This window comes from Lissotriton vulgaris, chromosome 12, assembly GCF_964263255.1.
Source record: "Lissotriton vulgaris chromosome 12, aLisVul1.2, whole genome shotgun sequence".
Lineage (NCBI taxonomy): Eukaryota > Metazoa > Chordata > Amphibia > Caudata > Salamandridae > Lissotriton > Lissotriton vulgaris.
The window spans coordinates 741,483,951-741,556,039 of NC_141700.1; the positions used below are offsets into that span (position 1 = coordinate 741,483,951).

Here is a 72,089-nt window from a genome sequence, read left to right on the forward strand (position 1 = left end):
ACAGTCCTTTTTGGCACAGCGCAGCGCCTCGCTGAACCAAGGAGCAGATCTTTGTCTGCGGGCTCCCATTATTGACCGGCCCAGTGGGGCCGTACAGTCCAGGGCAGCCGTGATGCGGTCTTTGAGCAATTTATTTGCCGTAACCACGCCATTGCCTCCTGGGGGCCCCTCCACGGTCAGAGCCTTGTTAAACTCTGGCAGGGAGAATCTTGCCCACCCGCTGCGCCAGCCCGCTGCGCCGTCTGGCCGTGATACACATTATATAGGGGGTGAGGAGGGTGGGAGGCCGGCGCGACTAGAGCGCACCCCCAGCCACACCTAAAATGGCGCCCACCGCCGCCAACATCGATTCATAGAAAACGGCTGGGCGAGGCAGGGAAAAGGAATTGAAGCGTGTGGAGAAATGTCAGTGTACCTGAATTAATTTCCCATTTAAAAAGTCAATTTAAAAGCCCCCCGATTAAAAGTCAAATTTCGATCTTTCTGGCTCCTAAAATCACTGTTCAACAAGTATCCTGCCAACAGGTAAAGTTCCAGTAAAATACGCTCGCAGCCCTAGTTTCTCTAGCTAGGGAGAGCTCCAATAGGCAGCGCGATCGTGGAAGAGCAGCTCTAAATAGCCTGGGAGGGCGGGAGGCCGGCGCGACTAGAGCGTACCCCCAGCCACACCTAAAATGGCGCCCACCGCCGCCAACACCAATTCACAGAAAACGGCTGGGCGAGGCAGGGAAAAGGACTTGAAGCATGTGGAGAAATGTCAGTGTACCTGAATTAATTTCCCATTTAAAAAGTCAATTTAAAAGCCCCCCGATTAAAAGTCAAATTTTGATCTTTCTGGCTCCTAAAATCACTGTTCAACAAGTATCCTGCCAACAGGTAAAGTTCCAGTAAAATACGCTCGCAGCCCTAGTTTCTCTAGCTAGGGAGAGCTCCAATAGGCAGCGCGATCGTGGAAGAGCAGCTCTAAATAGCCTGGGAGGGCGGGAGGCCGGCGCGACTAGAGCGTACCCCCAGCCACACCTAAAATGGCGCCCACCGCCGCCAACACCAATTCACAGAAAACGGCTGGGCGAGGCAGGGAAAAGGACTTGAAGCATGTGGAGAAATGTCAGTGTACCTGAATTAATTTCCCATTTAAAAAGTCAATTTAAAAGCCCCCCGATTAAAAGTCAAATTTTGATCTTTCTGGCTCCTAAAATCACTGTTCAACAAGTATTCTGCCAACAGGTAAAGTTCCAGTAAAATACGCTCGCAGCCCTGTCCTTACAAGTTCCCTAGCACCTTGATGCACACTTAGGTTGAAGAAACCTAAGAGCGCATATACGTTTGGCCTGCCTAAGATGGCCATCCAAACATACTTGCACACTTAGAAAGTGCCCAAACCTGTCCACCTCCCCCCTCCAACCACCCCTCCCTGCACACGCTGGCTCAGAAGGAACCAGCAGCTAAAAAATGTAAATGATAGTAAGATATTGTTTTATTTTTCAGCTGCTGGCTCTGAGTCCGTGGTTCAATGCTCCTTCGTCATTGTGGAGGAGTTTTGCTGCTGTCCAAGCCTCCTCCTTAATGTTTTTCTTTCTGTCAGAAAGTAGTGACTTATACCTACATCTACACAACAGAACTTCTTATTTAATCCTTTGTATTCAACTAAGGGTGGAGTGTAAATCGTTGTGCGCCCTTGTCAAACTAGTATCAAACCACCCAGATCGGTTGTACCCCTTTCCTGTTTTCAAACAGTTAGCTCTAGTACATCTATTTCTACAGAGGCATTCTTAATTTCAAGACCATCAACAAAGTCATCCATGCATGCATTGAAATGTCTCCTATTCTCACTAATTAATTTTGTTAAAGATCTTCTGACTTCACTGTGTTTAATCTAAATGTGGGTTCGTTCACTATCCTCCACAATCTTTTGGTTTTTCTTCCTAACTATGTAACTCACTTTAAGTACATCTCCAGAAAAAAGGAACAAGGAAGATAAAAAGGCTGTCCTCAAATTTGGCGCAGTCACGGTGCCAGAGGGAATAATACCACCATCAAAAAAGAGGTAGAGAGACCTCTTTTAAGACAAGAACCCTCACTCAGCCATTGGTGAGATGCTTCATTATAGGGTTCCCTCCTCACACCAAGGCCACAAGGTCATTGGTGTAGGCTACAACTCTCCAGGCTTTGGAGAGAAGCTGAGGTGTTTTCAGGGAAGGTACCAGAGGAGTCGGCGGTGAGGGGCAGAGTGCGAACAGGAAGGGGATTAAAAGTGTGTTTAGGAAGCCAAATAAACTTTGTTTCACAGTCTCCTGGGATAGGATAAAAAAGCTTATATACCCCTACAGTAAGTCAGCATGTTTCTTCCCTGTGGTGACCCCGCTTCAGGATTGAGTAGACTCTCGATTTTGGAGATAGCCCGAGTTTGTGGGAGTAGTGGGTCCACCGCCTATCTGAAATACGTAATCAATACTCAACATAACCAATAAAGCATGTCTTAGTATGTCCTATTGGTTTAATACAACATGGTATGCGTGTCAAAACAAACTACCAAACAGAATATGAACATTGTTGAAACTCAGTGGTCTTACCTATTGATGACATAATCAAGACCACTCTCCACCTTATAAGGTGACGCCACTATTTTCACTGCTAAAAAGAAGAAAAAGAAAAACTAAAAAAAACACTGATCACAACCTTGTAATATTTAGTTTAGGGTAAAAGTGATGAGAATATGGTGGGTCTAGAAGTTGATGCGTCAGGTACTCGAACATGAAATGATAACACATACTGGGGTCTGGAATTACATATACCATGTGTGGACGGACTGATGCCCATGATATGTTAAGTGCTGGTGTGGTGAGGTTTAAAGTAAAGGGCTGAAGTTGGAACCGGACCGGAGCAAGTTCCCATGTATTGCTGTGTTTAAGTACAAGCAGTGTAACTCCAGGTTACGTGCATGCTGCCAAAAAAATAAGTGGTAGGCCTCTGCCACAAGTGAGTGACCAATTGCATTTAGAAGGGACCAACAAACACATTTGCTTGTATGTAAAGAGAAGAGCGGGACCTGCCTGCAGCACTAAAACATGTCAAGGGCGCAGTCCGAACTCCAGCATAATCGGAGTTGCTCGGACCGTGAAAAGCCTACTGCAGCTCACCTTTATGACATCTGTGATCAACTGGTGAGTTGTCCCGGCGAGAGGCAGAGGAATCTGCTAAGATAGACTATATGAAATGAAGGTATTCACTCTTGGCGTAACTCATCAGAGAGCGATGTTCACAATCATAGGAGTTGGAGTTCACTGTTGTGAGTGTGCCCAGACTCATGATCGGAAAGGTGTCCATAGGAAATGTAGTCACCTTATACAGGGACCCGCATCATTAAACAATGTGTGGGGTGGTCATTATGGTGCAGTAGAGGAAAGGTGACACCATGCAGACAGGCCTTCTGCAGGACCAAAGCTCATTTTGATGGAGAGTACATATGGATCCAGTATTGGGGGAGCAAAAACAGCAGTGTTATGCCATGTGTGAGGGGTGTTGTCATGATTTTGGATGTGACTGCATGAATACTGTGTGGATGGAGAACAACTGTGAGGTTCCATGTGCGCCAACTAGTAGAATATATATGGATCCAGTACAGGGGGAGTGAAAAACTGAGGGAAATCAGTATTCTGCTATGTCTGAAGGGTGTAGTCATGATATTGGGTGTGGTTGTATGAGTAGATGGAGAACAGTTATGAGGCTCCATGTATGTGAGCTAGTAGGGGGAATTCAGGCTGTCGGTGGATTGAGGTCAAGAGGATAATCATTGGGGTAAGAACACATAGTATGCTTCTAGTGCCCAGAATCGTCGAGGGGATTTCATTGTTCAGGCCCTGTGTATCATAGCGAAGCCTGAAGATCCATCATTGTTCCCTGTGGAATAGGATGGATTTGTCGGTGCCCATCATCAGAAGGTAGTGGGGTTTATCTATGACTGCCCATTTGATGTCATCTTCTGTGTGGCCTGCGTCCAGAAAGTGACTAGTAAGTTTGTTGTTATATTTCATACATCTTGTCAAGCTATGATGTTCTACTATACGTAGTCCTACCTTGCATGTGGTCATATACGGGTCTGAAAAACAAGCCTACCTTCAACCCACCGCTCCTTCTTTACACCAGAATTGGCTACCTTTGAGAAATCAGTGATAAAGGAATTTGACAGATTGAGACAATAGGTTAAAATGCCCTTCTTTAATCTGTCCAAAGCTGAATTACACTGTCTCCAACAACAAGGATCTGTCAGAGAGCTAGTCATCAAACTGGTTGACAAGGGCGGAGCAACAATCATTATTGACAACAGAACTACCAAGAAGAATGTTACTGACAACTTTAATTATGGGAGATATTACCAACGCTTATGTACTGACCCTACCCCGAGCCTATTGGCTACCATCAATACCTTGGTGGAAAGAGGGAAGTTTGAAGAATGGATCACCAAGGGTAAATCAGAATTATTGGTACAGAACCATCTCAAAACACCTTACTTCTACATCTTATCAAAAATACATGAACTCACCAGACCCCCAAAAGGAAGACCCATTTGATGTGAAATGGAATCTTTACTTCAACCACTCTCACAATTTGTAGATTAGTTCCTACGCCCAATAACAGCAGAGATGCCATCCTATCTTCAAGACACCATACACATACTGAACGTACTTACCGACATTGATTTCATCCCTGAGAAACACCTTTTAGCCTCTTTTGATGTAGAATTCCTATATACCACCATTCCTGAAGATGAGTCCTTACAAAAGGAGAAGGAGCTTCTGAATCACAATATATGGGATGACATGACCCCCCTTTTGTGATGGACTATGCCACCATCGTCAAAAAAGGGAATTTCTTTCAGTTTCAGGAACACCTGTACTGGCAAATCACTGGGTCATTGATGGGCAGCACCTTTTCCCCTGGCATGGCTAACATTTACATGCACAATTTCGAGTCCCAACACATCTATAAACCAGCCAATCCACACTATGCCAATCTTAAAGTATGGGGGGCTTATCTTGACGACATACTAGTGTTATGGGAAGGCACTGAAGAGTCATTAGAGACCTTCTCCATCTGGCTCAACACAATGAATCCCCAATAAAAATGTACATGTGAATTCAGCAAGACCTTCCTCACTTCTTTTTATTTGTGGTTGTATATCTCAAGGATGGTGGGATCTGCAAGGAGCTATAAAGAAAACCTATGCCTCACAACTCTTTACTATGCTACACCAGCTTTCACCCACGGGCCCTGGATAATAATCTACAAGTCAGACAGTTTCTGAGAATACCCAGAAATTTCACAGAAATAATGAGATTTAAGGAGTATGTTAACACACTATGGGCCTCATTTATGAAAAGTGACGCATCGCTGCGTGAAAACAGCGATGCGTCACTTTTCACTGCGCACTCCTTGCGACACCAATGATGCGTCATATTTAATGTATGACGGATCATGTCGCAAAGACTTACAGATACGTCAGTATTTCTGACGTATCTGTAAGCGCAAAAGTGACGCATTTCTGGAGTGTGTCACAAAAGTGACGCAACTCCAGCAATGCGTCCTTTCACATGGGGAAAGCCCCATGTGAAAGGGCTTGCGTCAGTCTTATGCCTGCTGTGAGGCAGGCGCAAGATTTTGGCGCAACAGCATCCTAAAAGTGACACAGTGAAATCTCATAGATTTCACTGCGTCACTATTACGAGGCTTTTTGCGGGGGAACGCCCCCTCTGCATACATTATACCTGATGCAGGTATAATGTAGCGCAGGGGGTTAAAAAGTGACGCATCTACCTAGATGCATCACTTTTTAAATATGGCGCAACAAGGCGCATATTTTACGCCGCTGGTGCGTCACAAAAAGTGACGCACCGGCGGCGCAAAACTGACTCAAGGCCTCATAAATAAGGGCCTATGTGCCTACCTGTCTGTTATGTTATGTTATGTTATGTTATGTTATGTTATGTTATGTTATGTTATGTTATGTTATGGGTGTCTTATATAGCGCTCGGCTACTCCAAAGAGTGTCCCGGCGCTTTCTAACCCACAACAAACTGCAGAGGGCAAGGAAAAAGGAGAAAAAGAGAGAACAAATTACTGACCATAGAGCCACGTCTTCAGACCCTTTCTGAAGGCCAGCAGATTAGATGTACTGCGAAGCGACAAAGGCAAGGCATTCCAAAGCTGGGGCGCCAAGTGTTTAAAGGAGCGTCCCCCGAACCCTTGCTTTCCTGACAGCAGGGACAACGGCAAGGCAGAGAGATTCCGATCTTAAGGCTCTAGCCGGTTTGTGGAAGGCAAGCCGTTTCTGGATATATTCAGCTCCCACAGCATGAAATGCCTTATGCGCCAGCGTAAGTGCTTTAAAAACAATCCGCTTCCGAATAGGCAGCCAGTGTAAAGAATGTAAAAGGTCCGAAGCTCTCGCTCGGCGATGTAGGCCAAAAATGGCCCGTGCCGCCGAGTTCTGGACCACCTGTAGTCTTTGGAGAAGGTATTCGGGCAGACCCAAAAATAAGACGTTCGAATAGTCCAGCCTCGAAACAATAAGGGCCTGGACCGTAATCTTCCTACGCGCCAGTGGGAGCAGGGGAAGGAACTTGCGTAGAATTTTAAGGAGGTCTTACTCTGCCAATATCATTCACAAAGCATTCAAAAGGGCAAGGAATAATCATAGAGAAGCCCTGCTTCAAACCCATTTAAAAATCCCCATGGACAGGTTGGTCTGCGTTGGTACATACAGTCATCAAGCAGTCAATAAATAAGAATTGATCCAGTCTCAATATGTGAAACAACCAGCTACTCAAAACCCCTATTTGCCATTAAATGCAGCAAGAACATTGGGGACATCCTGATACACACCAGGTCTATACCACCACCCTGCACATTGCGTGAGTCACACCAGAATACCCTATGGTCAGCTAAGCCTCCTAAGGGCCACTATTCCTGTGAGTTGCGCTCAGTCTGCCCTTACACCAATCCCACGTCACAGATAGAGCTCAGGCCTTACAACCCCTTGAGAATTACATACTGTAAATAATTACAACACAAATGGGTTATCTACATGCTAAGATGCCCTTGCAATCTGATCCATGTGGGTATGACCACACACAAGGTAAGACTACGGACAGTGGACATAGTGGCTAAATAAGATGTAAGAAATATAACATCAAACTCACTAGACACTTTCTGGACACTGCAACACAGAAAATGATTTCAAATGAGCAGTCATAGACACACCCCACTACCTCCTGACGATGGGCATCCTTGCATCCGTCCTGTTTAACAGGGAACAACTATGGATCTTCAGCCTCCGCTGTGATACACAGGGCCTGAACGAAGAGAACCCCTGGATCATTCTAGGGCACTAGAAACATACTATATGTTTTTACCCCGACTATTATCCTCATGACCTCAACCCACCGATAGCCTGAATTCCCTCTACCAGCTTATGTACATGGAGCCTCATAGCCGCTTTCCATCTACACAGTACTCATGCAACCACACACATTATCATGACTACACCCTTCAAACGTAGCAAATTTCTGTTTTCTCTCAGTGTCTTCACTCCTCCTATACTGGATCCATATGTACCCTACCAGTTTGCACACATGAAACCTCACAGTTGTTCTCCATCAACATGGTATTCCTGCAATCACAACCAAAATCATGACTACACCCCTCAAACATGGCATAACACTGCTGCTTTCACTCCTCTGATACTGGATCCATATGTACTCTACATCCAGATGAGCTTTGATCCTTCAGATACCATGATTATCCCTGTATCTCAGGGAGCACACAGGAATCAGTGTCCCCATATTAAAGAACAGTACCGGCCTACCTGCCCATATCGAGTTAAGTTGTCACAATCCACTTTTCCCTAGTCCTACCGGCAGCGTGCCACATTTCCTCTACTGCGCCATAATGACCAATCCACACATAGCTTAATGATGAAGGTCCCTGTATCAGGGGACTACATTTCCTACAGATACTTTTTGGATAATGAGTCTGGGTGCACATGCCACAGGTAACTACATTTCCAATGATTGTGAGCGTCTTTCTCCGATAAGTCTTGCCAAGCGCGACTACCTTATTTTCTTTTAGTCTCTCCTGGAAGACTCCTCTGCCTCTCGTTGGGACACCACACTAGTTGAACATGGACTTCATAAAAGGGAGCTGCAGTAGGGCTTGTGCGATCCGGGCAACTCCAATTATGCTGGAGTTCGGGTCGTGCCCTTGACATTTTTTAGGGCTGCAGGTGGGTCCAGCTCTTCCCTTTACTTACATGTAATTTTGTTTGTTGATCCCTTCTAAATGCAATTGAGCACTCGCTTGTGGCAGTCACCCTGCATTTATCTGATTAGCAGCACACATAAAACCTGGAGTTAAACTGCATATACTTGGACACCGCAATACATGGGATCCCCCTATGGTCCAGTTCCAACTTCAGCACTTTACTTTAAACCTCACCACACCAGCACTTAACGCATCATGGGCATCAATCCGTCCACACACTAGCTTAGTATATATAATTCCAGACCCCACTATGTGTTATCATTTCATGTTCCAGTACCTGGCAGATCTACTTCTAGACCCATCATACTCTCATAATTCTTACCATAAACTAAATAACACAAGATTGTGATATGTGATTTTTTGGTTCTTCTTTTTTTACTTTTAGCTGTGCAAAGAGTGGTGTCACCTTATAGGCTGGAGAGTGGTCTTGATTAAGTCATCAATAAGTGAAGGCCTCTGAGATTCAATAATGTTCATATTCTGTTTGGTAGTTTGTTTTGACATGGAGACCGTGTTGTATTAAACAAATAGGACATACTAAGACATGCTTTATTGGTTATGTTGATTATTGATTCTGTATTGCAGATAGATGGTGGACCCATTACCCCCACAAACCCCGTCCATCGCCTAAACGAGAGGCTACTGAATCTTGGTGGCCAGTATATTTACATATATAGATATTTATTTATTTTCATGCAGAGTGACTAGCCAATTGGTTCCTGAAGAATGGCCCTGAACCCCGTATGGGGTCACGACAGGGCAGAAAAACCTTGACCTACTCTAGGGTTATCTGAGCTGATCACCCCAAGTCCTCTCTTATTTTTAATCCTGTCCCAGGAGACCGCAAAATGAAGGTTATTTGGCCTCCTGTACAGTTTTAACCCCCTTCCTGTTCGCACTCTGCCCCTCAGCACTGACTCCTCTAGTTCCTGCCCTGAAAACACTTCAGCTCCTCCCCAAAGCGTGGCGAGTTGTAGCCCACACCAATGACCTTGCAGCATTAGCGAGAGGAAGGAAACCCTATGATGAAGCATGTCACCTTCGCTTGTCCTAAATAAGGTCTCCCTCCCTATTTTGATGGTTGTAATATTCATTCTGACACCATGACAGTGCCAAATTGGCGGACAGTCTTTTCATCTTCCTTGTTACTTTTTTCTAGAGACGTACTTATATTGAGATGCAAACCTCATCAGCAAAAACAAGGTTTAAAAACATCATTAAGTGTTGTACTATGTGCTAAGTAAGACTGACCTTTTTCCGCTATAGCAAGAATCCCATATGCAGCTTCAAGGGTAAAGAACTCACATGGGCATTAAAACCACTGGCCCAAAGGATGTAAATCTATGTGCCCTTCAAAGACATTTGTACATAATTTATCCATTCCTAAATGCCTTGGTGAATCATACCTGAAATGTCTAATTCCCTGTTTGTAAAAAGTGCTTAGAAGGCATCATCCTTTCTATTTGTATTTATAGTTTAAGATTATCAATTGAATGTTTGTTTTGATTCCCCTTTTGGATAGTTTGGTGGCTAAGGCACAATATCCTTTTAAGACACATGAAGCAGTCCTTCAGGCATACTACTTTATGTACACATAAATGCCTTTGTGAACTAGTACATTTTAGAACATTCACCCCCTCACCATCAAGCAATGCTTTATACATTCCTCAATAGCTCCCGTTTTGCATTTTGAATAACCACCACAAATGTTTCCACCCTCACCCCATCCCTCAGGCCTGCATTCCTACTTCCTCATCAAGGACCATAATCTCTGCTCTGTAGTAAAGAATGGAGAGTAGGCCAGGTGTTTTTTTTTCTATCATGGCAGATCTAAGTGGAGATCTTCTGTATTCTGAGAACCTATACATTACAGAGGTTAGAATAGTAAATATACCAATGGGAAGCAATAGAAAGTAGAAAAGGAGCATTATCAGTGTAATGAGCATGCTACTGAATTGGTCAGTCACCTTACTGGTGTAAAGATAATAGGCTGCACTATAAATCTATTGGTATTTTTTAACTGCATTGTGCAGCTCCAAGGCCTGAAGTATGAGTGATACAGATGTGGGAGTATCTACACACTGGCCACAGAAGGAGGACAAAATCACCAATATCCAAGAACTGATGTTTAAAGGATTAATCTATAATGCAGTTTGTGTCACTCTCTTGGAATCTTCACATGTCCTCAGAGTATATGGGTATTCTTAGCTTTATGTTGAGTGTTGTCAAATTAATATGAAGTATGACTAATATGAAAAGAGCTAAAATCTTCTATCTCCCTACATTCAGTTGCTACACTACGTTCGAAATGTCCGTTCTCAGAAGGAAGCGGGCTCAGAACTGATTTTTGATGTTGGAGGCATTTCGCAGACCCAGTACGATATTGTGAACTGGCAGCCTGGTATTGATGGCACCCTCAAGCATGTGATAGTGGGGAGCTACAAAGGCAATGCACCTGCAAGGAGCAGGTTCCTGCTCAACACCAGTACTATGTTGTGGAATACACAGGAAAACCAGGTAGGCAATAACAGCTGTCACAGCATGGAACTGTTCAAATACAACTTTGAGTTGCTCCAAGCCAACCCAGTGTGAGGCAGCCATGCTGGTTTGGTGAAAAGATGACTTATTTCTCTTCTCTCAAAATGTACATCTTTGCACCTGAGGATGGAGCCTATCTGAGACACCTATCCACTTTTTGGGAGCTTAAAACAGCAGTTCCTAAATTGCCCTGGGGAGGGGGTTTGGTCAGCAATAGCTACTCAGGGGTGCCACAACCATTGGAAAAATTAAATACCATCTGCAAATTAATAAACATCATGTATCTAAAGAAGCAAAACTTAAAATGTAAAGCTTCAGACCACTCTATAAATCAGAAGGGATTTGAGAATGGAGGTTCAAAATGTGCTTGGTATTCCTAGGTTGTTATATAGGAGCAGTGCAAGTACAGAAAATAGATTCTAATTGGGAAGACTGGTGGCCTCAAATAAAGAAATGATATGCACCAGCAAAAGTCCAGCATATTGCTCTATGTTTTAGAAACAAAACTAAATTGTGAAAAGCTCCACCCTTCCCATTAAAATGGAAAATTCTATCTTTATAAATGTTTTCATTTGTGAATTAAAAAAAAATACAATTACATAAATGTCATATTTGTTTGATGTACACTTTTTTGTATGTTGTACATCCACAGAAGTCAATGTGTTAAGAACCATTGGCCATTGACTCGGCAAAGAGGTTACCCAGTTGTGACAACACAACAAAACTCAAGTCAACATTATTCAAGTCGATAAAATTAATTTACTGATAGACTTTTAACAGTCACCTGAAAAACTGATCACCCATTGGTGTGCCTAGAAGTGTGTCATAAATCTGAGATATCTCCTGGGATATTGGAAATGTCTTTTGGTATTAATCACAATTCTGACATCTAATGTATAGAAAGCGAGTGCTGATTGAAGGGCATGTATAGGTAGGTCTACCCCAAGCATTGTGCTGGTTAGAGGAAAAGTGGTGGTGGATTAAAACAACAGCTCACAATGTAACACCTTTCCCTGCACTTAAGTTGCAACAAGTAATAATAACCTATTTATAAGTAGCTAAGGGTGCCACATTCTTTCACTGGTGATTCTTTATTTCTTAATGCATAGAATACAGGCAACTCTTGCCCATAATTCCTAAGATGCAGCCACTAATCTGACCCACAGCAATGGGCCTGGTGCAAACTCAGTGCTGGCTTGGCATGTGAAGTGAGTGTGCAGGAAGGCTTGGTATTGTATTCACTATAAGGCATATTTGTTCCCATTATTTATCTTTCCACTGAGCCTGAAGAACACTACTATTAGCTATTGAGAAGTCTGAGGAGAAGAAAGTCATGGAACATTTAAGCTGTACCCACCTACTGTGGGCAAGTGCCTGGAGCACTGTATAAGGTAAGGGAGTGAGAGTGTTTAACTAGTTGAAAGTTTGATCATTCTAGCTCTGTAGGCTGATTTCTCCCCTCTGGTTGGAAAGCACAAAACCCATGTTACAAGGAGGGTATTATCATTGTTTGACTACTCTTTTTATGTCCTCACTGTCTTGTTGTCTGGTGAAGGGCAGAGTGTACTTGGTATGATGATCTATCCTTTTTCTACACTCCTGTGCACGTGCTCCCCCTCCCACCCTCCCTCATGCAGCCTCCACCCGCCACACCACCTCTTTATTGTGCGCCGCCCCACTGCTTACCTCTGTCGGTGCCAGATCAGTATTCACATCTCCTCTATCAGGCAAAAGACCATACATTTTTTTCTGATTGAAAAGAGGGGCCTGGTGGCCTGCAAAAGATGTTGCTTCTGGACCATGACATCTATTGTTGAACACATAGCTGTACTGTGCCTTGCCAAGGCTGTACCTTGACATGTACTCCTGTATTTGGGTATGTGTCATTTTCCTGAGCTTATCTTGACAGTGTCCAGGCTTTTGTAGCTGACCTTACCATGTAATGCTGTACATGTGCATTTTAATGGTTGTAACTTAGCCTACAGTATGTGGGACACTACAGCTGCTATTCAATTGAAGTGCCTAGGCAACCATGTGTTTTTATTTGGGGAATATGAGAATTTGATGTCTGTCCTTGGTCCGAAACCACAATATCTAGGTATATTGGGCTGAAATGTTCTGTGTGAGACTCCTCTGATATCTATGGCTGAAATAGCATATTTGGGCAGCACATGGGCATAAAAGTTTTCACTTGCTGTTAGGCTGCACCTGGCAAAAGATGATAGTACTTGGGCATTTTTGGAGGTGTCTCAGTCTATAATTGATGTACTAGTCTATATGAAATTACTCTCAAAATACGAAGGCAGTACCTAGGCATGCATGAAGGTACCCGGAAGGCCGTGTTTGCATTTGAGTATTTGGTAATACCATCGCATAGCATGGTTGGATCTAGACATGAAATTACACATTACAAAAGCTGGCAGTATAAGGGATACAAGGCTCGACCTTTCATACATTGCCTTTCTTTTCAGATTGTGTAATACCTGGCATGCTATGGTCACACCTGGACATGGTATCTCATGGCAGCATCTGGTTTTGTGTTTGTTGTACTAGTGAATATAATGGAAGTTCTTTGGAACATTAAGTTTTGTTTGCATATGACAAACAAAAGTAAGTAAATATGAACGCATTGGAGGGTATAAGAGGTCATAGGAAAATGCGCCTGGGCACATGAAGATATTATGTGCCATATATATTTTCTGCACCTGGGCATATGGATCTGCATCAAACATTTGTTAAAACCAGAGCCATTAACTTTTTATCTGTGTTTATAATGTGAAGACTCATAACTGACTTATGGAAGTGTACATATTTTGAACTTCATAACACAGGTGGCTCTGGAACAACTTGTAGAAAATGCTTGTAGTGCTGAGAAGACAATTTGCACAGAAAAGACACGTTTTTTTCCAGAAAATTGGGATTTCAGAAAGCAAATCTTTTCTTGAAGTTGAGGATATTGTATTACAAATTACACGAAACCCAAAATTCAGTGGCAGGGTCAAGGGCAGTTGGCATGCTGTGTTTAGGTCTAAAACCTGGGTGTGTGGTGTCGAGGAGTTGGTGGGCATTGAGATATTTGGTTAGGGGTCTCTTAATGAGTTACTTAAGGACCTTGGCCAGCAACAGTAGCAGGGAGATCAGTCTGTAGTCGCACTGCATGGTCCATGTAAGATTTCTTCAGCAATAGAACAAAAGTGGTATGTTTTCAAATGCCTGGGAAGGGAGCAGAAACGAAGGAGGCATTTAGAATGGGTATGAGCATGGTGGTGATGGGTTGCAGTCCCTTGGAGTAGATGTAGTGGTGTTAGGGGTCCAATGGGGCTTCTCAGTAGATGAACTTCATGGTAGTGTTGGATTATTCTGGGGTGGTAACATGCCATGTGATTAGCTTTGGCTCTGTGGATAAGATAGGGAGGTGTTTGGATAGGTCTGTTGGGTCCAGTTGTGGAATGAAGTTGCTGTAAATGGTGGTGATTTTGTTACTGAAGAATTGGGAGGGATTGTTGCAGAGGCCCTGCAAGGGGATGAGAGAGTTTGAGGCAGCCACTGGTGAGGTGAAATCCTTCACAATGGCAAAGATTTATTTGCTTCTGTTGGGGCTGACAGCGATATGGTCTGCCAGTGTGGCATGTTTGGTGGTATGGACCATTTGGTGGTACAGGTGCGGGGCAGGTAGCACATACCATAATCTGCATTGTCCTGGCTCATTTTCCATTTGTGCTCCTGCTGTTTGCAGTGGGGTTTAATCAGTCTGAGTTCCTTCCTGTACCAACTGACCTGAGGTCTTCTAGATCTTGTATTGCAGTGTTTGAGGGAGGGTAGGGAGTCGGCACAGAAGGTAATCCAATTATTGAAATTCTCATAGGCTTTGGGGAGGCTGTTGCTGTGTTTGGGCTGGTTGGTACTAAGAGTGGTATCCCAGTACTTGTCAATGAAGCTGCTGCAATTAGTTTTGGTGGTCTGGTCTGGTAGTGGTCCATGTTCATTGGCCCCAGATCGGAATGGTGAACATGATGAGGGCCTGGTCTGTCCAGGAGACTGATGTGGGCTCTTCGACTTGAATGTTGTTGAAGGTGGTACAAATGGGGCCAGGAGGTGTTCAGAGATGTGGGTAGGCATACTTATTTGTTGGGCGAGGCCCAGACTGACAATGTTTTTGATGAGTGCTTTTGAGATGAGATCAGCGTGGTTTTTCAGGTAAAAGTTCAGATCGCCAAGTGTGATGTAATTGCTAGAACCAAGAGTGACAACGTTTGTGATGGCATTGCTGAAGTCGGTATGTGGTCCAGGTGGTCGTTAAATGAGAGTGCTGTATAGCTATGACGTTGAACAACAGTTGTTAGAAGTTGGAAGATGATGTGTTCACAGAGGTGATGCAACTGATGGCATTCTTGTGGTAGATGGGAAATATGCTTCTTGGCTTACAAAGTCTGTCCTGCCTGGGGATCTTGTACCCTGGGGGAATGGCTTTGGTGATGTCAAGTGCCGATAAGGGGTTCAGCTAAGTATCCATGAGGAAAAGTATTCTTGGGGTATTGTCATGCAGCAGGGCCCAGATTTCAGTGGTGTGTCTGGTGATTGAGTGATTGTTTGTTGAGAGGCATGAGAGGCATGTGGTGTCTGGTGAGTGAGTGATTGTTTGTTGAGAGGCATGAGAGGCATGTGGAGTATTATGTGGGAGATCACAGGACTCAATGAGTGTGAGAGAGTGGTATGTTGTGCGCTGTTGGTGCGGGTGCAGTGAGTGCTTGGTGTGGGCGCATCAAAGCTTTCAGGAAGTGCAGGAAAACATTTCCTTAGTGTTGTGTGGTGTGGCATGACAGCAGCATAAGGAGCAATGACTCGGGTTAAGGGCATGGAGTGTTGCTGCAGGGTAGCAATAGGTGTTGTATAGCAAAGATTCCTGGCCCTTGGTGCAGACCAGTTGTGGAGTGACACCTACAGTCTTGCCTTTGGCGCATCTTCATCACACCAGAAGTGCACGTCTGCTGCACGTCCATGTTGTAGCTGTCATTAAGTGCCTGTGTTTTGAAATGTAGTCCCGAGAAACACCTTACATACTAAATGCCATTTGTACATAGATGGATATTTAACACATCCGTATAAAATTGATACACAGCTTGCTCATTACTATATTTGATAATACGGTGGGATCAGTAAAATTGTGTATTACATGAAGATTATTTGAATACTATTTCAGGTACCACTCTCTCTGTGTACTCCTAGCTGTGCCCCTGGGACCAGAAAAATGGCAAGTGAAGGAGAACCTGCATGCTGCTTTCTTTGTGTGCCATGTCCCCAGGGAGAAATTTCAAACCAAACTGGTATATGAATCAGATTTTTTTAATGCACTTTGGGAGTCATGTTGTGGTACTGTTTTAAGAGGTGCATGTTGCTTTTTCTTTGCAGATTCTACTGAGTGTTTCAAATGTCCTTGGGATCAGTGGCCGAATGTGAACCAAGACCAATGCATACCAAGAACTATTGAGATTCTGTCTTATGAAGAACCCTTAGGCCTCAGTCTAGCAGCAACCTCTATTTTCTCCTCACTTTTCCCCCTAGCAGTTTTGGCCCTATTTATCCATCAGCGGGACACTCCGATTGTGAAAGCCAACAACCGCTCCGTAAGCTACCTTCTGCTCTTGTCGCTCACCTTCTGCTTTCTCTGCTCATTGACATTTATTGGTCATCCCACTCCTGAGAAGTGCCTTCTACGCCAGGCTATGTTTGGTATCATTTTTGCTCTTTGTGTCTCCTGCATCTTGGCTAAAACCATTATGGTGGTCATTGCCTTCAATGCTACGAAACCCAATAGTGACTTGAGGAAGTGGGTTGGCCCCAAATTGTCCTACACCATCATCAGTGTCTGCACACTCCTTCAGGTTTTTCTTTGTGTCATTTGGATAATTTTTAAACCTCCATTCACAGAATATGACATCAATGTTAATCCGGGACAGATAATAATTCAATGCAATGAAGGATCGCCTATTGCTTTCTGGTGCATGCTGGGATATCTTGCACTTCTTGCTTCTATGAGTTTCATAGTGGCCTTCCTAGCTAGAAATCTGCCAAGCAACTTCAATGATGCTAAATTTATCACCTTTAGCATGCTTGCATTCCTCAGTGTGTGGTTGTCATTTATTCCAGCCTATCTCAGCACTCGAGGCAAGTACATGGTGGCCATGGAAATATTTGCAATTTTGTCTTCAGCCTTTGCATTACTTTTCTGTATATTTATTACAAAATGTTATATGATCCTCTTAAGTCCTGAAATTAATACAAGGGAACATTTGATGGGCAAAAAATTAAAGGAAAACAGAACAATATTCAAGTAACTTATAAATCATGTGTGAAACAGAATTTTGATAATGTTCCTCTTATCTAGACGACAGCAAAAGTTTGCATTGAAGCCAGATAGCATACGGTACAATGGTACTAGTGAGGACATATATATGAATATATATCTGAATATGCATTCTGTATGTTCTAATGATACTATGGTTGAATTGTGACTTAAACATGTTTGTATGCTCTTTCATCTTCAACTGTTATACCTTTCAAGTCACTCAAATAATTGATGACAATTAAAATTCATCTTCAAATATCACTGACGGTAGCCCGTGTCACTTAGCCTTGAAAGAAAGAGGAAATTCTGGACTAGACATAGTTAAATGTCTATCACTATTTCAATGCTGTTTCAGTAAGACACTTTAAATTGCCAATGCAATGACTTTCACTACACCATCAGTGCTCTCATCTGACCCCAATGTATCCTCTAGAGTTTATTACACAAAATCTGCAATTTCTAATCAGTTTTTCTTGAAATTGTGAAAATTGAATAAACTGGACAAAGTAGTGCATCATGAATTGCTATATTGGAATTGGAGTCCCTCGTCACTGTCTACTGATGCAGGTCATCGTATCTAGACTCTGGTTGGCCAAGATTTACTAGAAGCTCACTCAACGCCACAAGATGCCTTACTGCGCTGCACTGTCTGAAAGGGAGAGAGCAAGAATGTGCAATTATCATGAACATATGGCACAATCCTGTTCTCTGCCTGTGCTAGCACAAATGCAGTTCCCAAGTGCCAATGCAGGCACCCTTGTGACATTGCAGGTCACCTTCCTGCACAAAAGGCAATCCCCAGGGCCATTTTCCTCTTTCTAATAATGCTGTACAAGACGGCACAAGTAGAAAGAGGAAATAGCAATCCATGAATCCTCACCTGGAGAGGCATACCATTTGGACACATGCCGAGGTTTACTAGTATTAGTAAGTCTTATAATGCTCACAAGCAATTGGTTGGTGCATGGTAACACCCACTCTCCACCCATGTAATGCCTTTCCAAGGTAGAGGAACGCAAGACAGGGACTTGTGCTACCTTGCTTTACTCCAGATTTACTATGCCTTGCAAAGCATGATGTTCAGCATAAGCTCTTGGCCTGGTTCTAGTTCTTCTTCTGCCACCAGATCCTCTCGCCTATCCCCTGTGAATGGTCTTTATCTCACTGCCCCTTCGTGAAAGTGCCATGAGACCGGTCAGAATACCGTTGAATGTGGAGTCTGGTTTTTACTAACATAAAGGCCATGTAACTGTACACTTCAGTGCAAGCAAGGTACAGATCAGTTGTTTAGCATCTGGAATGTGAGCAGCTTTTGTATCCAGACAAAAAACAGGAGACATTATTGCATTATGACAGCAGGATGGAGCTGCGACCTAAACACTCATCACTGATATATATAAATGTAAGTGTTGTAGTAGTTGTATAGCGCCCAAATCACCCCACATGGGGTCTCTCCGGCACTTGTACGCATACCGCTGTGTAACCCTTCCTGGTTTTCCCTGTGAGGCGCCCACTCCTGGGCACCCCCAAGGTGCAGCCAGGCATCCTAGCGCTGTTGGGGCCGTTATGGAGATTAAGCAAGCTATTGCCCAGAGTTGCAGAGTGGGACCCATGATTAGAATAGGCACCGAAGCGAGAATTATCAGGTCCGAGGAAATTGAGCCCTAGACCCGCCGAGGCGGGAATTGAACCCTGGTCCCAGGCCAGACCTCTGCATCAGGGTCTGCCGCTCTAACCATTGAGCCACACTTCCCCACGTCCATATCTGCTTTGATTTGCAGGTTAGGAATTTGAAAGCAATCAAGCTGGGTAAATTGAGTACCATTACATTGGTAACGGTAACACTTGTATTTGAATGCTTAGAGAAGCTAGAAGAGTGTCACAAAGGGCAATATCAAAACAAGTTATTACCAGAGTAATGGGCTTTCTAGGGTGTGGGCAAGAATAATTCATTGGTATGCTATGATATCAGGCACTTTCATGCATTTCCTGATACTGCTTGTGACGCCCATCCTGTGGTACTGCGGTACTGTTTCTTCCTAGCTGCTGGTATGGTTGGTTGATATCATTACTGAGTTGCTTCATCCAGCTTTTCAATAGCCTGAAAGTGTGTCAGATTTGTAGCCAGGGAGTATTAGGTTTTTAAAAGCTTGATCTACTGCACAAAGCTGATGAAAGGACAGTGGCTTTTTAATAAGCGTAAACTGTGTAGTTTGCAGTTGGAATTGAAATGAGGGCCATATATGACTGTGCAATGTCTTGGAACGTTCATAATATAAAATGCTTGTTTTAGCTGTAAGGACATTTTGTATACACTCATGACTGCTTTGCAATAAATTCTCAGTTTTAGCATTGAGTGAGGATATGTGTAAATATCCTTGCACTTTGGAGCACTGGACTAATGATAATAGCCCAACACTAGGGGAAAAGATTGCTCGGGGTTTGGACAAAATATTGTTTAATAATATCAGGAGACAGAAATATTGGTAAATAAATACTGTGATACACAAATATTGTGATGCATGACTATCATAGAAGAGAATATTGTTTTAGAGGTAAGTGATATCGTTGTCAATAATATTGATGTTTTGAATATCATTCTCACTAACATAGTGGTTAAAATATTGTTTATTAATTATTGTAATGTGTTTTAGTTGATATATTAATAGAATGTATCAGTATTGTTTATAAAAAAAAGTTATTTTTTTAATATAACTTGTAATTTAATTTTAACTGATTTAGAATTTGTTTGTAATTTTTAATGGTATTTTATAGAGTTGTAGAAGTTCTTAGGTTTGTAGGTGGATACAGTGGGAAGGTAACTAGGCAATACATAATTAAGAATTATTTAATACTTTTTATTCAATTATATGATTAATATATATGATGTCCTTTATGTAATACGGAGTCATTTTTGTCATATGATAATTGCAGGCTGTTAGGTATGTAGGAGTATAGGACCAGAATTTATTTAAGTAATAATAATAGTCGTTAATTATTTGATTTATTTCTAATTATGTCAAATATGGAACTCTGACTTATTTTACTTATATTTTAGTTGTGGGATGCTAGGTGTGTAAGGGTATAGGGCTTGATGATAATTAATTATTAATTGATTAAATAATTATTATAATTTGTAAATTGATTATTGAATTTAATTTTAAATATGTAAATGGGGGGCTATTTATTTAATTTTATTTTATTTATTTGTGGGATGCTAGGTCTGTAGCGGTGGGAAGTTAAATACATAATGATTAATTAACAATTAATTATAGTTGATATTTAAATATTTCATTTCTTTAAAATGTATAACTTATGGAATAGATATTTATATAGTCAGTGTTTAGGTGTGGGCTACTAGATTTGTAGGGGTACAGGATAGGACGTTAGTTATTAATAATTAAATAACAAATATGGATTAATTTCTCATTTTTATTATTGAATAGTTATTATGTAAATTGATGTTTTTTACATTTTCTTCTTACACCCACACCCACACACTCACACTGAGACACAAACAAACACACACAAATAAATATTCACTGAAAAAAACACAGGTTTCAGGGACGTTATTGTTTGTTGGACATTTCGCTCGTACAAAACTAGAGAAATTAGGCTGTTATAGTTGTTTGGCTAACTTTAACTCGGGTCACCGCAATGCACTGCTGATAACGTCACATATTACTTCACTCAGGACATGGTCATTGACATCAGTGATGACATCTCAAATGACATCACTGATGACATCAGTAATGTCATTTGAGATGTCATCAGTGATGTCACAGACCATGTCATCAGGGACAAAATATGTGACATTTTCCCCATTGCATTGCGGGAACGCGAGTTATAGTTAGCTCAACTAACTATAATATTCTAATTTCTCTAGTTTTGTATGAGTGAAACGTCCAACTAACTATAATATCCCTGAAATCTGTGTTTTTTTTCAGTGAATTTCCAAGGTTTTTTAATGCTAACTTGTAACAATAACGTCCTTGAAACCTATGTTTTTTCCAGTGAATTTCCAAGGTTCTTTAAATGCTAATTTCTAACCATAACATAGTAGTCGCGTTCACAAAGTGGTGCAGAAAGTGGACTGGGCTTCCGAACAACGATTAGAAATTTTGCTGCGTTAGACTTACAGGGGTACCAGGAAAGCTTCTTGGCCCCCAGGAGTAAAGTGGACTTCATCCCCCAACCAGTACTATGCCAGGAGGCACATTTGCAGAGTGGTGGAGAAAGGTGAGTGTGGCCTCCGAATACCTCTGAGCAATCCAACTGGGTGGGACTTACTGGAGGTAGCAGGAGTGGTAGTAGGCCCCCAAGGACACCTTGGGGGACAGCTACCCCTCCTATTACCTCTAGTAAGTCCTAAACAGCAGTATTGTTAAGCTCCACTCCCCCAGCACCTTGAGACCCTCAAGGGTGAGTAGAGTGCTGTCTCCTGACTGATTCTCATAGCAGGCCACGCCCCCTTTGCCCACCACTCTGCCAACGCGCTACCTGGCACGCTTTTGGATGGGGATTAAAGTCCCCTGCGCTGCTGGGGGTCCTTAGGGGCCAACTAGCCTCCCTGATACCTCCAGTATGCCCCAGATAGTGGAATTGGTGAGAGGTGGACAAAGGCCATGCCCCCTTTCTCCACCGCCATGCAAACGCACCTCCAGGCACGCTCTTGATTGGGGGATGAAGTCCCCTTGCCTGATGAGGGTGCCTGGGGGCCAGCTATCCCTTCTGTTATCTCTAGTAAGCCCCACACAGATGGATTGCTGAGAGTGGTCCGAGGCCATGCCCCCTTTTTACATCACTCTGCAAACGCCCCTCCTGGTTCACTGCTACTTGGGAGATTAATTCCACTTTAGTCCTGAGGTTATCAGGACATAAGCGGACCTCATCATCCCACCATCTTGTGGTTCGATACCGACAAGCAAAAAGGTTAGAAAAACTTTAAAAAACAATAAAATGGGGCAGGGTAGAAACACCCTGACCCCCCTAGGTCTAACAATATTTTTGTCTATTTTGGATGATATTAGAGTCAATTATGTGTTTCCCAATATTTTTGTACTTACCATTAAAAGTATATTAGCATGATATTGTGGAAAACAATATTTTTGACACAATATTTTTATTAACGATATTGTTTACCATGATATTTTGTCACAGGGTTGATAATTCTTCATGGATTTCAATTTACTGAAATACCATGGCTAGAAGAAATGAGATCATAGCGCTTTGATGTCACTCATTGCAGCTCGAGGAGATAGGACACCAAGCGCATGTGCAAAAAAAGAAAAAGAGACAAAAATAGCACAAAATCTTGATACATTATTTACTTTACAGGGTGCTGCAATAGTGTCAAAATGCAAACCAATAGTGCTTCACACTACTTTGCATTATTTTACATCATCATCATATTAACTTTATTCGATCAAATGTAGACTATAAAAGTACATTGTAACATCATTGCAGAAAATAATCGATAAAACATAACACATCCAGACACATAAAATAATCAATAAAAATATAGAATAAGACAATCTTAAGTTGAGACACCACTACATTCATGGGCAGAACATGATTGAAAAAGAGGATAAAGAAATGTGCAATTTAGGCAAATATGTGGTCCATACAATAAAATCATACTGAAAACAGAGCACACTTAATAAGACCTAACGTTACAGTAGCAGACAACAATACATCATGCTTGAGTACAATACATTCAAATCCAGCAAACGGCTCGGACCTAAACCATACATAATAAAGACAAGAAGACATTATTGGAAAAACAGACAAGTATATAACCACCCAAACTGTTACAGTCAGGGCAATATGTGCTTCTTCAATCCTCCTAAAATAATTGTAAAAAAGCAGCAAAACACAATAAAGTGTGCAAAATAGGCAGATATGTAAACCATCCAATTTATTTGGAGTCAAAACAATATATACGTATTGAAACCTCCTGCGATGATAAAACAAAAACTAATCAGATAAAAAACTTCATAGTCAAAACCAGCTGGTGGAGCAGAACACTGGACAGTCACAAAAAGTGTCTTACAGAAGATAAAGTGCATAATGAATCAGAGATCAGGCAGAGATCGAGCAGGACCTAAACATATGCTAGATGCCTTCTGCAGCCTCAACCATGAGGCCAGGAAGCAAGCAACAACATTGCTTACATAAGCATCCGGAAGTAACTGAGGTACATGAGAGCAGGCTTCACCTGGACAAAATTTAGGGATTTCAGCAGAGGTAATACAATTGTCCTATGAGCAACATCATTAAAAAAACATAAAGGATCCTGTCAGAAACAAGGGGAGGTCCTCAGCTCCACATTTTGAATATTAAACTTTGGAAAAGCTAAAACCAATGCAATTAGTTAAACCTGAATCTTGGAAGAAGAGACCGGTGATGACAGTTAAACACATTAAGCAGATAAGGTTCTGCAGCAGGCCTTGTTAGAATCAAGGTGTGTCCTCACACAGAAGGCTTCTCAAGTTCTACCCCCTCTCTCTCTTCTTTCCTCCATGAAAGAATGTTAATCTGGGTCCAGGGGATATCTGTCTCCAGAACATTATAAGGTGAGTGTAAGGATGAGGCGGAGGCAGGAAATTGTAGATCAGGATTTATTCAGGAGAAGAGAGCCGTCCAGCTTGAGGGGAAGACACAGCAGCTGCAACTGCCAAACAGGGAACACTGGGGAGGAATCTTCAGTACATGGGAATCCAAAGGGTGACATCACAAGGTGATGAAATGGTAGCAATACAGATCACCACACACCTCCCCCCTTTTTAAAAAAAAACAAATTTGAGAACATAGTGAAACAACAAGGAAAAGCAAATCAGATATAATCACGGTATTTGTTGGGCCTAACAGTTGCCCTCGAACTTTTCCTTAAACCATTACCAATATTAACATTCGAATCTTCTTCTAAGCCATTACCAACATTGACATTCGATGAGGGAGCAGTTGCACGGGAAGGATCTTTGGCAACCCGAGAAGTGCTCCACCAATTGCCATTAGACAGCTTGACAGCATTCTTGCGAACTTCAACAACCTGTTGGGATTCAAGAAATTTCGAAAAACCTTTCTTAACTATGACAGGATTCTTGATTCTGACCGAATCACCAGCATGAATGTTGTGAGAAGACTTTTTTCCAGACTCCACATAGCAAGGCAGAGAACCAGAAGATTTTTTATTGGCACATTCCCACACTGCTTCTAAATCACAGCCCCGGTGGAGACTTTTGACCATCCAAAAGGGGAAAGCTTGGGAGCAAGCTTTTCTTCCTCTCATCAGTTCGAAAGGAGAAAAGCCCGTGGCAACATGGGGAGAAATCCGATAAGACCATATAAGATCTTTTACAGCTTGAAAGATACAGTTATTTGACCTGAAAGCAGCTTGCACACATTCAACAATAACTCTATTAAATCTCTCGGTTTTGCCATTGCTCTGAGGATGGTACAACGGAGTTCTGGTATGTTTAATGCAGCAATTATTCAGGAAAACACTCATTTCCTTAGAAATGAATTGTACCCCATTGTCAGTGAGAATTTCTTCCGGACAACCCTCCCTGAGAAAGATTCTGCTTAAACAATCAATGACACTCTTAGAGTTGGGAACATTGATGGGTTCAACTTCGACCCACCTGGAAAGATGATCAACAAGGACCAGGAAGTATTTGGAGGTGTTGGGAAGGACATGGAACGGACCTAAAAATTCCAGACCAATTTTTTGCCAGGCTCTAGCGGGAGGGGGAACAACAGAATCACAAACACCTTCTAAAACAAGAACTTTGTCACTGGTGTTGCAACGTGAACAAAGTTTGATGGCTTCAACAATCTGGTTGTCCATTTTTGGCCACCAAAAATTCGATCTGACGTTTCTCTTGGTAATGGTGGCTCCTAGATGTCCAGAATGTGCATCAGTAATAATTTTCTCTCTGTAAACAGAAGGGGGAATGAATTTAGCACCCCTAACAATTTTGCCATTTTCCAAAGAAAGTTCTGAGTTAATCTTCCAATAAATTTGAAGTTCAGAAGAGAGGGATTTTTCTTTGGGCCAACCTTTTTGTATGAAAGAGATCACATCTTTGAGAATGGCATCATTTTCAACTGCCTTGATCCAATCACATTCAGCGAAAGAAATGGAGGTTTGAGAAATATTGGCCACAAAACATTCCTCAATGTCAGTTTCATCATTCTCATCAGGTTCTTGTAAGGGTAACCTGGACAAACAGTCTGCCCGTTTGTTTTTACCACCAGGGATATAGATAGCTTTGAAGTTGAATTCCAATAATTTAGTGGAAAGTCTAGCCAATCGTGCAGTTGTGCGATTGATGTTTCTGCCTGACAGAATATCAACAAGGGGACGATGGTCGGTTTGAAGAATGAACGGTCTACCCCATAAGTAAGACTTGAATTTCTCAACACTCCAAGCACAAGCAAGCAGTTCCTTCTCTATGACTGAATATTTCCTTTCGACAGGGCGGAGAGTCCTGGAGGCAAATCCGACGGTAAATTCTTTACCATAGGCCACTTGAGAAAGGACAGCTCCTAAGCCATATTCGCAAGCATCAACAGTGACAACAGTTTCTCTGTTGCCATTAAAAGGCTGAAGGGCAGGAGCGTTAGTAATGTGCTCTTTAATGAGCTGAAAACCCTTTTCGCACTCATCAGACCAGCTGAAGGTGGCACCCTTTTTTAGTAAAAGCCTAAAACATTCAGTGGTCTTGGCATAGTCTCTCATGAATTTTGAATAAAACTCACAAAGACCAAGAAAGGACAAAAGCTGTTCTTTGTTGGAAGGAGCGGGAGCTTCAATGATGCTTTTCACTAGACCTGATCTTGGCTTGATGCCACTTTCAGAAATAGTATGGCCAAGGTATTCTACTTCTCTGGTTTTGAAAACACACTTACTCTTCTGTAAGGTCACACCTCTTTGTTCTAGAATGTGAAAGACTTGGTCAATGACTTTGTCATGTTCGCTCTCAGTTTGAGTGAAAATAAGAATATCATCTTGGAAGACGACTACATTGGAGAGTTCCTCAAACATTTCGGACATGATACGCTGGAAACAGCAGCAGCAGAAGCCAACCCGAAAGGAAGGCGACGAAATTGGAATACACCATCAGGTGTTACAAAGGCAGTGAGGTGTCGTGAGAGAGGATGCAACTCAATCTGGTGGTAAGCTGCCTTTAAATCAAATTTTGAAAACCAAGTGGATGATCCTACTCTTGCTATTAAATCCTCAATGCGAGAAAGGGGAAAGCCATCAACCCAGATAGGCTGATTGAGACTGCGTAAATCCACACACATCCTAAGGTCACCGGACCTTTTCCTAGCAAGAACAATGGGAGAAAGCCATAGTGTTGATTCTACTTTTTCAATAATTTCTTGTTCGCATAATGATTTTAAATCTTTGGACAAATCCTCTCTGATACTGAGTGGGACATTTCTAAGTTTGTGTTTGACTGGAGTAATGCCATCTTTGACTTTGATAAAATGTTGGAAATTAGTGATCTTACCAAGACGATCTTCAAAAACTTTTTTATATTTGTGCTCCCACAATTTGTCATTCAAAATGTTGCAAACAGGGGCAGAAAATGAAGACATAGAACAGGGAAGATTGCACTCATCAATAAATACAGGATTGGGTAAACCAGGTTTAATGGTAACACCGAATTCTGCCTGATGAATGAGACCTAGAACGTTGATGCCTCGCTTGGCAACATAAACCTTCCCTTTAATAAATTTGCCAAAGATGGAAATTTCAGCCCAGAAATAACCTAAAAGGTTAATTCTACTTCCTTCAAAGGCTACAGAAAGAACATCAGGAGGAAGTAAATACTTGTCTTGCCAGAAGTGAGAATATTTTTCGTGGGAAACAATAGTGATGCGAGCACCGGTGTCTACAAGTAGTTGGACATGATGTTTTTCAATAACAGCATCAACTTCAGGATCAGGAACAAAAAAGGTACGACTAACAATGTCATTGTCTTTCACAACAACTACATACTCCTGATTGGTTACATCACATTCTGAATATTCAGTTGAATGCTCAAGGGAATTTAAATCAGGGGAAGAATCATTTTCATTCATGACACAACGCACATTACCTCTTCTACCTCTCATACAGACCTTTGAGAAATGACCATTTTTGCCACATTGACTGCATTGTTGGTTGGCGGCAGGACAATTTTTGAAGTTGGAAACATGGTAAGAAGAACCACACCTAAAACAAAAAGTGTTTTGGCTGAATTGTCTATGGGCATAAAGGGTCTTCTAGTACTGGTATTTCCCATTCTTCTAAAATAACCACGTGAAACACGAGGAATAAAATTAGAAGTCTTAATGGGAGTAGGCGTTTTAGTGGAAACAGCACTAGAAATGGAAGTATTGGAAAGAGAAACTTCTAATTGTTTTGAATCCTCCAAGGATGTCTCAATACTTTTGGCTATGTCAATAGCTTTATCAAGAGAAGGATCCTTGCAGGATAATAGTTTCCCTTGGATTTGTTTACAAGAACAGCGAGCAACAAGTTGATCCCTAATAAGTTGAGAGGTGAAATTGTCAAATTCACATTTAGAAGCAAGTATTTTCAAAGCAGTAACGAACGTGTCAATGCTTTCTTCAGGTTTTTGAGCCCTGGTGAAGAATTTGTAACGATGTACAACCATGTTTTTAGTTTTAACAAAGTACTTGTCTAATTTGGCTATAGCTATGTCGAATTCATCAGGAGCTTCACCAGGAGGAGGAACATAAGGAGGAAGATGGTCAAAAACATTCTGGCCTTCCACACCAAGATGATAGTACATTAAACTCTTTTTTCTCTCAGCACGATATCTAAGACCGTCAATTGCACCTAAGTAGGCCATGAAGGATCTTAACCAAAGCTTCCATTCGAGAGGAGGATCTCCAGGAGTCTGAAGAAATGGAGCTGGAGGAGAGACGCTTTGCATTGTGATATCTTCTATTTTCCCTTGGAATGAAAAGTTTTGGGTAAAATGAACAACCTAAAAAAAAAAAAATTAATGTGAAAAGAATAACTAATGTAAATATGACTTCAGAATAAAACTTGCAATTAACAATGACATGTGCAAATGTTGTACACGATAGCGTGCAAAAACTGTGCACATCAGTGTGCAAGTGCTGTGCACATCAGCGTGTAAACGAAAATATTGTACACATTAGCATGTAAAAACTGTGCACATCAGTGTGCAAATGCTGTGCACATCAGCGTGTAAACGAGAATATTGTACACGTTAGCATGTAAAAACTGTGCACATCAGTGTGCAAACGTTGATAAAGAGAGTGAAGGCTGTGCGCATCAGCGCGAAGTAGTAGTTTTTTTTTATATATGTAGGCAAAAGCTGAGCACATCAGCGTGAGAAGAAGTAAATAGTTTGCAGTGTACTTAATCTGCTGTGTGCTTGAGCTGTGCACATCAGCGTAATGAGTAAAGCAAAATACGGAAAGCTGTGTGCATCAGCGAAGGAAAGAGCTCAATGACAGATCAGCTGTGCACGGTAGAGATAAAGAGGACTTGACTGCAGCAAGTGAAGCCTTTGTGACGTATCAAGTCTGGAAAGCACAGCAAAAACAATGAAAGCTAGAATGCAGCAATTGAAGCTTTGTGACATGTAGACGCTGGACGTCGATGAGACGTAGAGACTGACAAGCAGAGAGAACGTCTAAGTTGTCACGGTGACCAGCATACGTGATGCGTGAAGACGCTCGATTGCTTGGAGACGCGCTGAAAGTGGAAGTTCTGCTACGTCTTCATTCTGAGGCGCAGCCCGAGGGAGAAGGAACAAGCAGAGGAAGTACACACGGCGCTGGAAAGGCGAAGGTGAAGGTAGGGAAGTCTTGGAAATGCGGAGGAAAAGTCTTCCGAAAGTCAGCAGGTGGGAGCGATGTGGGCTGGCACAAAGAACGAAGCAGATGACACAAGGCTGGGTGGCGCGTAGTAGGGTAGCACACAAAGGAGCTTAATTGGCGGAAATTGTAGCGGGGCCAATTAAAAAGACAAGAGTTCAGTGGCTGCGACGGCTCTCGGTGGGTACAGCATGAAGAATAAATTGTAAAAGTATCCACATGAAGATGAAGATCGTAGGAAAGAGAAAAAATGTCCTGAAATTCAAAACGCTTTCCGTGATGAAGTTGTTTTGAAGGTTGAAACGGCAGCTGAAGAACAGCTGACCACCATCCTCTGTCGCCAGTGTAAGGATGAGGCGGAGGCAGGAAATTGTAGATCAGGATTTATTCAGGAGAAGAGAGCCGTCCAGCTTGAGGGGAAGACACAGCAGCTGCAACTGCCAAACAGGGAACACAGGGGAGGAATCTTCAGTACATGGGAATCCAAAGGGTGACATCACAAGGTGATGAAATGGTAGCAATACAGATCACCACAGTGAGTCAAACAAGGCAGCTCTACCTAGCTTAACAAAGGTATCCTGTATGTATGCCAATCATTTGATTGACCTCCACCCTTGGAGTCGCAAACAGTCCATGATAATCTCCCTGTTAAGACGGTTCCCATGTGTCACCCAAATTGTGAGCCACGTGATCAGGGGCAGAAGTGAAATAAGGCCCTACAAAAAAAGAAACACCAATTCCTCTTAGACCATAAAAGTGGCTGTGGAGGCTGGGACTGCCAGAAGACATCTGCAGTACTCATTCTCCTCCACTTGGAGCTCCCTAGAATTAATGTACCCCCACACGTCACAACAGAATGTGGCAACTATTTCGCCTAGTCGATCTTGCTCAGTGCACCCAGTGGTTTGCTACCGATTCTAGAAGAAAAGGAGAAAAAAATTCCCAATAGATTGAGACAGAACTAGTTTTGTTGATCTTTTCAATGGGGCCCAGACAGATCAAGCATCAAAAACCTCACTTAAATAGGTAAAGATCTGAACCCTAGACAGCTTGCGGCACTGAACAAGGAAAGATCTTGACTTAGTCCCCCTAGTTCACAGAACCATTACTTGTGAATTACCATGGTTGGTTGAGAGGTCCAGACTGTTCATATTTATTACAAAGCCATCCAGCTGTGTCATGGCGGATACCCAAAGCAGTTCTCTCCAACAAAACTGTGTTGTCCTCATTAAGCAGTGTGGGAATCCAACTGGTGCCTACTCAGGGACAATCCACCTGTTTATCTAGCAACCTGTCCCACAGATCATTCACGTACAAGTTGACGAGAAATGGGTCAGTATGCAACCCTCTGTTATCCCACTCTTCAGAAAGAATGTGCTGGTACAGGACCCATCCAAGTTATATCAGACCAATGCTGTTACGTTCTTATGCAGCTCACCGAGAATAGGGATGATGTCTATGTTCATGCCCAGATATAATAAAATGGACCACAGCTTGGATCTGTTCACTCAGTCGAAGGCAGAGGATAGATCCTTAAATGCAATAAACAATGACCCTCGTTTCACTGCAGTGCATTTATTAATTAACAGAAAAAGGTTCAGACATTGATTGCAGCTGCCTAAACCAGGGCGAAACCCAAGCTTGAGTGCTAGGAGAAGGAAACCATCCTCTGGCCATGGAATTAAATTAAATGAAATAACCAGCCCTCTCCAAGATAACCCTTCCCATTGCCTTGACTACCAAATCTTTCAGAGAAATAAGCAGATAACAGCTCAGTAAGTCTCTGGAACCCTTTTTAAATACACGGTACACGGTACACGGTTTTCATTGAAAAAATCGCTAAAATTCAGGAGGACCTACAAAATGTTTGCAATGGCCCCACACCACCTTTAACCACTCTGCGTCCCTCAATGCCCACACGTACTGAGCAATTGGTTACGTTTACTCCCCAATTAAAATCTGACATCACTTCTATTGTGGCTGCTCTAAAATCAGGATCCCCCTCTGACCCCTGCCCGGCTAGAGTATTTGCGGGATTAGCGGAAACATTGGGAAATGAGGTTACTCAGCTGATCAACCTTTCGCTCCTTACAGCTACGGTCCCTGCATGCTGGAAGCAAGCCAAATTGCTCCCATTGCTAAAAAAAAATGGATTCGATCCGGCCACGCCGTCTAATTACCGGCCTATATCTTTGCTCCCAGCTCTTGCAAAGATTTGTGAAAAGACTGTCTTTAAGCAGCTGGATAAATTCGTTGAGTCAACTGAGGCCCTACATCCAGCTCAATCCGGATTCCGGGCCTCCTATAGCACCGAGACGGCCTTGGTCGAAATCTCAGAAGCTATTCGGGAGTGCCTTGACGGAGGTGGCAGAGCGGCTCTGATTTTATTGGACCTCTCTGCTGCCTTCGATACGGTGCCTCACTCCCTATTACTCGCCAGATTAGCAGATATTGGTGTCACTGGTCCAGCATTTGACTGGCTGACTTCTTATTTGAATAATCGTACTCAACAGATCTGGCTGCCCCCATTTGCCTCCACCCCTAAACAACTTTCCACAGGTGTTCCCCAGGGGTCCATTCTAAGCCCCTTGCTTTTTAATATCTACCTCACTCCGCTGATTTATCTCGCTGAACAACTAGGGGCAAAAATTATGGCGTATGCCGACGATACGCAGCTTTTGTTCACCTGGCCTAAAGATAATTTAGATACGTCGGATGCCCAACTCTGTCTGTCCTCTGTTTTTCAATGGCTGGCACACGCACAATTAAAATGCAACGAGAGTAAATCCGAGGTTCTGCTGTACGGCTCTTTTCCTGAGGATTTTAGTGAGCGTCTTTGGCCTGCTGATCTCCCCCCCCCAAAAGCCACATCTGGCCCAGTGAAAAACTTGGGAGTCTGGTTTGGCAAGAACCTTAAGTTCGAGGACCATATAAAGAAACTCACGGGGGTTTGTTTTGCCACCCTAAAAACCCTACGTAGGTTCTTCCCTCTTCTACCACAAGAAGCAAAAGAGACAGTCATCCGTGCCTTAATTCTCTCTAGGCTAGACTACTCGAACGGACTGTTCTGTGGATTGCCGGCATACCTGATTCACCGCCTTCAGGTCATTCAGAACGCCGCCGCCAGACTCCTGTTTAATGCACCTAGGCGCTCCAGCGCCCGTCCCCTGCTTTGTGCTCTCCACTGGCTCCCGATCGCCCACAGGATTTTGTTCAAAATTCTAGTGCTGGCCTTCCGAGCCATCTATCAAACTGGCCCTGTCTATATGAGAAAAAGGTTCTGTTTGTATGTACCTAACCGCCCTCTACGATCGGCCAACTTGTGCCAGATGTCTGTCCCCAAATTTAAATATTGCAGACTTGGCGGCCAATCAATCTCGGTAAAAGCAGCAAAATCCTGGAATGCCCTTCCCTTCCACTTAAAAACTGCACAGTCTCTTAATATTTTTAAGTAAGGACTGAAAACTCACCTTTTTAATATTAAAGTCTAATCCTTTCTGCTATGTTTCTTAATATTTGTCCTTTCCCAGTCTGCTCCGCCTTTACCGCGCCAGGATACTATTTTTTAGTAATAGAGCGCGTTATAAAAGCCTTTAATAATAATAATAATAATAATAATAATAATAGACCAGGCCTTTGAGGACAGAAGACCAGAACAAACTGTCAGGTTAAACTTGGGCCCCAAAGGTCAGGCGACAATTAAAAAAAAATTGCAGGAATCCCATCAGAACCAGGGGGCCTTTTTGCCTGTCATAACTCCAGTAGTTATTAAATCTCGTCCATAGTAAGGGGCAGATTACGATGTTGGTCAGAAAGCTTCCAACCCGTAGTCAGAAGTTTCCGAGCGGAGGTCGGAAGCTTACCGCCTGCAGTTGGAGGACCCCCGACCGGTAGTTTGAAGCTTTCCAACCAGTAGTCAAAAGCTTTCTAACCAGTAGTTGAAAGCTTTCTGACTGCGGTCGGAGGCTTTCCGACCAACACGGATGGTTTGCTGTCCAGCTGCTGTATTACAAAGTCATTTTGACACAGTTCTGACCTGCTCACAGAGTCTTTCGGACGGTTGTGACCACACCATAATTTCCAATGGATGCTGTTTCTGCTGTCAGGATTATGTTGTCTGTTTCCCACAGCCTTTCTGTGCTGGCCTTTTCTTCATGGAAAGGCTGTTGTAAAGCGACACCCTTGCCTCCGTGGCCTACGGTTGGTGGCCAAGGGAGTACCTAGGGTACCCCCCTGTAAATCCATGCACTGTGAGGAAGGCATCATGGTGTGTCTGCCACAGGGTACAGGGTTTTACACCCCCCTATTTCTTTATGTGAGCCTTTATTACAGCCGGTTAACGGCTGTAACACAAGCTTCCATAGAGTAATGGGTGTATCTCACCGAACAGTGTTCGGTCTCATCATAATCAGGCGGTCGTTGGTCGATGGCAACTCCGACCAACATCGTAATATGCCCCTAAATGTTAAATTGCATTGATGTAGGGTTAGTGAACAATCACCAAAGTACTATAAATACCCTCAAAGTGCATTACTTTACTTCAAAGTGATGTCCCATGGGTAATACTATGGCATTCCCAGGTAACCACCCATGGGTTGTGATCCAAAGTGTAGAAATGGGGACTCTAGCTGGCAGAGGCATGCACCCTGTCCAAGTAGGACTACCACTTTAGTCAGGGTAAATCAGACGCAAACCCTAAATTAACCTGTTCTCACCCTCTGGTAGCTTGGCACAGAGCAGTCAGTCTTAACTTAAGAGGGAATGTGTAAAGCCTTTGTGCAACTCATTAATTACTGTAAAACAGTGACCCACCACAAAAAACTCCACACTAGTTTGGATAAATAGAAAATATGTTTCTGATTACAAGAAGACCAAAATGAGAAAAATCGCATAAGTAGATCTCAAGAAATGAATATGGAAAGATTAAATGTGAAAACAGTGTTCAGAGGTCACTAGCGGTCAAAAAGTTACTTGAGGTGGCGAGGGACCAGTGCAACTTCAATCTTCAGGCATACGGCGATGAAGGCTGGCTACAGGACTCAGACAGGTCACGCTGACAAAGTGCCTGGACTGGAGCAAGTGCCGACATCAACAACCTGGTACATTATCTTAGAGCTGTGTAACAGGTTTCCCCTGCCTTCATCGAGATCTGTTGAACTGCAGACACTGCATCTTTGTGGAGAGGCTTCGGCAGTAGGATCACTGCCATTGTCAAGCCGCACAGACATTCATCATTGAGTGGTGTTGGCAATAGCAGCAATGTCGTCAAGCAGCTACTGCTTTGGCATCAAAGGGCGATGCATCTGCACTAAGACACTGATGTATCGATGTAAATTTAGAAAAGCTGCAGAAAACTCACTTCTGAGGCCCTTGGACTGGAGTTACCACCTCAGTCAACAGTGGGGTTCATGGATGGCAAAGTCCAGCAGGATAAGCACGGTTGAAGGAAGTCTCTCATGGCCCGGAGACTTCACAAACAGGTGGCAAGCCCTTGGAGAACCTGGCTGCAAGGATGTAGAGAACAGGTCAAGTATTTCTGACTTACAGGCAATAAGCAGTAGGCATCAGGCCAGCAACTGAGCTAGTAGAAAAGTGTTAGCACCTTCTGTAGCACAACATTTAGCAGGCAGCAGGCCAACACAACAAAGCAGCTTGCAAAGCGGCAGTCCCTCCTACAGCACAGCAGCTCTTCTTCCTGGCAGAATGACCTTGGTTCCAGTAGAGTTCAGATTTGGTGGTGTTAGGGGTCCAGTACTATTACCCAAATATGCCTTTGAAGTAGGGGACACACTACAGGCGGGGTATGCAGCTCTTAGTGTGGGGACAGGTACAGCCCTATTCAAGTTCAAGTGTCAGGTCCATCCTCACAATTTACCTCAGGAAGGCCCATCAGCCTGGTGATGGGCCATCATGATGCAAATGTCACGCCCCTTATCCCTTTGTATGACTATCTAGGAGGAATGCACAAACCCTAGATGCCACTAAACCCAGCCGTGTATTCAGTGACAGGCAGAGGCACAGAATGGTTAAAGTAAGAAAATGGTACCTTTCTGAAAGGGTCATTTTCAGACTGAAAGTTTTAAATCCGACTTCACCATAAGTTGTAATTTTAAACTGTGAACCTAGAGAAACCAAACTTCAAATGTATATCTGCTCCCAAATTTGACATCACACTGAAAAGGTGTTTAAGGCAATCCCAATATTAACCTAGGGTAGAGCTAGGCCTTGTAGTACTGAAAACTAATTTAAGAGTGTTTCACTGCCAGAACATGTAAAACTTAAAAGTGCCTGTCCTACTTTTCAAATACACTACATCCCGCCCATTAGGCTTCCTATGGCATACCTTAGGGGTCACTCATATTAACAAAATGAAAGGTTTGGGCCTGATAAATAGATTAACTTGCCAGGCCAAAATAGCTGTTTAAAACTGCACACACAGGCTCTACAGTGGCAGCACTGGGCCATGTTTGAAGGGCTACTGAATGTGTGGCACAATAAGTACGTCTGGCTCACTAGTAGCATTTATTTTCAGGCCCTGGGCACATATAAATGAAATGTGCCAATTGTGAATAAGCCATTGTTATCATGTTTTTTAGAGTACAGAGCATATGCACTTTAGCATTGGTTAGCACTGGTATAGTGCCAAGAATCTTAAAGCCAGCAAAAATGAAGTTAGCAAACCAGGAGGTCAGAAGGCAAAAATCCAGGATAAACCACACCAAGGATGCCAGGTCTAACATAAAGCAATATCTACTAATAATGGTAGACATGTTTTGCACCATAATTCTTGCCTCCTTAAGGCTGGAATTAAGAAAGATGAATTATTAAATTTCTCCTAACATTTCAAGGTTGAATTTTCTGCAGTACTGTACAGAACACATCCCCATATAAAACTTAATTCAGACATAACTCATGCACTCTTGCACTATGGAGGAGAGATAGAAACAGCATCACATCTTTGTAGATATGGTGATGTCATGCTCTCTTTCTCTCACGTCACAAAGTGCAGAAACTTGGGTTGTGATGCAGAGTTGAGTGAGATATTCATAAATCTGCTCCTTAGTTTCAGCACTGTCAATTGTTAATGCACTGTTGATGCCTCATATGAAATGAAGAGTAAGGATCATGGACACAGACATACACATACAGCCCTACTCATCACTTAGCAGTGTAATCAAAGCCTTAAGAAATTTGAAAAGGGTTTAAAAACAAGTTGGCTGTGTGCCATTTGAAACTGAATGTTGAATAATTAAGATTAAATAAACTAATACCATTCAAGACAATCATATTAAAATCATATTTTTAGAAAAAGAAATGTTGAAAGTCCTATATCATGGATTAACAGCAGAGAGTTCCCATTAACAATCATTCTATATGAATTCTGTTTGCTGGGGGTATTAACAATGAAGATGTAGCACTTTCAGAGAATATTAGAGTTCATATTTTCTTTACTATATACTTAGAGGATTTAGTGAGAAGAAAAAGAGCGAGCAGCCTAGCCAGACCAACCAACCTAAACTGTGTGCATGACTACATCGGACATTTTCAAGAACTGACTAACATTTGATCTCCCGCTCTCTATTATCTACAATTTCAAAATTTGAGATAGAAAGTTTGGGCTTTCAAACAGTTATCCAGTATTTTTATTTATAGGGTTACTGATAGTCTTCATACAAAATGAAAACGTTGTGCATCATCTAGGGAATAATTTAGAATTGGGTGCTAAATTTAAATCCACTGATTTCTAGAGCAAATTGTAAGTCATTCTTTAGAGGCGTTGAGTTCTGTTGTATATCCTCCAGCATTTTGATCCAATAGGGACTTGTCTCAGAATGCACAGTCCACAGTATTCCTAACAACTAGTGCAGATGTATCCATGATTGTGTCTGCCACTCAGCAGAACTCTGAGATGGATGGTGAGCACCACTGCCATATACTTGCCCCTCTTTAAGTTATTCAGACTGTTGTGGACAAAGTGAATCACTATCCCTGTAATGGGCCAAGTGCAGCTGAAGTACCCTTCACATTTATATTACCCTTATGGTAGCTCCAAAGGTGGAACATGAGCCTGTGGAGCCAGAATATTGCTGCTTTTTGCACCTCTTTTGAATCAATCAATGTCTCTAAATGAATTGACTTGTTATATATGAAGTCATGCAGGGGCTTTCACAGGGCATGGCTGCTGCCAGCACCAATATTTTAATTCCTCTCAATCAGTGAGATGACGTGGGTTTCTCATTATTACCTATTGGTGAGATTTCAGTCAGTGCACTAGCCTAGTATTTCCTATACAAAGTCAGTAGTATGCTGACCCTCATATGTTGTCACTCTTTAGCACTGTAGTTGTATAGTGGTTTCACTCGCTCAGCGATGTGGATGAGGCAAAGTTGACTTGAATCCTTTTAGAGCTCTGTGTGTAATTAACTGTGCAGGAAGACACATTTCAATTCTTTGATCCTCCACTTTGCCCACCACTATATCTCAAATGTTTTGTTGGTTTTCCATCTTATAATCAATGGGACACAAGTGTTCCTTGCATGGTAACCAGGCTTGAGCCCTTTCCTGAGTGCCCAACTGTACTTGAAACTGGTATTCTGATTTTCTTTTGGCTTTTGCGTCATGCTAATCTAGTATGTGAACAGAGGCCTGTGTCAGTCACTGGTAATGCATGATTTAGAACCTATACTGTGACCTGGAGAAAGAACCAAACACACTCTCATATTAATAGGAGCAAATGGCGGAACAATGCTTTCTGTTGTTCGAGGAGAGGGTTTTTTAAGGCAGGCCTGACAGCAAGGTGTAGAGATTTCACTCCTCGCTGTACCCCTGATCTGGATTCTCCTGCTTGGACCTAGCCCCATTGCTGCCTTCTGTGAAGCCATCACTTTGCATAGAAAAACTGTGTCTGGAGAGCAGCCTGAAAATGATATTTCAAACAGAACCAAAGTGAGCTGGTTCTATGGCCTAAAACAGTTGATCCACACCCCCTGCCTGAAAAATATGTATATTTATAAAAAATGTGATCCAAATCACTCCTGTTGTTCTAGTCCTAGGTCCCTCTTGACCAAGGAAAGCAGTGCTTCACAAAGTACAAGAACTCAGCCGCGGTCCGAGCAGGTAACATCGGTGGGGCCTGGTAAGTGGGGATTTCGAGGGATGATGCAGAGGGAAAATTAAATAAATAATAAATTTTCCCCTCAGCACCGTCCCTTGAAATCCCCCCTTACACGGCCCCACCACTGTTACCTGATCAGACCGCGGCAGCTAGAACTTCTGCTGTGCAACCAGGGCTGGTGACTGCTTGAGAGTATGGGACATCATCTGAAGTCTGTACCTTCTGCTGGAGGAGCTGATGAGTTACCTGTTGTTGGAAGCCTGCCTGTTTGCTGAAAGAGGGAAGGAGTGTAACTGACCCAGCAGTAGAAGACACATTCCAGGGGGAGAAGCCCAGCATAATTCTGCCTTGAGAAGCAGCAAGAAAAAACTGCCTTGCCCAGACAGTGAAGCTAAGAGTTACCCATGTTAAGAAGGATCCCCATGTCACTCTGTGCAATTCACATGTGATCTGCATTAAGACTGTGCCAGAAGAGGACCCCCTGTAAATGGCAGATTTTCACAGTCTTAAAAGACTGTTAATGACACTGCTGTGAGTGAAAAGCATGTCACCACCAAAGCTAGAAGGTCCAATCGGTCCATTGGTTGCAACTGCAAGAGAGACACCCCTCAAAGGATTCAGCCTGGGTGCCAGAATTGCCTCACCAGATAAACTATCTGAAGCAACCCTGGAGAGAAGGCACCACAGAAGAGAATTGTTGCCATGCAGATCTGCCTAATATCCCTTCCAAACACTGTCACAAATGAGAACACTGGTGTGGCCCCCACAGCAGAGGAGCCGCTGCCATCAAGGCAGGGGTCTGGACCACATCTGCTGCACAGTCCATTCTGCCGCAGTAACCAGGAGGTAAAATGTGGGACATAACCTGGACCAGGGACAAGGGCCTAAATGCACACAGGTAAGTATGCCGCACACTCTATGACTTTTGATCAAAGTGATAAAAAGACATTGAAACGTGTCCCATATGTACCTGTGCCTAATTGTAGCCTGAACCCTTTAGTGTGTTGGGGTCTGTAGATAGGAGATGGCAACCATAGTGTAAGGAAGGGGTGTACCAAGAGGAGACTGGAAAAAATGGTGTGTGGTGTCTCACTGTTTACTGTAACTTAGCTTGCAACCTCGTATGTTGTTTCCACCGACTTTTTCAGTATTTAGTTTCTTGTGTGATGAAAGCACTTTCTATTTACATACAAGATAAGTTCTGAGTCAGAAATTACATTATTGTGCCTGCTGGTTGGCTGTTGAGTTCTGGGCCCTCCACCCCACATGACTTCCTTATGAAACCTGTGATTGCTCTCCCACACAACCCTGAGAGTCAAGCAAATACAAATTGCCCATGCATTTCTCCTAATGTAGAATTTTGTTTTGTTTATTGTAAAAAAGAGCCTAATCTATAAAGTCCCCAGAACTCCTCTCACCTCAAACTCTATTGTAATATCACAAACTACTTTAAGAACCTTGGCAAGGTATCAGTACAAACTTGTATGTGAAAATCAGTTTACTCGATATGAGTCTGAAATACTACACTGCACCTACACACATTTACCATAATCTTGGTGAGCAGTCTACTGTTTCATCTCAGTTGCATTCTCCCGTTATTAGTGGTTTACTTTGCAAATTAATGTAACAGAACAAGGGTTACCCATTTGCCATACTCCTATTTGCTTCACACTCATTCCACATCATTCTTTCAGTCACACCTGAAGTTTTTAACCTTCTTAATCTTTACCCATACAGTAAGCAATCAAGGAAATACCTCATTGTCTTAATGCTGCTTAATGCTTGCATTCCAGGCCTTTCATCTGAAATTCAATTTATTTCAGTGACATTGCAGAGGATGGGAGGGTCAGACAATCTACAGACCTGGGGTTTCACAAACAAAGTGGCCCTCATAGGATGGCCTGATAGAGGCCAAAGTAATACTAAAATATGCTATCTTAGCGGCTATATATTTTCAGGCTTCTATTTGGGTTATGTTTGGAGACCTGTGGTGGTTGGCCTCTGTTCCATATTACTACTGTCACTCAGCCTCTCAGCCTTGACTGACTCCAGAATCTTCACTGAACAATTATGCTGGATAGTTTGTTATGCGTATAAAACTACACAATGAATGAAATACAGGAAATCTATGACATTTATAGATCTTGTTAGGTGAATGATCTATTTCTGCAGAAAACCCGTACAGATCAATTAATACTGCCACACACTATGCCCCAGTATCACCCCTGCTGAACTAGTTACTACCATGCAAGTATTAGAATTTTTACATAGTTACCCTCACAGAGGCTACAGAGACATCACGTCAGGATTGAGACAATAACAGCAGGGAAGTTTGATAAGGTAGAACTTCCTTTTTTAAAAATAAATTGTTTATTGTAAATCAGGAAGATGCATATTTACATTATCCAGTTATTTTTACATTTGCATTTACTACTTTGCCATTGTTGAATTCATTTACATTGACACTTCTATTTACATTCTACATGTTTACACATGCTTACATTTATTAACATCTATTTACATATCACTGGATAGTTCTTATTCTAATAGCTCTTTCTTCCAAGTCATAAGTGGATCCCATATTTTCATTCCTTTTAGTTTAGCTTTGATATCTTTACATTTATATAAGGACAATTCCTGCTGACCAATATTCAATATCCTATGAACCCATTGATAGTACGCAGGTGGTTCTTTATCTTTCCAAGCTGTAGCAACCAATAATCTTGCCACTACGACCATTATAAATAACAAATCTCTCTGTGTGGTATCTAGTTCTATCGTGCTGTCATAACCCAGCAGCATCAGGGTTGTTGTGATTTTTGTTTCAGTATTCATTACTTGAAGCCAAAACTTCTCTATACCTATTTTAATTTAATCTAATTTCCCACAAGAGTAGAACATATGAATGCTATCTGCCGGTTTACCTTGGCACCTTAGGCATTCGTCCGTTTGACTCATACCCCAACCGAACAATTTCGCTGGCGTATAATAAAGATCATACAAGTTTTTATACTGTTGGGCTTTTAGACTTCATGTCAACAGAACCCTCTGCCCAATCTCAAATATCCTATCCATATTCACCTCCCCGTCTGCAAGTTTTTCTGCCCATCTTGTCTCTAATTTTCCCATATCATCTACTACACACTGTGACAGTTCCACATATAAACTCCTTGATCCTGCTGACTCTGTGTTCCATTAATCTCAGCAAAGATATCTCCTTAAATGTGACAGCCCCCCTAGCCAGACTCTTAATTCGGTAGTGTACCTGAATATATTTGAATCATGAGCTATTGCTTTTCAAAAAAATAAGGTCTACCGAGATGCTGTAAGGTACATGCCCAGTAATACAATAATATATTCTGAGCCTTCCACCCCCCCTTTCTATGGGCAAAGTCAGGAATGTATATGCCCGTCGGATCTTCTTATAGCCCCATATGAATTTAGAAAACAAATCTTCAATGTTTTTCATTTTACTCCTAGGCACTTCTAGAGGTATAGCTGGCATTAAATATAGAATCTTAGGGAATATCCGCATTTTCAATACATTAATCCTACCTATGATCGTAAGATGCAGCTAATTAATTTGTTTAAGTTCTGCATCTATTCTCCCCAATACTGGATCTGTATTTACATCCCAGAGCTTATCTATCTGCGATGTTAGATTTACCCCTAGGTACATACCCTTCTCGATTACTCGGAGGTCTTTCAGATGACATTGAGTGGAACATATGATTTGCGTTTTTGTCTTTATTTAGCAGATAACCTGTGCCTCCCGAACTCTATCGACATCTTTTCATTTTCTTTTAGTGTCCCTTGGGGATCTGTTGTGACTAATCCAATATCATCTGCATACGCAAGTATTTTTGTTTCATATCCTTGTGTAATAATTGGTTTGATCTCTTGGTTATTTAAGATCCTTACTATGAATGGGTCAAGATAAAAGGCAAATAAAATAAGAGAGCAACGGCATCCTTGATGCGTACCCCATGATATTTCAATTCTCCTAGATGTATTCCCCATCACGTGTACCTGTGTAAACGGTTTAAAATACATGGCTTGCATAGCTTTTAGAAACCCAGGACCGAGCCCTCTATTAGCCAGAGTGTCCCAGAGAAATGGCCAGGAGACTTGATCAAAAGTCTTTTCTGCATCTAGGAGGACCACAGACACTTCCGTGCTCTCTACTTCTGCGATATCTAATATTGATATAACACGTCTGGTGTGGTCTGTGGTCCCCCTACTCGGAACAAAGACATGCTGCCAGGGTGATACCATTGAGATAACTATTCTTTGTAGTCGTGCGGCCATTATTTTCAAATATACCTTTACATCCGCATTCATTAGTGATATTGGTCGATATGAAGATGGTAATTCTGAAGCTTTACCCTTTTTAAGAAATACCACCATATCAGTACCCTGCCACGATAATGGTGGGACCCCGCTATATTGTATACCTAGATATAAATCATGTAAGATAGAGAGCATCTGTATGGCTAGCATTTTATACACTTCTAGCAGTATTTTATCTGGTCCCGCAGCTTTGCCTGTAGAAAGAGACCCCAGTGCTTCCTGAACCTCTTGCATAGTAATTTCTTGTGCTAGTTCTTGTACTATATCATCTTCCAATTTAGGCAAAACGATGTTGCTATCCTCTGTTTCTGACACATCCAATACCGTATCTGCCTGATATAGTCTTTAAAGAAATTCCTCCAACACTTCCAATATTTTCTCAGAGCCCTCCACTATTTGACCTTTACTGTTCTTGATTTTCAAGATGTTATTTCTAGTGCTTTTCTGTCTTATCCTATGTGCCAATGTTTGTCCAATTGCTTCACCGTATTCAAACATCACCCCCAATACACTTGAAAAGCTTGAGCCACCTTCTCCTGAAAATGCGCATTATTATTATCGGATTTAGCTATTGATAATTTTAACATATGCTTCCGTACTTCCCCCTGCTCGCCCCCCTTCTTATTAACCCAACATGCTCAGATTCTAGTTCTGTCAATATCTTAATCAGGTGGTCCGTTTCTGTTTTCTGCTGTTTTCGAGTTCGGGCTGTATATCCAATTACTTTCCCTCTAAAAGCGGCCTTAAAACTATCCCAAACCATCGTCCAATTTGCACTATACCTGTTACAATCAAAATATTCTACTGCCCATTGCTTGATATATGAGCAAAATCCCTCATCGGCTAAGAGCTTCTTCAACAGACCATGAATTTTGTTTTTGCTTACCTGCGTGCCTTTTATTTCCAGCACCAGAGGATTGTGATAGAAAATAATTGGGGTAGTTTCCTAATAGCTATCTTATCTACCAACTGGCTAGACCTCAAAGAATAACCCAATCTAGCAAACTTTCTATGAGGATGTGAAAAGTATGTATATCCGGGATCTTGCGGTTTCTTCTCTTTCCAAGCATCTACCACCCCATAAATTTCCTTGAATGTATTTATTGATCTGAACACCTTCGGTTTCCTCCCTAAATACTTATAACTCTTTGAGTGTGTATCCCCTTCTATATGTATATTAAAATCTCCGCATATGATCACCGTTTGTGACCACGTGGCTAATTCTACCTCTAGTTCTTCCCAGATAGCTGTATCATCTAAGTTAGATCCATATATATTATCCATAGTTATCCCCGTATTTAACTCCATTATAGCCCAGCATCCCCATTTGTCTGCCGCAGTCCGAATAACTTCCCCAGCTCTCTGTTTCACATATATAGCCACACCCCTTATCATAGTAGTTTGCGTTGAACACACCGCGAGATTATATCCCCTGATTTCCAACAGATTTTTATTCTTCCACGGTATATGCGTCTCTTGAAGTCATATAACGATTTACGGATCTGAAAGACCCTCTCTCTCTTTTTCCTATCGTTTAAACCAGGCACATTAGCTGTGCAAATTTGTGAACTATCCATCCCCATTTCTCTTATTTCCTGTCACATTTGCTTGCCATTGCTTACTGCACTTCATTTCCACTTTCTCATTTTGTATTCCTGATTTCCATATTTTTTCCCTTTTCTCTCCCCCAACCTCCCCCCTCCTGCCCCCCACTCGTCCCCCACCTCTACTACCCCCTTAACAACCTCTGTGATCCCGCCCCATCCCACGCCCCCCCCTCCACCCTTTCCCCCTTCAGCAGCAAAAGGGCACATAGCCCTTACGATGGAGAGAGACTTGCCTCTCAGGCCCCCCTCACTTCCATCAACTCACACCAATCAATCCGTCTGAACAGTTTTTAGAATTTACAAAGGTTAATAAACCTTAAATGTAAGCATAAACATTAAACTTTCCTTGCGTTCCGTCTATACATAAAGCGATATGCTATCGTGCTATCCACTAAAATGAGCATACCTCTACCCCGCAATTACTCAAATAGTACCCAAAAAATCTTTTGCCTGGATTTCTGATACAAAGAAGTGTGTCTGCCCCTTATTTACCACTTTCAGTGTTGCCGGTTTCATAGAAAAGCTAGGGCACCTTTGGTCTGGAAAGGGGTTATAAGCTGACGCAACTGCCATCTCTTTTCAACAGTACGATGGCAGAAGTCAGGTCGTGCAGAGAAATGTACCCCCTTTCCCAACCGTTTCTTATCAGGCCTAGCCTTGTCATATATTTTACCTGATGAGCCACAAAGTTTTTTAAGCATATCAATATCGCCCTCGGTCTCTTTTCAGTCTGGCCATTTTTTGCTGCAACCTGCTTAAACGGAAATCTGTGGGCCCTTTCCAGTTCGCGGCCCCAGTCCCACATAGATATTTCAGGAAAGGCTTCCGTGAATAGTTCCACCACAAACTTATGGACATCGTCCCCTTCCAAACCTCCTGGGATGCCCAATATCCTTAGGTTATTCCTCCGTAATCGATTTTCTAAGTCCACCAGTTTGAGCTGAGTGTCATTGCGATGTGAGGTACTAGTCTTCTGAGTGTCCTTATGTATAACCATTTTGTCCTCTAGTACTGATATACGCCCCTCTGCTTCCGTTATTCTCTCCAAAAATTCACTACAGGTTTTAGTTATCCTCCTAACAGTATTTTGCAGCTTTCGACAGGCAGTGTGAGTCTTAAGATTCTCTGTGCGAGTTTCCACTCAATGTGCTACTATGGATTGATATATTGAGGCCAATGATATTTCCTCTGGTTTTGCTGCTACTCCTCTGGCACTTTGACCTTCCGTTTTTTCCCCTGTGACAGTGGCTTCCGGGGAGAGTGAAATCTCCCACATAAGGCTCCTAGCTGCCCCAGTCTGCTTTAGCTTTTCCTTCTCAAAATGTTGTTCCCTTTTTTGCACCATGGTGGCATCCAAATTTGGCTCTTCTAGATTCAACAAATTGAGTTCACTCCTGAGGCTCATTCTTGAGCCATCCATAGACTCTGGGTTTAATCCTTCCCCTTGGACTTCGTTGGAAGAGTCAGAAGGTTCAGAGAGTGAGTACCAATTCTCATACATGGCACTCCCTCTATTGCCAGCTGTTTCATGTTCATTCTGCCTTTCTTCTGCTGCTGCTTGTCCTACAGGGAGATCAGACTCCTGTGCCTCATGACCATTATCTCTTCCTGATCCTTGGCTTTTCCCTGTTAGATCCTCTTTTATATCTCTCTGGGATTGTGTTTTCTGGTCCCTCTGAATCTCTCCAGGATCAGTCCCCAAAGGTATCGGTTGTGGTGTTCCTGCACCTTGCTTCACTTGTTCTTCTATCATAGCTTCCTTTTGTACGGCCTCCATCTTCCCGTCATTGGTATCCGGCTGTTTCTTCCTGCCTGGTGCTGCGAACATTTGAGAAACTTTTTTTGGAGGCCCTTATCATATTCTTTCACCTGTGATACAGAGTCCAAATCAGCCTGTGACACGGCTTCCGTGTTCCTCCCCCCCAGCCTCTAAGGCTGCTTGTCTGCTGCACGCTGGTGTTCCTATCAAAGCACCAGTTTTACCTGCACGCGCTGATTTTGGTGGCATTTTGATTTTATTATTCCACCCACTTAGTACAGCATAGCCAATGAACCAGCCAATATCACTCTGTCCCGTCTTTTTGCCACTTCTTTCACTGCTCCAAGCCGATATCCCACTGTATTTGTCCTTTCTTCAATACAGCTAGTTCACCTTTTATTTTTTATTTTTTATTAAAACCTTTAGCTTTTAGCTTTTTATGGGGAGAAAAAGAAAGGGGTCGCTAGCTATCTGGTGCTTATCAATGTGCTCACTCAGCTCAATCAGCCAGCATCCGGCTTTCGCTGCACTACTCTCCCTCTGCTCCTTCCTCCAAATCTCCCGGCACGGGAACCAGAGGAAATTCGCAGCTTCATACCTTGATTGTGTTGCGATGGGTAATTATTCATCTAATCACCCAGGCGGCGTATCCTACAGCGCTGTTTGCCATCCTTGATTGCGTTACACACCGCTCCTGCTGCTTCCTTGCTTTTGTCGATATTTCGCAGCCATGGAGGCTTTCAAACCATCCACTCCAACAATCCAGTCCCTCAGCAGCCAGATGCTCCTCCCACGGCTTTGTTGCAGCCTTCTGGTCTATTAGTTCACTGACTCAGGTGTGCTGTACTGGCTTCCCTCGCAATCTTACGGGTTTTCTCTTTTCTGTTTGACTTCTTTCTTTTCCCCGCGCCTTTCACCTCCTATTCTGCTCAGACATCAATCTTTCTGCAATCGATATGCAGACAGGGGGGCCTCACAAGGAGCTCACCGCTCACACGTACGACCTGCGGACGCCATCTTTGCCCCTGGTACGATAAGGTAGAACTTTCCTAGTTCGCTGTTTTATCATTTTGTTAGTCACAAGCTGCTGTAAGCAATGTCCCATGTCTGAGGCAGGAATGAAGAAACTTCAGTTTATTGAATTAAACAAGTCTCATGTTCACCCCCTATGCCAACACTGGATCACACAGTGGCTCCTTTATCTTGTGCAACCTCAAGCTTACTATCGTATTTTTACTCATGCAAATCAGCCATTGAATAAAAATCAAAACTGGCCTCACCATATATTACTTATTTTGCACAATGTACACACCCAAATAAAGAGATGCAAATATTTTAGAAGGTTCAGAACCACACTGAATGAATTAACGCATTTTAGATTTATAAAGCATGTGGTTAATCCAAGGGAGTGTCCAGGCACTGAGCATAAATCAGGCCCTGACGAGTCCGGTGCAGGTGGACTTCTAGTTCTGTCCTAAAAGCCAGGTCTTCAGGTTTTCTGGAAGGTTGCCTCTGATTGTTCAAGTCTTAGGTTAATTGGCTTAGAGTTCCAGAGCTTGGCTGCACTCAGCCCAAAAGATCATCCCCAGTCTTCCACAATGAACTCTGGGGATCACTGCCAGGGAAAGGTAACTAGGACCCCCCCAATACATTATCCTATGCGTAAAAGACAGGGCTTTAAACATGATTCTGTGTTTAACTGGGAACCAGTGAAGTTCGGCCGAACCATGGCTAACAGAAGACCATTTAGGTTGTCTCAGAAGAATCCTGGCTGCAACGTTTTGTACTCTTTGCAGCATAGCTACCCTGCCTATAGATGTACCCAGATAGAGCACATTGCAGTAGTCCAGCTGTGACATCAGAAAGGCCTGCACTACTGTTATTTGTACAGCAGCCGGTATTAGCATCAGGAGCTTCTTTATCAGTCTCAGCACCCCAAAGCATATGCCACTGTGGCCCTAATCTGACTGTCAAAACATAGCTGAGCGTCAAAAATGATGAATAGATTTTTCACTTTGGGTTTTGAGCTCAGAGTGGGACCAAAATCGACCGGGTACCAGGCCGAGGACCAGATGGAGGGCTGTTTCCCAACCACTGGCACCTCTGATTTCTCTTCATTCACCTTCAGGCAGCTGGTTTGCATCCATGTCATTAGGTCAGGAAGGCATAGTTTAAAATTGGTTGCGGCCCTCTCATCATCATTAGCTAGTATAATCATGAGCTGTGCATCATCAGCATATGATACCATCTTTACCCCATGGCTCTGGATCACATCCGCAAGGGGGTGCATGTAAAGATTGAACAGAGTGGGGCTCAGTTCCAACATCTGAGGCACTCCTCTCTGCAGTGGGATAATGCCTGAGGTGTATGGCTTCTAGATGAACTGAAATGAGCGCTTATGAAGGAAGTCCACAATCCAATCAAAGGATCCACCCTTAATACCCTGTGTCCACAGTTGATCCAGTAACACAGTATGTGAAACTGTATCGAAAGCTGCGCTGATATCTAACATGATGAGCTCCCCTGATTTCCCTTCGTTAGCAACGCCACGTAGTGTGTCCTAGGCCAAAAGCAGGGCAGATTCTGTGCTATACTGTGGCCTGAAACCTGACTGAGTCTCGTGTAGGATGTTCTTCTCTGCAATGAACTCTGTCAATTGTGAGTTAATGTGCCTTTCAGACAGTTTTGCCACAAATGGAAGGAGAGAAATGGGGCGGAAGTTCTCTGGTTTAGAGGGATCAGGAGAAGGTTTTTTCAGGAGCAGGATCACTATGACATGTTTCCACTCACCCGAAAGTTGGCCGGCCTCAAACGACATGTTGAGCACTGAACATAGCCTGGGTGCCAGTGTGGGCAGCCCCAGTTTCCAAATAGCTGGAGGCGTCGGGTATAGTGGAGAACCAGATTTAATTTTAGCCACTAGTGAGTCCAGTTCTTCCGCTGTCATGCCCTCAATCTTGAAAGCACCATCACAGAGAGGTTAAGAATTCCTCATAGAGGGGAGGCAAGAGTTATTAAAAGCCACCGGAAAGGAGGGATATATCACTTTGATGTTATCTGAAAAGAAGTGGGCAATCTTATGGCAGCAGCTCCTGCTAGGGTCCATGTCCACCAATATGGTATTTAGGGAGGTAAGGAATTTTACAATTTTAAAGATCTCCCACGGGGCGTACTTGGCCTCATTGATCTTTAGTGTATAAAATTCCCCCGTGCTACCCTGATCTTTTTATTGTATTATTTTAGCAAATGTAGGTACGTTTTTTTTGTCTTAGGGACAGTAGTACTTCCGCCAATTACTTTCTAAGCGTTTGTATAATTTTTTTAGAATGAGCCAGGTCCTCTGTGAACCATTTTGCTGAGGGTCTGGACAATGCAGAATTTAGTGTTTTGCATTGTACTATCCTATCTAAAGCTACCTCTAACCATGTTGAAACTTGCAGGTTGATGGCTTGCAGGCAGTTTTCTAGGCAGGGAGGACTATGAATCAGGGCAGAGGTAAGTGTCTCCTGACTGATCCTAGTCCAATTTTATGTTTTGGCGTAGGGGGCCTGGGTGGGTTTAGGAGGATAAAGGGTATCCAGAATCTGGAAGGGGATGGTATGATGATCGGACCAGGCAATAGGAATCGGGGTAGCGACTTTCACCCACTCTGGGTTTACAAAACTGGGGTCCAGGATGTGGCCCCGAGTGTGAGTGGGTTCCTGCACCAGTTGCGGGAGCTGAAGTGAATGTAGGTCCTCCATTAAATCTATACTATTATGTGAGGTAGGATCGTCAAGTGGAGATTGAGATCCCCTAAAATTATGAACTTACAGCCTGATTCATGAAAACCGGCATCTGCGATTCTCAAATAGCGAAAAATTGCGATTCGCTATTGAGAAATTCATGATGTTTTGCGATTAAAAAATGCGAATCGCACGCGGCCGCAAATCCCGTTAGCGACTACATCCGTGTCGGGATTGCGATATCGCAAATAGCGATTTCGCTAATTGCGAGATCGCAAAATCGCGAGATCGGGAAAACGGGAAGTCCCATTTCGAGCACAGTGATGACATCACAACCAGGAAGCAGCCAGTTCCCACCCCCATGCACCACAGTGAGGCAGACCTCGAGTCAGCAACTGGGAGAGCTCCTGCTAATCTTGTTGGATTCCTACTCTGCTACAACAGTGCTGCCATGTCTGAGGAAGCTGTTCCTGGGCCCAGCAACACCACAGGGCGGAAGAGGAAGATAACATTTTCCGAACAGGAGCTGGAGCATTTGATAGAAGGGGTGGTGGCCAACCACTCCAAACTGTTTGGCAAGGACTCTCGGAGGGTGCCGGAGCAGGAAAAAAGGAGGATCTGGCAGGGAATAGCGGCCACAGTGAACTCCGTGGGTGTGGCTGATAGGTCACTGGACGACCTAAAAAAAAGATGGTACGACCTCCGAGGTCGTGCCGAAGAGAAGGTGGCAGAGCGCCTTGGAGAGGCATCGGGCACTGGAGGGGGAGGACCTACAGTCCCTCCAAACACAGCCTTGGAGGACCAAGTGGAAGACACGCTTGAGAGGGCGGCGTGCATTTAAGTAACGCGTCTGGACTCATCCCGCCCCACCCAAGACAACCAAGGTAAGTGGCATGCGACTGCGACCCTGTCCCCTATGAATGTCCATGTCCATATAGGCTCCCATAATGTCCCATAGTCATGCCATTGTTGCACATCAGGTAATGCCCTGAAGCATTGTGGGACATGTATTGTGGCCACGATGTAGTAGTACCACAATGCAGCCAGACAGGTTCCTAAGTACGCAAAGCCATAGCCAGTCAGGGAATGTCACCCAGCATGCAAGTAGCAACTGCACGTGTGACAGATACATGCAACTAATGAACGTCCACTTACCCTCACAGGTGGCGCAGACAGCAGCGATAGCGAGAGGCTGCTAATAGATGAGGAGGCCCAGGAGGAGGAGGATGTGCCGCCACAAACACAGGCACCAGCCCCTGCCGCACCAACAACACCAGCAGCAAGGTCCACCAGCAGTGTGCCTCCTGCGTCTGGCGCAGCAACCACTGCCGCAGCCAGGCCCACAACTAGCGTGCCCCCAGCCTCAGCCGCAACAACTACAGCCGCAGCCAGGCCCACCACCAGTGTGCCTCCAGCCCCTGCCGCACCAGCAACCCCTGCTGTGACACCACCAGCAGCTGGGGCTACTACATCAGGGCCCGCGACAGCTGCATCACAGCGGCCAGCCACTGTGTCAGGCCAGCAGAGCAGGCGTGGCAGGTCTCGCCAGCAGTCCGATGCAGCAATCAGCAGGAGGGGGAATGGACAGCGGCTGGCGCGAATGAGCATTGAAAGACGCATGCTGCGTATTCATCAGCTTCAGGCACGCCGGCAAGGTGCCATACAGCTACAGCTGTACAACATTGGGCGCAATGTGGCCGGAGTGGGGGACCGCATGGACCGCATGACGGCGGCCATGGCAGGTGTGGGGGAGGGAATGGCCCGCATGACTGCAGCCATGGAGGCCAACACTGCAGCTATCACATAACAGCGCAACGCAGCACGCCGGCGACACCTTCAGCTATTGACCCGGCTGACGGCCTACACCAGGTCCAATTATGTTGTGGGCAATGCAACAGCACAGTTATCGCGGCGTTCCCTTGCACAGCAGCAGCAGCTCATCCAGTGCTGCGAGGATGTGGCCAGGGTCCTCGACCACCTGACCACTGCTGTGACAGCACTACACCCTCCCGCCCTACCTGCGACTGTTGGGGGTGATGATGTCAGTGAGGGGACATCGAGCATGAGCAGCCACTCTGCCTCACAAGTAGGGCCACTCAGGCGCAGCACCAGGCCCACGGCAGGTACACGTGCCTTGGAAGAGGATGAGCCTCAGAGGCGTTTGGGTGGTACGCGCAGGAGGCGCAATTGACTTGATATGACTATTACTGGCACAGGCTGAGTATAAGCCTGCCCTGTCCTTTCACACAGCAGTATGCAGTAATACTGTTACCAATGACAACATTAATAGGGATAGCATTATTGTGAATGAAACAATATTAATTTATTTTGCAGCACACTTTGGCGTTGTGTCATTATTACATTTTGCATGCATTTGTGATTTGTGGGGTGAGGGTAGAGGGTGCACTAGAAACTGTTCATTGTGATGTGGTTGCGGCGTCTGTGGCCTTCAGCTGGGTACTCGCCGCGTGCATGGCGCGCATGTGCAGGTGGCCGGTCGTCCCCTTCCGATTCACTGCCAGAGATGTCGACAGGTATCCTGCACTTGGTAGCAATGTTGTGTAGGATAGCACACACTGCCACAATGCGGCAGCACACTTCAGGACTGTAGTACATGGCCCCACCTGTCTTGTGAAGTATGCGGAATCTGCTCTTCAGTAGCCCAAATGTTCTCTCTATGCAATTCCTTGTGCGTATGTGTGATACGTTGTAACGCCGTTGCTGTGGTGTAGCAGGGTTGAGGTATGGGGTGAGGAGGTATTCACGCAGGGCGTAGCCACTGTCACCTGGATGAGGGGAGCAGAGGGTGAGTGCCTGTGCAGCGCAGCTAGTCATTCACAATGTGACATTGTGGCCAAAGTGTACTTACCAAGTAGGTGTCCTTCCCCGAAGTCTCCCCTGACCGGTCGTGTGTGGAGGCCGCTGTGGCGGAATATGAAAGAGTCATGTGTACTCCCCGGGTACTGTGCCACTATGTCGGTGATGTATGTCTTTGCATTGCAGACCATCTGGATGTTGAGGGAGTGGTAGGACTTGCGATTGCGGTACATGTACTCCGTTTCAGCAGGTGGGCAAATGTGGACGTGGGTACAGTCAATGCATCCTATCACGTGTGGGAAACGGGCAACATTGTAGAATTGTAGCTTGGTCTCATCCAATTCCTGTTGGCTGGTGGGAAATTTGATGTGCTGGTGTAGCTGGGTCAGCATTGCGTCAAGGAAACTACTTAGGCAGCGGGACATGGTGGGCTGGGATATCCCCCCAGCTGCTGCAACTATCCCCTGGAAGCTCTCAGAGGCCAGGAGGTGCAGGCTACACAATACCTGGAAATGTGTTGGGACGGCATTGGTCCGCCTTGTTGGGTGCTGCATCAGGGGGTCAAGGTCCTGTATGAGCTTGATTATCATAGCCCCATTCAGCCGGTACTTTGCGTATATTTGCTCTCTGGTCTGGCCCAGCAGGGTGACCCGCTGGCGGAATATCCTCTCCTGGATTCTGCGACTCCTCCTTGCTGCTCGCTGTAGCCTTCGCCGCCTGACCACCATGTACATTCCTGGCATTGTGAGACTCCTTCTGCTGTTGCTGCTTCCCCTTAAGTGTGTTTGGTCAGGCCTGCACCAGTTACTGATTGGCCAACAGTTTTTCCAAAAAAAAATTCACATGGGTTTGATGGTTACCACCTGCTTTGGGTTCTCCTTAAATTGCCCCTCGCAAAATGGGATTTTTGGCTTTTTCGCTAATAGCGATTTTTCATGAATACCGATTGCGAGTAATGTGCGAATTCGCTATTATTTTCGCAGATTCCGTGCATTCTCGCTATTTCCGATTCGCTATTGGTATCCTGCCGTGATTCTGCGAATGTTTTAGCGATTTCGCAAATCTGTGTTTGTGATTTCGTAATTTTGATGGTGAATTCCGTTTTTTGATATTGCGCCCGCAATAGCTTTTTCGCAGCTATTGCGGGCGCAATTTTGCTTCATGAATCAGGCTGCTAGAATGTTGAATGGCAAATGCCAGAACCATATCCAGTTTTGCAGAGCTGAACGCAGCAGCTACTCCCCGCGGCCTGTAGATCAACAGGCCATTGAGAGAGCACTGGCCTGAAATCATTAGGGTAAAGGAGGCAGCTTCGGCCCCGCTGAGATGGACTTCTGACAGGCTGCAGCATAGCTGTTGCTTGTGTATCACCGCCAGCTTACCTCCCTTCCCCAGAGATCTATTCCATCATCTGGTCATTACATAGCCCTTGGGAACAGCATCTAAAATGTCTGCAGCTGCCTGCGAATGAAGCAATGTTTCTACCAGGAAAAGGGCAGTCATCTGAGTCTCCACAATCAGGTCTGCAATTTAAAATGTGAGCTTGGGGAGGGTGCAACAATTCAGTAGGAAGAATTGGCCCTTCTTAGGGCTTTCAGTGGAGTTAACCAGATTTGGCGTAACATGAATGAGTATTTCTCTGAGGAATTTTGTCCCAACTCAGCCTGAACCGAATGCAAACAATTGGACTTGCTCTCACGGTTTAGGGCAGGTAGCCCGTTGGCAGAAAATTGCACCAGACCTAGGCTGCACGTGGCAGGGTTTCTGGCCCCTGGCCGCACCAGGCTTCTCTTTTTATAGCCTGCGAAACTAGAGTGCTAGAGTCCAAGATGGTGTCCGTGCTCCACCTACGGGAGCCTAGAGGACCTAAAAGGACAGCGTGAAACGTGAAGGAAAGCCACAAGCCTCGATCACGGGCGCAAGCCAATCCCCTGCAACCTCCTTGTATGCAGAATGCTTTTAGTCTAAGAACACAAATTAAGAACAGTTTAAGAACACAAATTCAAATTCAATAGCCACACATATAAGAACAATTTAAGTTTACACCATCAACAGTTTTTAAAATCATACAGGTAAAAGCAGTTAAAAATGCTACGGCAGCCTCAGTACCTGACTGCCTGCCCCATAAGGCTGCGCAGTCGTGCCAGGCTTCTATTTTCATAGCCTGCACAACTGGAGCACTGGAGTCTAAGATGGCACCCCCGGTCCACCATATGGGAGCCTAGAGGACCCAAAAGGACAGAGCAAAACCGGAAGGAGAGCCACAAGCCTCGATCACAGGGAAAAGCCATCCCCCGACATCCTCCTGGTATGCAGAATGCTTTTAGTTTAGGAACACAAATTAAGAAAAGTTTAAGAACAAAAATTAAAATTCAATAGCTACACTTTTAAGACAAATTTAAGTTTACACCATCAATCAGTGTAAAAGTTTACACTGCTAGAACCTATTTGGGATTGTAGGCATTCCACATTGTCATGAGGGTCACGGTTTATGTGAACTTCACGGAATTCACTAGGTATATTTACCACCAACTGGTGTGCCCCATCATCTTAGTTACTATTCACTCTTCCCTGCTCGTTTGTTGGTACGGAACTTTGCTTATTAGGAGATATAGCTCTGAACTGCAAGCCAGAGATGTTCTGGGCAATTGGTGTAGAAAAAGGAGAGAAGAACTACACTTTTAGGTAGAAAGGGACCATATAATCCTATACAATAATGAAATCATATTATTCCATTTTTTAAGGAAATATCCTGTTTAGTGCAGTCATCAAGCATCTTTTGGCTGACTTTGTATTTGATTTTTCAATCCTAATCAGCATTTTTACCTTACCTATAAGTCCCTAGTGTATGTAGTAAGCACACCTAGGGTCTTAAATGTCACTGGTGGACTACAAAACATAATGTGCCATCCAATAAAGTGATAATGCAAAGCATGTCTCCAAACCCGCTCCTACAGACTGATTATGCAGTTGTAAAACTTCCTGTTTGAGCTGGCAAAATAAACACTGTGCCAGGCCTAATCCTTTCTTTCAGAAGTCACTCCAAAGATAGGCCATAAAAATCCATAGGGCAGGGTGCTTGGTATTTAAACAACAAGTCATGTGTGTTTTATGTTTTGCATGCATGCCCTCGCAGTGAAAACCCTACCAAGTCATTTCTCACTTTAGCAAGGCTGGATCTCCCATATAAAGCATGAGGTTGTATTTTAACACTTTATAATGCTTAATTTTAGTTGGGAGTAGGTAGAAAAATGATTCAATTGCTAATTTTAATTCTAATTTAAAATCCACCTTAATGGGCAAGTTGGATTTTATATTACTATGAAAAAATGACACCTTTTCTACCTGAGCCACCTGCCTTTCTTGCGGTGTTCACTGTCACCACGGAGCTGAATGGCTCAATGAATATGTGTGCAGTGGCTCCCAGTGATGAGATAAGGAGAGAGGGTTGACCTTTCCTTGAAAGGATGGCCATTTGACCTATTCCCAGAAAAGTAATTAACTTCAAAAGATGCCTACCCTGTCACTAGCAAACATAGCACTCACCTAGGTTTACTTCCCTTTTGTCTTCATAGTCAGCATGTCTTCAAACCCAGTTGGAGGGAGAGTGGCCCTGGAACTGTTTTACTATAACCGCAAGAGAGGGTTTGCCCATTATCATAGCCACACCTCCAGGTGGACCCTAGAAGCTCTGCACAGGGTCTGAAAGGTCCTGCCATCCTCCATTTAGGAAGAGTGGGGTACTGTGGGATAGTTTAAAGTATAACTCACAAGAATTGCTCCAAATGTTGGTAGGGTCACCCATGGGAACTTGTACCGCATTAGGGAGTGGCCAGGAGTTACCCTCACCAACATGCTGGCGCTTTGGGTAAACATGGCGCCCCCAGTACACTCTTAACAATGCTACAGGACCTGTGGAAGACAGAAGAATGAATAAACCTACTTTTGTGACCTGTGGGAAGAACCATAAGGATCCCACTTGTACCTGGGACTATGAAGTTGAATCCAATAGTCTGTTGGCTGACCTCCAGTTCACCTACAGTGGAACAAAAACGGTAAGGAGCTCAAACTCCTAAAATAGCCCAGCTGACTAGTATAGTATCTAGGGTGTTGCCCTAGTGACTCCACAATCCCTAAGCAAAATACAAATAAACAAAAGTATGGTGTATACTGGGAAAAGATTGTACATTCTTTATTTACACAATACATAATTAAATGAGTACTGTTGTCTATGTTGGATTCCAAAATACATTGTTTATTTAGCTGATTAGCTGTGTAGCTGTCTTCAATCTTGGTACTGACACCTAGAGTGTGTCTGTAAGATAAACATTTAAACAAAAGTGTTTGTACGCTCGGGCTGAAACTGGACTGCTGTCAGGGAGATAAACTTGTCGATTGAGCCACGTTGGTCAGTCTGGTCACACTGGAGGCAGTAGCCTACCAGGTTGTCTCAATACTGATCACTGGGGATGCAAAGTTATTGGCAAAGTCATCTATCCACTCTGACGTCCACTTGTTTTGAGTTCTTACCACCTCTTAGATGCTAGTTAGAGCGGTGGAGTCAGCTGGAGCCGAGGGCGGAGTCACAGGCGATGTGCAAGCTGCATTGCAAAATTCGTGCTGCCTGACCACGTTGTTTAGTAGAGATGGAACAAGCCACATGGCACATCAACAAGCTTATATCATTGAGAACAGTCCGGCTTTAGCCAAAGTGGATCAACACTTTCACTGCCAGATGCTCCACTCTTGTTTAAGCAACTTCCACCCCTGTATACCCCTACAATATCATTCCATGCCATTGGCATACAGGGTATTCTTTTGATCCACTTTTCTGAGTTTGCCCTTTGTTACAAGGGTCAAAATGCATTGGCATCCCATTGAGGATTTGTGACATTCATTTCAGAGACTAAGTCAGAAGGTAAAACCTCTGACTGGGACAAACCTGGTCTGTTTATCTGATCTGTGTTTCATCGTAGTCAGCCTCAAACCTTACCATTGTCCCGGTGTAGCACTGCCAGATCCCCTTGGTTAACAGTGTGGATTTTCAGTGCAATTTTTTTTTTTAACTTCAAAAATACATATCTCTGGTTCCCCTTATTGGAGTTTTGGTGTTTTGGTATTATTCTGATCATTAAAATTATCTCAATGTTTAGAAATTGGAGTGAGATTTTAATTGTATTGTGTTTTCAACTTCCTAACTGTTTTGGAACTTCTAAATGCTTTACACATTTTCTTAAGCTGATCATGTCTGCTTTGTGCCTTTGCTAGCAGTGGTTGAGCTCTGGTTTGAATTACTGTAAGATTAGTGACTTCAATACTTACTGTGGGCTATCATCCACCCCAGTTAATAATCAATTTTCTCGCAAATTTGTATTAGTCATAATTCATTTTTTTTGTTAAAGGACTTTTTTATTTTTATAGTCTTTCTCAACAAACACATTGTCCAAGCAATAGTACATTGCTATATAGGTAGCAGTAATTCCATATAGAAAAGGCAGCACAAATAAGGAAAAATACCGTATGGCATAGTAAAACACCCTCATATCGACATTTAAAGTGAATTATAATCATGATGATGTTGATTGACCACCCTGTCCAAGGGATGTACCGGGTTCTGTATCAATGACAGCTGGAGACCTCGTTGCATCCTCCAACAGTGTTGTAAATAAAACAGCGATAATGTTAAGCATTCGCTGAAGACCTGCTATTGTGTCTCCATTCTAGTTTTCCCGCTCATACTCGAAAATACGTCCGGACTCCATTTTGTTTCCTGGCGTCCATCTTGTATGCTACACTTCGCCATATGCTCGCCACGAGGCAAGTCCTACCTCACTGACTGTCACCCCTGGAGTTTGCCCAGCAACAGGCTATGAATAGTTCTAGCTTGCCTAGCGCATGCCCAGTACGTGTAACATCTGTTTCTGCTTAGAGGGGATTGGAATGTGCATTTGAGGGGCTCCATGAACCGTTAACTCCACCCATGTATCGATCATGTTTGAGAAATGTCCATATATGGCTGTAAATCATGCTTTTTGAGCTGTGACCGCCCACTTATGAGCCCCTTCTTTGTGTATAAAAGGGGACCGCATGTCCGAGTTCTTTGTGCTACCTTGTACAATACTGTAGAGTGTTGTGTGGGCTGCAGTACCACCTTTAAAGGTTTATTAAACTATGTTTTTGTACTTCCAGTTTCCGTGCCAATTTCTTATGTATTCTGAGGACTTTGCATACAGAAGGGCGAACCCTTTCGCACTCACGGGCCTTGCTGAGGCCTGAATTCATCAATTGGTGCCCGTCACGTGGGGCTCATCGACAACTCGGATGCTCGAAGGACTGGTCGTGACGAAGGATTGGAACCTTGCCGGGGACGTGATCACTGCCAGCGGCGCCTTTAGTCCTGGCATCCCGAGGAATTCTTCCTTCTCTTCCGATCTGACCATCTGGGTGGCGCCGGTCATCGACTGAGACCTCTTCTGTCGGTTTGCCGCGTAGTGGCCATTTGGGCGAATTCGGAACTTGGCAGTTGGAATCTGGACGCTCTTGATTGGTAAGAATCGTTGTACGATCCTTGCTCCGAGCCATTGATAGTCTTGTTTGGCAAGGCAGTTTTATACGCTTGCCCCGACTGAATTGTTTGTTTGTTTGGAAGTGACTAGTCATATTATTGGTTCAGTGAATTTATATATGAGTTGCAACCCATATAGGCGGGCCTGTGAATTTGAGCGGCGCAACGTTTTAAGTGCCATTTAATTATAATATTGCATCTTCTGCATTATTTTTAGACATGCCTGTTTTTAGCGCACTCCGTAAGTGGTGCTGCTGTTTTGGAAATGACCGGTTGGTACTTGAAGAATCACAGCCGGCTCCCCTAGAGGGGACGCCGAATAGGGATATGTGCATCAAATTTGGTCTTTCCCCCATAATGTACAGCACGTTGTGGAGGAAATACACAAAGAAGGATCCTGAGTTGCGATGGCCTATGTATGGATCATTTGATTTGAAGAAAATTGAGTATGTGGAGCAGTGTATGTGTAAGCGGCGAGTGAGGCAAGATATGTTTGAATGTATACGAATGTGGGTGAAAGAGGTGCGAGAGCGTGAGAAGCGTGAGCAAGCACTGATTGAGAAAGAGCAGCGAAAGAGTGAGCGTGAGAAGGCGCATGAGGCAAAAAAACGAGAAGCAAAGGAATTAGAAGAGAAGCAGGAGAAAGAACGTTGGTTGCAAATATCTGGCCAGTACCCTGTTCGACATCCTCTTTATCCTGTCCTTAATAAATCGGATGATGATTTTTTGTTATTAGATCGCTCACCGCCCCCGTACGTGGGTCCGCCTGCCCCGAGTGGAGGAGATCAAGATTCTAAACCGTCCGGACAGAAAGTGGATACGCGGTCTATGTTATCACTCGACCATATGACTGATCTTCGTAAGATTGCTCATCGGGTTAACAAAGATTCTAGTACTCTTACTGACTTGTTGACAGAACTAGAGTCATGGGAAGATAGGGAGAAATGATATTTTAATGATTATGTTTCTAATGAAGTAGTGTCAGCTTTTCGAAAATACTCCAATGTTCTTGAACCAGACGATGTGATAGCTGATGCAAAAGGATTGCGTAAAGGTCTTTTTTCTCCTTCTCAGGTGCCCGCTGCGATTCGACGGCTAGTTGCGTTACAGGATGAGACGTTTCGGCTACGGGATGAAGCCAGGAAACGGAAAGCTGGTCGAGGAGCAATTGAATCCGACTGGCGGAAGCAGTCATCCATCTTTTATTCAGATAAGATCGATGCAGTGCATGCTAAACCGATGCGGGAGGCGGCGCCTTTGTATGTTCCCCCTAAAGGAGCGGGTACTAGTTCAGATAGAGGGTGAGCGGATGCTCAAGGGTATTTTATCTACAATTGGGTTCATACTCCTTGGAATAGGGCAGACGTTATGGCATTGAAGGCAGCATTACCTGACCCTCGAAAGAATCCCGCAGCCTTTTATGAGGAAGTTGAGGGGGTTTTGAATTCTTGTACCATGACTCTGGCCGATATTGACTTAATCTTCGGGCTTATATTACCCCAGATATGTGGAGATCAATACGTAAGGTTGATGATCTTCAGGCATTCAAAGCTCGATGGAGGGATCTTGAGGATGAGGACGGGGAGAGAAAACCGGCACAGAAGCTGCCCCAGTCGATTTTAGACCTTCCTGCTGCTATTGTAGCTAAATTGAAAATGCTTATCCCCCCTAAAAAAATTGATTGGACTATGCTAGCGTCATGTAAGCAGAAGGTAGATGAATCAGTCTCAGACTTCTTTACACGATTTGAGGAAACTTTTCATGATTTTAGCGGTCAGTCGCTCACGGACGACACGGGTCGACACCTTTTTGTTGATAAATATGTTTCAAATTTATTACCAAGTATAGCAGCTCGATTAAAAGCGAGTGAAAGTTCTTGGACGACTTCGACGCCAGCATCCCTCCTGACGATGGCTCAGTATTACGAGCGTCAGGAACTAGAAGCGAAGGGTAGTGAGGAAAAGAAATCCAAAGATCTGAAAACAAAGGTCATGTTAGCGCAAGTATATGGGCCGCCTCATAGAGGTAATGATCGGGGCGGCAGGAATTTTTTTAGCTCTCCTTCAGGCCATACTGATTTGGCCCGGGATCAATGTGCGTATTGTAGACAGAAAGGCCATTGGGCGAACGAGTGTCCGTTGTTGCGCGCACAGCGCCAGGAGTGTGGGCAGGGGTCTATGAGGGGTAGAGGAAATTTTTCAGGCCCTAGAGGCAACACGAATGATCGAGCTCGGTTTGATTCTAATGTGCGACCCCGAGATGGGTCCAATGTTTTTGATCGACGAAACCAGTACCAAATGTCTGATTATGCGCCTCCCGAACAGCATGATTCCCAGTATGCATAGGATTGCGTAGGATGGGGTAAGGAACCAGTTGAAGTGCCAGTAGATCAGAGGGGTCCTTATGTTACAGCACATGTTTTGGGCTCTACTGATCGGTTCCTGGTTGATACAGGAGCTACTCGTAGCGCTTTGTCCAAAATATTGGTTCCGAGGGCTCCCCTGTCTGGCTCAACAATTACGTCAATAGGGTTCAATGGAACGCCTTCTGTTAGCCCACTGTCACAACCTCTTGCACTTTATGTAGATCAGTTTGCTGCACCGTGCCCATTCCTGCTCTCCCCAAAAACTCCTGATAATATCGTGGGCCTAGATATGCTCAAATATTTTCGGCCCACGATACGGTGCTCCCCTGAGGGAGTACGTGTTATTCTGAATGATAATTATCCACCAATGGAGAGGGTGTACATGATTACCGTAGAGGCTGCACTGGCCTCTTTGCCTGAATCTTTGTGGGCCACGTCCGATACCGACGTGGGACAGATGATTATCCCTCCGGTGCACATCAGTGTAAAGGAGGGAGCTGTGCTGCCACGCCTGCCTCAGTATCGGATATCACAGGAGGGAGAGGAGGCGCTTATACAGATAGTGCAGGACTTGATTAAAGTAGGGGTGGTTGAAGAAGTTCCATACAATGTGTGCAACAGTCCTATTCTACCAATTTTGAAGAAAGACACTGACACCAGGATTTATCGATTTATTATCGATTTGAGGGAGGTTAATAAGATAGTGATACCTCAATACCCAGTGGTTTCTGATATTACGACACTCCTTACTTTGGTCCCGCCAACTGCAACAACGTTCTCTGTTATAGACTTGAAAAATGCTTTCTTTTCGATCCCTATTCATCCTGATAGCCGAAATCTTTTCGGTTTCACGTTGAATAATAGATCGTATAGATTCTGTAGAGTTCCTCAAGGCTATACTGAGAGCCCCAGCATTTATAGTCAGGCATTGAAACGACAATTGGATTCTTTTGTTTTACCCGACGGTGTGGCGCTTATACAATATGTCGATGACATCTTGTTGGCCGCCGACACCCCTGAGCAATGTGAAGAGTGCACTTTATCCTTACTTAACTTTTTGGCATCCCACAACCACAAAGTATCGAAAAAGAAACTGCAATATTGTAGACCAAAGGTAACCTATTTAGGTCACCTTTTGTCTAAGGAGGGGCGTGCACTCACACCAGATCGTATTCAAGCCATTTTAGACACACCAGTACCCTCTACGCAGAAAGAAGTTTGAGCTTTTCTGGGTCTCACCTCCTTTTGTAGACAGTAGATATTAGGGTTTTCATACATAGTTAAACCATTGGTAGGCCTGTTGACAAAGGATACCCCAGTTCCCCTTCCATGGACAGATGAATGTGAGAATGCCTTCCAACAATGACGTCAGGCCCTTTGTTCAGCACCCGTGTTAGGCACCCCTGATTACACAAAGCCCTTTACATTGTACGTGCATGAGAGAGATGGATGCGCGTTATCAGTGTTAGTGCAGATGCACGGCGATAAACAGCGCCCTTGTGCATACTTCTCGGCAGTACTTGATCCTGTTGCTCGAGCGTTGCCTGGGTGTTTTCGCTCAGTTGCGGCGACAGCTGTGTCAATACGCCAGAGTGAAGGGATAGTTTTATCTCATAAGCTGTTGGTGTTGGTCCCCCATGCTGTTGATGCCCTTTTGAATCAGACAAAGACGCAGCATTTAACTAGTGCTTGTCTGACAGGAAACAGGCTGACATTGTTGGCTCCTCATATAACTTTGAAGAGATGTGCAACGTTGAATCCAGCTATGTTGTTGCCCTTTCCAGCGACTCAGCCTGAGGCGCAAGAGACACATGACTGTGTCTTTGTGACTGAGGAACAGACAAAGGGTCGTATTGATTTGCAGGATACGCCCTTTACAGATGTGGATGGAGAGCTGTGGGTGGATGGGTCCTGTTTAAAGCTACCAGACGGAACCACTTCCGCAGCATATGCAATTACTACATTACACACGATAGTGGAGACAGCACGTATACCACAGAAATCAGCTCAGGCAGCAGAACTGATAGCGTTGACACAAGCTTGTGAGCTTAGTGCAGGATTATGTGTAAATGTCTACACAAACAGCCGCTATGCTTTCGGAGGAGCGCACGATTTCGGCCTGCTCTGGAAGGAAAGGGGTTTTTTGACATCACATGGAACCCAGATAATGTATGGAGAATTAGTACAAAATCTCTTGACTGCACTGACGCTCCCTAAGAGGATAGCTATAGTGAAATGTAGTGCACACAAGAAAGTGACAGACAAAGTGGGACAAGGAAACGCTTTTGTAGATCGAGTAGCACGTGAAACTGCGACGCAGCCTGGCTCCACTTCGATGTATGTTGTGAAGTCACAAGCTGAACGATGGCATGATGCTAGGGAAAAGGTATTAGAAATGCAAAAGACTGCTACCGAGAAGCTACGAGACCAATAGTCCAAAGATGGGGAGTTGGACGATGAGGGTTGTTGGAAGAATAAGCAGATGGATAGGTGGAAGTTATCTACAGCCTTCGTACAACCTATGGTTCAGATGGCACATGGGCTAGCACATGTTGGAGCTTCGGCAATTGTGAAATTGCTTACGCAAGTTTGGGAGCATCCAGAAATTGCTAGCACGGGTAAGAGAGTGGTACAGACCTGCATGATTTGCCCTAAATATAATCCAGGAAAAGGGACACGAACTCCGGCAGGAGGATTTGCAACACCCACTGCACCTTTTGAAGTACTACAAATGGATTATATTCAGCTGGAACGCTGTAATAATCTGAAGTATGTCCTGGTTGTGGTTTGTGCATTCAGTAAATGGATTGAAGCATACCCTACTAAGGACAATACTGCCATGACTACTGCTAAGGTGCTTTTGAAGGAATTCTTTCCTCGTTTCGGTGTTTGTAGATTATTGTGGAGCGATAACGGGCCCCATTTTGTGGCGGACGTTATTAAGTATGTCCTGAAGGGATTAGGCATCATGCAAAAATTCCACGCAGTATTCCACCCTCAATCAGCAGGTTTGGTGGAAAAGTACAACGGCACGCTTAAATTGAAGAGTGCGAAAATACAGGGTTCTACTTCTCTGACTTTGCCAGATGCTCTGCCCTTGGCATTGTTGTCTATCAGATCAGTACCACATTCACGCCCTATGAAATAGTTTTCGGGCGCCCCATGAATATATGGGGGGTGCCCAAACCAAGTTCAGTGTATGATGTACCTTGTGTTTTAATGAATGACTATTTGGCACAATTAACTGATAGCTTGGTTTCCATTCATCAACAGGTTCGAGAAGCACTCCCTGATCGGTCCACAGGAGAAGGTCACAATCTTCGGCCTGGTGATTTCGTCCTCGTGAAGTCCTTTGAGATGTCGAGTAGTCTGGAGCCGAGATGGTGTGGCCCTGAACAAGGCCTCCTAGCCACAAGAACAGCAGTACGAGTGACAAATCGCAGGAATTGGATCCATTCCATCCACTGCCGAAAAGTGCAACCTGATCTGGTGGAACCTGCTGTACTGACTGACCATCGAGATATCCTGACTATGGAGAGAGGCCGTGCTGTGGTACCTGACGATTCTGAGGAGTTCTTTCCGGACCAGACGACGCCTGCATCGAGAAGATACAATCTATGACCAAGGAAAGAATCTGCAATTGTATGAGAAGTTGTCAGAATGGTCCCTAGGTTTGTGAAACGGAGAGCCAATGAGGCAAGGGGGGGGTCAGCCATGCATTAGAGTAGTGACACCCGTCTTGGCCCGATGGTGAAGAAAACAACGGCTACCTACAGAAAGATTTTTCATTCTGTAGGGTTCGTTTTCATTATAGCAGTCATTGCTACAGTCATGTGGTTTGTTGGGGAGAAGGCTCCTGCCCGTGAACTGTATGTTGTTTCTACTCCAGTCCCTGATGAGCACTTTTTCTATACACTCCCATATCAAGAGTTGAAACATCGACAGTCATATTTGAATAACACCTTCATTCAGATGTTGCATCACACCCACGTTGCTACAAATGTCACAGATTGCTGGATATGTGGGATGATGCCAGCGCATCAAAAGAAAGGGGTGACACCGTTCATACCACTTCCCTTTTCTCACAATGGCTCTTGTAAAGCGTGGTACACTTTGCTTTTTGCTACAAGAAAGCCTACAGTAGGACGACTGATTTTCAAATTGAACAAAGAATGCCATCAAGATAAAGACGGCTATCCACAAGCCAACGGAACTATATGGGAGTGGGAAGAATATCGACCGGACAATGAATCGACTCCGTATGTCTTCACGAACACTAGAGACACTGTTGGGCAAGAGAAGTTTGTGATTTCGGTGGCCCAAGCACAAGCTGATTTATGTGTACAGGGTGTAGGCCACATTCCTGTAGGTGTTAGTGATTGTATTGTTGTATTGAACATTGATGGCCTGAATAACAGTACTTTCCTTGCTTCACATAACACCTATTTTGTATGTGGGAATAAGGGCTATTATCGATTACCAGCCGGATGGTCTGGAGTATGTTATGTATCGTTCTTATTGCCACCTGTATTTTTGGCACCTGCATCATACCATAAAGATTTAAAATTGTTGAACAATGTAACTGTGAACAGATTCAAACGGACTTTATCCATAGACGATGTTGATCAGACCGACACTAGTCTGCAACAATATATAGATTTCAACTTAGGATTGTTTTTCTTGGTGGAAGCTGCGTTGAATAGCAGAAAGATATGACGATTAACAAGAGTAGTGGAAGATGTCACCAAACAAACTGCTGCGGCTCTTGGGAATCTTACTGAAGAGCTACAAATTACTAGGATTGTTGTGTTACAGAACCGGATGGTTCTTGACGTCATGTTAGCAGATAGAGGTGGAGCTTGTAGAATTATTGGAAGTAGCTGTTGTGTGTTCATCCCTGACCATACTCCTTCTGTGTATAAAGCCATTAACAAATTACACAAAATTGCAGCTGATATACATCAAGAAAATGGATCTTGGACTTTCTCTGGGTGGTTCTGGACCTTAATTTCTACATGGGGTTGTAAGGTCCTCACTGGAATATGTATAATTGTTGCCATAATATTCACCTGCTGTGTATGTATTCAATGTAGCCCTATGATATGCTCGTTGTGTGTCTCACTTTGTGTGCCTAATAAACAAGCTGTTGCGGATGCTGCCCACAAGAAAACTATAACTAGAGAGATAGCGGATATGATGAGCATCGATATAAACGATGAGTATTTAGATTATCCAAGAAAACCGAATGTCTTCAGCAAATGCTGAAAGGGTTGTCTGTTGTAAATAAAACAGCGATAATGTTAAGCATTCGCTGAAGACATGCTATTGTGTCTCCATTCTAGTTTTCCCGCTCATACTCGAAAATACGGCCGGACTCCATTTTGTTTCCTGGCGTCCATCTTGTATGCTACACTTCGCCATATGCTCGTCACGAGGCAAGTCCTACCTCACTGACTGTCACCCCTGGAGTTTGCCCAGCAACAGGCTATAAATAGTTCTAGCTTGCCTAGCGCATGCCCAGTACGTGTAACATCTGTTTCTGCTTAGAGGGGATTGGAATGTGCATTCGAGGGGCTCCATGAACCATTAACTCCACCCATGTATCGATCATGTTTGAGAAATGTCCATATATGGCTGTAAATCATGCTTTTTGAGCTGTGACCTCCCACTTATGAGCCCCTTCTTTGTGTGTAAAAGGGGACCGCATGTCCGAGTTCTTTGTGCTACCTTGTACAATACTGTAGAGTGTTGTGTGGGCTGTAGTACCACCTTTAAAGGTTTATTAAACTATGTTTTTGTGCTTCCAGTTTCCGTGCCAATTTCTTATGTAGTCTGAGGACTTTGCATACAGGAGGGCGAACCCTTTCGCACTCACGGGCCTTGCTGAGGCCTGAATTCATCAACAGGATCATTCCATAGTAGCTTATCCAGCGGAATTTTAAAGGGCAGCCCCTGATGTTATCGGTGACCTTCTCTGCTATCATGTAGTGGTCCATCCCAGTCATTCATTCATGAACAGTAGGAACTTCAGCCCTCCCCATCCCTAACCACATCCCCTTTAGGAACAGCCAGGTCTACTGCACTAAAGATGAGTTGGGATCATGGAGCATCATCGTCATTTGGGATGCCTAGGAAAACATATTTAGCATCTACCGGGAGCGTGATCTCCCGGACCAATATAAGCTCATCTCTGATCTCGGTCCAGTATGCCTAGATGTGGGGATGCCCCCATACAGTGTGCATAAAGTTGCCTCTGGGTCCCTGGAATCTAAGGCACCTCGGGCCTCCACCTTACCCATTGTGTGAAGCCTATTTCTGTCATATTATACCCTATCAGGATTTTATACTGGATTACCCACAGTCAGGCTTAAATGGCTACTTCTCTGGGATGCATGAGAGCTGCCTCCCAGTCAATGCCCTCCAGTTCTCCCACAACCCACTCCCAATGCTCACTTAGATATCCAAGGTTATCAGGCAAATGATTATTATTCAGTTTCTTGTAAGGAAGGGATACGGCCCCCTTAGTGAGCTTTTCTTGTAGAGGGTTCCCCTATAAAGGTGCATATGGTATCTCAGCACCTACTAGTCCTTCTGCAAACTATGCATGACTCAAATGTATGGATTTAAAAAACTGAGATCTGTGCAAATTGCATTCCCTCTGAGAAAATGCTAGGCATTTGAGCTTTCCAAATTCTGTAATATCTCCAATAGTGGAGATTCCAAGCAAGTCCCAGGCCCCAAAACTTTGCAGGTTGCCTATCTCCTAAAAACATGCCTCTTTCCAAAGTAATGTTTCTTTAGAGAGAAGTAACAGTATTGTTGAGCTTATGGGTGTCAGCGTCGCCATTATTGAGATAGCCCCAACGTGGTAGCAAAATTAGCCAACGGTATGTGGAGAGAGTACGTATGGAGAGATTGCGTGTGTCTCAGAGTGATCACCAAGTGTTTGCATAACATCATTAAAATGTCCACTTATAATGTGTAGGGATGAGGACATCTCTAGGGGGATGCTGACCACTTTGGGGACTGCAGCCAGGAAGAGAATATACACAGAGCAGGGTAACTTCCTGTCTTCCCCATGTACCCCTTACTCTCACATATCTGCCCTCACGGTCACTCCATCTGTGGGCCACCAGAAAAGGGGAAGACTTCTTTATCAATATTATCACTCCCCAGGACCCGAAGGTGTTGCTTGCATGGGCCAGGGTTGTATATGCCCCTGACCTAGAAATTGACACTGGGTGCCTTGCAAGTGCGTCTCCTATTGCATTTCTATGTCAGGTTGTAAGCATTTAATATATTGTGCCACAACCCATACTTAATCTTATCCCCCAAACCATTACCATTCTATGTTAACACAGAAAGGGTAGGGTCATTAAGGGAGTCTGTCAGAGCCATGGTGTGGTTATGTAGATTAGCTTACCAATGTTTACATCACTCACATAGCCTACATGTTGCCTCAGGTGTGTGTGTCCTCCAAATACAGTCACTACAACAAAGAACAATTGAAATCCCCCACCAAACCAACACCCTCCCACCCCCCACTGCCTCCCTGCAACACTTAACCGTTTCATTGTAAAACCACTGAGAGCAAGAATATAAAGATAGGTTTGTCTCCCAATACCCATTGACACTTAAAACCCAAGCACTGTAATACTTAAAAGAACATGTTAAAAATAAGGCAAAGAGAAGAAATTCAGGGAGAGCAAACTGTAGTCATAGAGGGAATGAAAATACTCTAGGATCATGCAATATCTCCCGGGGGTAAAAGGGGTAATTAATGTGTGTCCAAAACTCCGGCCTCCAGCTTACTATTGCCATCTTAAGAGCCTTGATGTTTTGGAACCAGGATATGTGTCTGTGGATGCTGTCTCTCTGTGTCCGCATGGAGTTCTGGACTTTTTGGTTCCGTCCAGAGGTGTCAGGGATAACACCCGAAGACCCCGGAGTTCTACCTGTCTCGGTGCACAAATAAACAGAAACACGGGCTTCTCGATGGTGGCGTCAAAGACCAAAGGTTTATTACTGCAGGGACACAGAAGTCACAGAAACTACACACGGGCAGTGTCTAGGAGCCTGTTTGATTTGTACAAAAAGGGTTGCTCCTTATATACTAAAAATTGGGCTTCAGGCAAATTCTTTACATGTTAGTACATTCCCAAACCTTTGTGTCCTAAACAATAAATATTTGGCGTTGCACAGGAATCGTCTACAATATCTGATGTCAAAACATTACGAACGAGGGGTTCCCACCATTCCATCATAATCCCATGTCAACTTTTCATTCAAGACCCGGACCGCCTCATCGTAAATTTCGTTACCTCCCCCTAATAAAGGCCCAGAAGGAAAGGAGCAGAGCCAGGTGCAGAAGATAGAAAAGCAGGATAAGAGATGTTTGTGGGTCATAAATGGGCAAGGCTACCAGCTTCGGCCGCCTAATCATGATCAGGCCAACGAACACGAGAACCAGTATAGCAGGGCTGGCCTCGGGCAGAGGAGGCAGCTTTTGTCGAGTCATGCAGCCATGGCGTGTTCTGTTCTAAGGTGCACGTGTCACTAGCAAGGTGAATCTCCGGCTAAAGCTTACGTGTCCTTAGGTGAAAGGGGTCACTGCGTGTCCATTGTCTACGTGAGGGCAAGAAACACAAAATGGCTTCCGTGATCTAAGATGGATGCCATGGGTAGATCAGAAATGTGTTCATAACAGGAGTGCTCTTGTTCGTAGCATAGCGAAAACACCAGGATATGCTAAATGGATCATTTGCGGTTCACTGATACCAAAATTATGTATTTACGACAATATTGAAAACACGGGTTCAAATCGTCACGGAACCTCAGACCCTCCTTTTGCCCTTACGTAGGCAATTACTCTATGTCCGAGTCCATCTCTATGCTCATCAGGTCAGTGACATGTTGTTGTATCATCATTCTTTCTCGCGCCTTTTCTCCAAACACAGGTGGTTTTCTGAAACATGTTGCAGCACAAAGACTACACATAGCGGGACCACACTGGATAATCAGGCAGCATGAGAATAGAAATACTAGGATGACACCAATGACCATCAGAACCTTCCATCCCCACGCTGATATCAAAGTCCAAAACCACTCCATGAAGGACCAGTTTCCCTTGTCTACGTGTATAGAGTCGGAAATCTTGTGTAGCTTAGAGATCGCCTCATAGACAGTCGGAGCATTATTGGGAATAAAAACACAGCAGCTCGATTGGATCATTCTGCATACCCCACCTCAATCTGCAAGTATTACGTCTAGAACCATACGGTTCTGCAACGTCATGAGTCGATCCGCCTGAAGGTCAGCTGTTAAGTTACTAAGGGCACCAGCAGTTTCTGTAATAGTAGATTCAACTACCCGTGTTAGCTGACGTAGATTTCTACTATTGGCCATAGGCCCCCAAAACGGAAGGAAACCTTTGAAGAAGTCTCCAGCTTCCTGACCAGCGGTATCTTCCTTGCTGAAAACACCTCTTGCTACTCTGGTCTTGTGGTAATCTGAAGAAGCAGTGTATGTCGGAGGCAACAATCAAGCAATATAACATGAACCTGAGAAGTCAGCAGGCAGCCATGTATACGCTCTGTCTTGACAGATGAAGTAGGTACCCCTAGCAGTAAGGAAGGCAGGGGAAGAGTTAGACGGAAACACGTAAGTCTCAACGCACTCACTCCTCCCTAGCTGAGCTCTCGGATTTCTCCCATTTCCTTGCAAACAGACCTGACCTCGGTGAGGCACGACCCAGACTGGAGTGGAGCTTTTACGCTTGCTTTCTCCCAAACTAAGGCGATACTCTGTGGAGTTCCAACTCAAATATACCCGTAATTCATCTCTAGGGTAAGATGGAGTATTATTGACGTCTTTAATTATGTCAATAATTCCCTGGACTAAAGCTTTGTTGGCTGAGTTGTATTTAGTGGAACGAGGTGGACGCGGTGGATAGGTCTCAAGGGCATAGGCAAAAATGGTCTGAAAGGCCTGAAATGATCCATTATAGCTAAAAGGCAAGACTAGATAGGGAATGCCTTTATCCATAGTGTGGGGTATCAAGCCACACACCCAGCAGTCTGTAGTGTTAACTACCAGTTGGTGTTGATGTAAGAGCTGTACAAATGTATTGTTAATAAATTCTGAACGTCGAGCTTGTTTGTGTTCAGGAAACGAGTGAAAAGAATGCATAGAAGAAACAGTAGAAGTAGCAGGATCAAGGGGAGGTACTGTAGTTACCGGCATAAAAATCAAATGCACACCAAAGACGATTCCACCCACCAACGTTATCAAAACAATTAAAAACGTAACTGCACATTGCATTAGAAAGCATTTGCTGTGAAGTATTCTGTACAGTCTATTTCTGCGAACATAAATTAAATTCTCTCGTTGCAGCTCCGGAAGCTCCATCTTCTACAATCCGCTCGCGACCACTGATGATGTGTACGTAGATGAAAATGCCTCTATCAGCCCTGGGAGTTCCCAGAACTAACAGAAAGATCGACCTTGTGTCTGATCCCCGCAGATTCAACTAGGCACACAGCCACGACCCTACGGCTACCCAGACGGCAAGGCAATTTTAAAACAACAAAACAATAGTAAACTTCCTGGCTGGAGGCAATGTATGAAAATTCAAATGTGAAAATAGGCAGTTTCCTGCTTTATTTGTCCATATTGCGAGATCGTAAATTGTATCTCAGTTTTGCAGGAACTGT

General features: G+C 43.8%; 1 protein-coding gene across 1 annotated transcript; it reads left to right on the plus strand.

The window, feature by feature from the left end:
- The first annotated feature begins 3,068 nt into the window (after positions 1–3,068).
- Positions 3,069–17,192, plus strand: LOC147678519 (vomeronasal type-2 receptor 26-like). Its single transcript, XM_086945665.1, has 4 exons — positions 3,069–3,164; positions 10,609–10,836; positions 16,058–16,181; positions 16,267–17,192. The coding sequence occupies exons 1-4, from the start codon at positions 3,069–3,071 to the stop codon at positions 17,190–17,192; spliced, it is 1,374 nt and encodes a 457-aa protein (XP_086801791.1).
- Positions 17,193–72,089: the final 54,897 nt, after the last annotated feature.

What these genes read in the sequence shown, in the direction of transcription:
- LOC147678519 (XM_086945665.1), top strand. Translation starts at nt 3,069, where the DNA reads ATGTCAAGGGCGCAGTCCGAACTCCAGCATAATCGGAGTTGCTCGGAC. An exon ending in GGAATACACAGGAAAACCAG is followed by an intron (nt 10,837 to 16,057) that starts GTAGGCAATAAC and finishes ATACTATTTCAG; the next exon opens with GTACCACTCTCTCTGTGTAC. An exon ending in AGAAATTTCAAACCAAACTG is followed by an intron (nt 16,182 to 16,266) that starts GTATATGAATCA and finishes TTTTCTTTGCAG; the next exon opens with ATTCTACTGAGTGTTTCAAA.